Here is a 72089-nt window from a genome sequence, read left to right on the forward strand (position 1 = left end):
TTAGTAGACTGTGTGCTTCCATACAGTGATTGAAACTAGGTGACTTCATCTGCAAACTCTTTAGCTAAGTCTTGTGCATAAATTTTCACTAAAGCATTGGCTTTCTCTGTTAGTTCCACTGTACTCAGGGAAATATGGTCACCCTAGTCTATGTGAAATACGAGATACCTGCTACATTGCTTGAAGTTCAGTGGCAATTTATGAGAACTATGCAGTACAAACATTCAAAACAACATGAAGTTGACTGGAGCATCCATTTAAAAGCTATCCTGCATTATTATAAGGATAGGTACAAATTAAAAATAGATACCTACAATTGAGCAGTTAGTGCTCTATAAAAGTGACTGCCTTGTCCTCATCTTGCTGTGCTTCAGAGTGGGGGCTGGTAACATGAGAGACACTGGAGGAGGCGGTCAGGGGTCTGAGTGAGCTGCTGGAAATCAGGGCTGGGTGTGTGCAGGAGGGCAGGACAGGAGGCTGGAAGTGGGGAGGAGGATCATCAGGGATCTGCATTCCATCCTGGACAATGATCCTTTACTTTCACAGCCCTTGGGAGGCAGGCCTGTCCTTGCCTACAGACAGCCTGCCAACTTTACACAAATTCTCACCAGCAACTATATATCACACCATAGTAACTCTAAACCTGGAACCAATCCCTGCAAGAAACCTCACTGCCAACTCTGCTCACATATCTACACCAGTGATATCATCACAGGACCTCGCATCAACCATAACATCAGGGGCTCCTTTACCTGCACATCTTATATAATATATGCCATCATGTGCCAGCAACGCCCCACTGCAATTTACATTGGCCAAACTAGACAGTCTCTACGTAAAAGAATAAATGGACATAAATCAGACATCAGGAACAGCAACAAACACAAACCTGTGAGAGAACATTTAAATCTCCCTGCACACTCGGAAACAGATTTAAAAGTAGCAGTCCTACAACAAAAAAATGTCAAAAATAAAATGGAGAGAGAAATCTGAGTTGCAATTCATTTGCAAATTTGACTCCATCAACCAACGATTAAACAGAAACTGGGAGTGGCTGACCCCTTACAAAAACAGTTTCTCTGCTTTGAAAGTTCACACCTCCACATTAGACACTGACAATGGGCCTTATCCCCCTGACTGATCTGACTTGTTTTTTCTCTTCTCTTGATCTATGTTACTGATAATAGGCCATTTCCACCCTGACTGAATAGACCTTGTCAGCTCTAGCCCTCCTTTCTACCGAGACCTCACTCTTTAAAATACATCTCTGACCTCCCCCCCCACACATGCATCTGAAGAAGCGGGTCTTTCCCACAAAAGTTCATGCTCCAAAATATCTGTTAGTCTCTAAGGTGTCACAGGACTTCTCATTGTTTTCGAAGATACAGACTAACATGGCTACCTCTCTGATACTTACCTCTTCACGGGATGTGCTAAGGGAAGATAAGCATTTGACTTAGCAGAATGCAAGTGCCCCTCTCAGAAAGAATCAGGGCCAATGTCCACTGCAAATCACAGCAACTTCTCCATGGCTGTGTCTACACTAGCCCCCTTCTTCAAAGGGAATATGGTGATCAGCACAAGCAGGGAATAATAATGAAGTGCTGCAATGAATATGCAGCACCTCATAAGGTTAATTCTCACCATGGCAACTTCAAAGCTGTAAACTTCAAAGCACTGTCATGCCGTGTAGCTGTGGGCACTTCAAAGTACTCGCACAACTTTGTAGTGCCCTTACTCCCAGCACTTTGAAGTTGTGTGGGTGCTTCAGAGTGCCCACAGCTACATGGCATACTGGTGCTTTGAAGTTTGCAACTTTGAAGTTGCTGCAGGGAGAATTAGTTTTATGAGGTGCTGCATATTCATCAAAGAACGTCATTATTATTCCCCCCTTGGGCTGATCACCATGCTTCCTTTGAAGGGGGCTAGTGTAGACACAGCCCATGAAAAATTTCAAACAAATGCCCTGGTCTTTCTGATTTTGGGTTTCAGTCAAAGGCAGTAGGAACATTTGTGGGATGTTTCCCTCTCCCAGACCAAAAAAATAATGCTGCAGGTAGCCATCTGTTACTGGGAATGCAGCCCCCACAAGAAATACACCTCTTAAACCCCTGGGAGCTGGGCACAGAGGTGAAGGAAAATGCTTCATGGTCAAGAAGAGTGGGAAATGAGAACCTAGCCTATGAAACAACTGAAGGTGATATTTAATATGTTTTATCATACATATATAAGAAAGAAAAAAATACTAATTACACTACCACGTAAGGCATTATTTAGTGAAGGAATAGAAGTGAGCTCTGCCGTGGATTCTATCTAGCCCAAAGGCAGCAGAGAAGGAAGTTGGAGAAGTCAGACCAAACAGCATTTTATATATGTCTCATTCACAGTGCAAGAGAGTGAGCGTATGAGAAGCACACAAGCTGCATCGACACTACAGAGTTCTGTTACCAGAAGTCACTGTTGATAGATATTTCACGACAGAACCTGTCCAAACCTAATACAGGCTCCCATTGTCAAAGCCCTCACAGAGCAGCCAGACTGCCCAGCCCTCTGTTGACAGAAGAGCCAACCAGAAGCTGTGCAAACAGGACAGCCTGGTGAACTGGAAGCCCTCTCTGTCGACCTAGGGCCCCCTGGAGCATCTTCACCTTTGTTTTTTTTTTTTAAAAAACAAAAACAAAAACAAAAACAGACAATTGTCGACAGAAGCACTGCGCCTTGTACGGTCAAGACAGAGCTCTGCCAGGAAAACTGTTGCATTCCATCAACAGACTCTCAACAGAACGTCTTCATAGTGTGGACGCTCCCTAGTCTTGTCAACAGAAGGCCTCTTCTATTCACAAGTCTGTAGAGTCAACCTAGATATACTGTGCCTACAAGTGAAACACTTAGTATTGTCCCTATGAGAATTACTTTCCATCTTAAAAGATTTTATTCTTAAATCCAAATGACCACCATGAGACTTTTTAAACTCAAGATCTAAAGTAAATATAGCTACTCAAATGAATAATATGTCCCTTTATAAACAATATCATAAGAACATAAGAACATAAGAATGGCCATACTGGGTCAGACCAAAGGTCCATCAAGCCCAGCATCCCATCTGCCGACGGTGGCCAATGCCAGGTGCCCCAGAGAAGGAGAACAGAAGACAAGTGATTTATCTCCTGCCATCCATCTCCTGCCCTTGTTATGAAGGCTAGGGCACCATACTTTATCCCTGGCTAATAGCCATTTATGGACCTGACCTGCAAAAATTTATCAAGCTCTTTTTTAAACCCTAAGAGAGTCCTGGCCTTCACAGCCTCCTCAGGCAAGGAGTTCCACAGGTTGACTGTGCGCTGTGTGAAGAAAAATTTCCTTTTATTAGTTTTGAACCTACTACCCATCAATTTCATTTGGTGTCCCCTAGTTCTTGTATTATGGGAAAAGGTAAATAATTTTTCTATATTCACTTTCTCCACACCATTCATGATTTTATATACCTCTATCATATCGCCCCTCAATCGCCTCTTTTCCAAACTGAAAAGTCCCAGTCTCTCTAGCCTCTCCCCATATGGGACCCTTTCCAAGCCCCTAATCATCTTAGTCGCCCTTTTCTGAACCTTTTCTAATGCCAATATATCTTTTTTGAGGTGAGGAGACCACATCTGCACGCAGTACTCGAGATGTGGGCGTACCATAGTTTTATATAGGGGAAGTATGATATCTTTTGTCTTATTATCGATCCCTTTTTTAATAATTCCTAACATCCTATTTGCCTTACTAACTGCCGCTGCACACTGCGTGGATGTCTTCAGAGAACTATCCACTATAACTCCAAGATCCCTTTCCTGATCTGTCGTAGCTAAATTTGACCCCATCATGTAGTACGTGTAATTTGGGTTATTTTTTCCAACATGCATTACCTTACACTTACCCACATTAAATTTCATTTGCCATTTTGCTGCCCAATCACTCAGTTTGCTGAGATCTTTTTGTAGTTCTTCACAATCCCTTTTGCTTTTGACTGTCCTGAACAACTTGGTGTCATCTGCAAACTTTGCCACCTCACTGCTTACCTCATTTTCTAGATCATTGATGAACAAGTTGAACAGGATCGGTCCCAGGACTGAGCCCTGGGGAACACCACTAGTTACCCCCCTCCATTGTGAAAATTTACCATTTATTCCAACCCTTTGTTTTCTGTCTTTTAACCAATTCCCGATCCATGAAAGGACCTTTCCTCCTATCCCATGACCACCTAATTTACATAAAAGCCTTTGGTGTGGGACCGTGTCAAAGGCTTTCTGGAAATCTAGGTATATTATGTCCACTGGGTGCCCCTTGTCCGCATGTTTATTAACCCCTTCAAAGAATTCTAATAGATTAGACAGACACGACTTCCCTCTGCAGAAACCATGCTGACTTTTGCCCAACAATTCGTGCTCTTCTATGTGCCTTGCAATTTTACTCTTTACTAGTGTTTCTACTAATTTACCTGGTACTGATGTTAAACTTATCGGTCTATAATTGCCAGGATCTCCTCTAGAGCCTTTTTTAAATATTGGTGTTATATTGGCCGTCTTCCAGTCATTTGGTACCAAAGTGGATTTAAAGGATAGGTTACAAACCACTGTTAATAACTCCGCAATTTCACATTTGAGTTCTTTCAGAACCCTTGGGTGAATGCCATCTGGTCCTGGAGACTTGTTACTATTCAGCTTATCAATTAATTCCAAAACCTCCTCTAATGTCACTTCAATCTGAGTGAGTTCCTCAGATTTGTCGCCTAAAAAGGCTGGCTCAGATTTAGGAACCTCTGTATCATCTTCAGCCGTGAAGACTGAAGCAAAGAAATCATTTAATCGCTCCGCAATGGCACTGTCTTCCTTGATCGCTCCTTTTATATCTTTATCATCCAAGGGCCCCACTGCTTTTTTAGCAGGCTTCCTGCTTCTAATGTATTTAAAAAACATTTTACTATTGTTTTTTGAATTTTTGGCTAGCTGTTCCTCAAACTCTTTTTTGGCTTTTCTTACTACATTATGACACTTAATTTGGGAGTGTTTATGTTCCTTTCTATTTTCCTCACTAGGATTTGACTTCCACTTTTTAAAAGCTGCCCTTTTCTCTCTCACTGCCTTTTTAACATGGCTGTTTAGCCATGGTGGTTCTTTGTTAGGTCTCTTACTGTGTTTTTTTATTTGGGGTATACATTTAAGTTGGGCCTCTAGTATGGTGTCTTTAAACAGTTTCCATGCAGCTTCCAGGGATTTTAGTTTAATTACTCTACCTTTTAGTTTCTGTTTAACTAGCTTCCTCATTTTAGTGTAATTCCCCTTTTTGAAATTAAATGCCAGAGTGTTTGACCGCTGCGGTGTTCTTCCCAACACAGGAATATTAAAAGTTATTATATTGTGGTCACTATTTCCAAGCGGTCCAGTAACAGTTACCTCTTGGACCAGATCCTGCGTTCCAGTCAAGACTAGATCGAGAATCGACTCTCCCCTTGTGGGTTCCTGTACTAGCTGCTCCAAGAAGCAGTCATTTAAGGCATCAAGAAATTTAATCTCTGAATCCCGTCCTGAGGTGACATGCACCCAATCAATATGGGGATAATTGAAATCTCCTATTATTACTGTGTTTTTTATTTTGATAGCCTCTCTAATCTCCCTTAACATTTCAGCATCACTATCACTGTCCTGGTTAGGTGGTCGGTAATATATTCCTAATGCCATACTCATATTAGAGGAATGAATTGTTATCCATAATGATTCTATGGAACATTTTGATTCCTTTAGGATTTTTACTTCATTTGATTCTATATTATCCTTCACATATAGTACCACTCCGCCACCCGCACGACCTGTTCTGTCTTTCCGATATAATTTATATCCCGGTATGATAGTGTCCCACTGATTGTCCTCATTCCACCATGTTTCTGAGATGCCTATTATGTCAACTTCCTCCTTTGATATGAGGTACTCCAGTTCACCCATCTTATTAGACAGACTCCTAGCATTAGTGTAAAAGCATGTTAGAAAACTACCACTATTTATATGTCCGCCTTTCACAGACGTGGTGGATTTTTTTATGCACGATTGTTTCACATCTGATCTTGCCCATATATTATTTCCCACGTTCCCTATCTGACTAACTTCTAGGGAATCCCTGTCTATGGAGCCTCGTGTAAGAGAAGTCTCCGTCCGATCCAGGTGCTCCCCCGCACCAATCGGCTTTCCCCCACCTCTTAGTTTAAAAACTGCTCTATGTCCTTTTTAATGTTTAATGCCAGCAGTCTGGATCCACCTTGATTTAGGTGGAGCCCATCCTTCCTGTATAGGCTCCCCCTACCCCAAAAGTGTCCCCAGTTCCTAATAAATCTAAACCCCTCTTCCCTACACCATCGTCTCATCCACGCATTGAGACTCTGAAGTTCTGCCTGTCTATCTGGCCCTGCGCGTGGAACTGGAAGCATTTCAGAGAATGCCACCAAAGATGTTCTGGATTTCAGTCTCTTTCCTAGTAACCTAAATTTGGCCTCCAGAACATCTCTTCTACCCTTCCCTATGTCATTGGTACCAACATGTACCACGACGACCGGCTCCTCCCCAGCACTGCCCATAAGTCTGTCTAGATGCCTCGAGAGATCCGCAACCTTCGCACCAGGCAGGCAAGTCACCATACGGTTCTCCCGGTCATCACAAACCCAACTATCTATATTTCTAATGATCGAATCCCCCACTACTAAAACCTGCTTCTTCCTAACAGCTGGCGCTCCCTCCCCCGGAGAAGTATCCTCGGCACGAGAGGATACAACATCACCCTCTGGAAGGAGGGTCCCAACTACGGGATGGTTTCCCTCTGCTCCCCTTGACTGCTCTCCTTCCCTGAGCCTTTCATCCTCCGTAACAGCCTCAGGACTGTCAGATTGGAGGTGGGACAGCCCTACTATGTCCCGGAAAGTCTCATCCACAAACACCTCTGCCTTCCTTAGCTCCTCCAGTTCAGCCACCCTGGCCTCCAAAGCACGCACTCGGTCTCTGAGGGCCAGGAGCTCCTTGCATCGAGCGCACACATACGCCACCCGCCCACAGGGTAGGTAGTCATACATACTGCACTCGACACAATAAACAGGATAGCCCCCACTCTGCTGCTGGGCTTCTGCCTCCATTTCCTACTCTAGTTATATATGAGGGTTAATTAAATGTTTCAGATAGAGGTTGTTATAAAGGATTTAGTTTAAGGGCAACAGAAGTAAGTCACTGGCTCCCTCCAAGCTCCCCCTCTAAACTCCCCTCTCCAAACTCCCTCCTGTTAGCACGCACCCTGGTTGCCAGCACCCAGTCGCAAAGCTCCCTGGTCGCTTACTAGCAGGTTTTAAGTGCTCGGCCTCCCTGATAGCTCCTCCCTCTGCCTACAGCTCAGCCAATCAGCACACGGTGTTTCAATTCAAACCTAATCAGCTTCCAACTGCCTGCCTGCCTGAGTACACGGCCTTTCAAAACAAACAAACACTCAGCTCAGCACTCCAAACAAACAAACTCCAAACAAACACACAAGCCCAAAACCTCCAAATATAAGCAGCCACTTACCCCAAGGTGCTTTAGTTTGCTCCTTCCTTCTCCTCCTCCAGGAGAGCCTCTCCAAACTCCCTCCTGTTAGCACGCACCCCGGTTGCAAAGCTCCCTGGTTGCTTACTAGCAGGGTTTAAGTGCTGGGCCTCCCTGATAGCTCCTCCCTCTGCCTACAGCTCAGCCAATCAGCACACGGTGTTTCAATTCAAACCTAATCAGCTTCCAACTGCCTGCCTGCCTGAGCACACGGCCTTTCAAACAAACAAACAAACACTCAGCTCAGCACTCCAAACTCCAAACTCCAAACTCCAAACAAACACACAAGCCCAAAACCTCCAAATATAAGCAGCCACTTACCCCAAGGTGCTTTAGTTTGCTCCTTCCTTCTCCTCCTCCAGGAGAGCCTCTCCAAACTCCCTCCTGTTAGCACACACCCCGGTTGCAAAGCAATCATATTCTATGGGTGCATTATAATTGGCTCGAATTATTGGAGGGCCACTAGGGCTAAAAGCTAAATATGGATCATGTACAAAACCAATTCCTCACTGTCCTCAACCCACGCCAGACAATTGTTAGCCACTCATCCGATATCAGAACAATGATTTATAATTAATACTATTGCAGACAAGTGAATGATTTTGTTTGAAAACTGACTTTTCATGACATTCAGTTTTCCAGCAAAAATAGTAATTAGAAGGCAACAACTCATTCTGACAGGACGACCTGAAGCACCACTAGGAGAATACAGAAGTTTTATTTTGGAGGAGACTTATCACCTTTATTCTAAGGTGACACTAAATATAAAAAGGGAGAATCTGGATAAAATGTTTTAATGCTAGTGTGGTACCATGGAGTCATTTAGAATGACTGCTTTCTCTGATACACAACCATATCCAGCCTATACTGCACCCAATAATTTACGCAAAGAAAAAAAATCTGTTGAAAAAGTGATCAAAGTTAATCTGAAGTATTCTACAACTAGTGCAAGCACACTAAGGCAACAAAAAATATTTTTACATGTTAAAAATACTCTTCTACAAATTCTCTCTCTCCACTTAGTGACATGTGTGCTACGGGCCAGTAACTTGGACACTGTCCTCCCCAAAGGTGGCTGAATTTTGCTATTGTAGAGTAGAAAAGCACTGTGGGTTGACTGGAAAAATTAAAATTAACTTCTGTTAACAGTGTCCTTTCAAGATATTACAGTTGTCAGTATAAAATACTTGTGTTACCCTCTTTGGATGTATTCTATGTGTTTTTATTCAGATAATGACATTGTCTTCCTTTTCCAAGTTGAAGATACGCTGACAGGGCTAAGCTGCCGCAAGTTATCTTACAAACATCTGAATGTCAAATGACTGCACACATATAATTATGTATTGTTACTGGCAGTGGCATCTTTTGAACTGCTTTGGAATGCTAACCATATGCAATGGATGTGGCCCCACATATATTTATCATTTTAAGAAGCAGGCTGTGCATACAGCTTTAGTAGATAAGAGGATTTCAAAATTGAAAACTTCAGGGAAAAAAGCCAGCTCTCTAAATGATGCTTTTTATTTTAGAATACTAGTTTGTGTCTTATAATAGTCCATTTCATTATAAGAAATGCCACTCTGTCCAGAAGGTGTCTTTTAAAATGGGCATTAAAAACTGAATTTGTTTTGGACAAAATTTAAACAAGACCTAGATAGCTACTACTGAAAGGAACAGCATTTATTAACATTTGTGTCATCAGTGCTTTCTAATAAAGCTACAGAAATCAATCTGAAGTTATATACATCTACATACACAACAGCTGTATCTAGTATTTATTGTAAGTGAGACAATTACACAAATGCTCCGGACAGCAAAGGTGAGGGAGGAAGAAATTGCATTACTCTTGAAGGACAGTAGAGGCACAGAGTCAGAAAAAGTTCTTCCTCTCCCCGCCCACCCTCCAGGTCAATCTAATCCACTCCAGCAGGCAATACAATAAGCTTATTTCAGGGACCGCAAGACTTTTTTAGCACCATGCATTAGTAGCTAACTGGGAGTATATAGGCTCAGGCTACAAAGGATTAATAAAATGACTTTTGAAGGTGACAGTGATACCCTCTGGAAAGTACACTTGCATTTTATTTCCATAACAGGTTCCATGTATTTATTAATACTTCTTTTAACCTAAAGTTCAGCGTTGTCACAAAACATGGAGTGCAGCCTCTTTGTCTTGCCTGCAAGGCAGAGTTGAAGCCAGTGCAAATGCAAGCACTGTTAAAATAGCAAATCTCAATATGATGAATTGTTTACTGATCAGTGAATGTTCTATGAGGAATCTCCATGCTCAAACATTTTGGCGAATTGGGTGGGTAAGAAAAGAGAAACTTTATATGCTCTAAATCACATATAATGAAGATAAAGATAATTTCTCATGCCACGTCTGCATGACCAGTTAAATCGGCACTGCTATGCTCAAAGCAGGTGTGGTGAAGACACACTAAGCTGATGGGAGATATTGCCCCAGCAACATCTCTATTCCCTCTATCTGAGAGGCGGAGACTATCTCCCATTGATACAGCACAGGGCAGACACCACTGTAAGTCAGCCTAAGTGGCATCAATTTCAGCTACATGACTTTTGCAACCGATCATAAAAGACTGACTTACAGCATTAGTATAGACCATCCCTCAGATGTGTCCACATTATTTATATTAACACATCTGAAGTTACTCTGTACAGTGCTAATTAAACTGAACTACTACAGAGCTACACGCTATGTAGGTATGAGCAGAGTAATAGAGAATACAGATAGGAAGACTGGAGGGAAATAAAGCTGCAGATTCTTCTGTAGCACAATTCAAGTTTATTTAATTCATTCTTGCAACTTAAAAATACAGTATCATTTAGCATTCTAATGTCCATGAACCATAACAACGTTAAACCCAAATGTCAAAAAGCTACACTAGTGAAAGAGGAAGTCAAATATCAAAATGCACAAAGCACTAATTTCTTCCGTCACTGCGTAGAAAGATATGGTTGTTTCTTCATTTACAAAATATATTTGAGACAGTTCATTTTGAAATTTTGCATGCAACACTGCATTTGCTTGCACTAGGACACTCCATTCTTACCAGCCTCTTCTACAGACAAATTAACGTACTCAATACTGTATTAAAGGAGGAGGAAGTTCCATTTAACTCAAAAATCTATTGTAATTAAGGAAGAGGAGCAGAGAGCTCAATGCCCAAGACAGATTTTTATTTTAAAATATTCAACCCAGATTTGAAAGGGAAAATCAATAACTAAATGGATTTCCAAATGCATGTATTTCTAGTTGTTTTTCACAAGTTATTTAAGCCTTTATGTTTGGCATTTCTATAGTTCTCTATAGCTGTATTTACACTACAAAGGTTTGTTGACAGAAGAGGCTTTCTGTGGACAAAACTAGGGAGCATCCACACTACAAATGGTTCTGTCTAGAATCTGTTGACAGAACACAGCCTTTTTTCCCCAGCAGAGTTATGTCTTGAACGTTTGAGGCATAAAACCTCTGTAGACAGAAAAACAGCATAGATGCTCTGGGGGGCCCTTTGTTGGCAGAGAGGATTCCAGTTCACCTGGCAGTCCTGTTTGCAGAGCTTCCGGTTGGATGTTCTGTTGACAGAAGGCCGGGCAGCCTGGCCGCTTTCTGTAGATAGTGGGTGTCAAAAGGAGATCCCCATTAGGTGTGGACGTGTCCTGTAGACAGTGGTTCTGTTGACAAAACTCTGTCAACAGTGGACTTCTGCCAACAGAACTTTGCAGTGTACGCCCAGCTTGTGTGTAAAGGAATTTACAGATTGACAATTTCACACAAAGGGTTAATGCGAGAAACAGGTAGCTATCTAATTTCTCTTCAAGTGTGATGAGAAAGAATTACAAACCTATTATCTACACATAAAAGAGAAAGATTGAAGTGGTTAATATGTCTTTCAAAACTTGGACAAAAATGACAACCCTTTGTGTCGTGCAAAAAGCAATTTTTTTTAAAAAATAAACCTTTAAACATCATCATTTAACTATTCTGGCAAAGTGGCCTGAACTTATATTTAGTCAAATCAAACATGCACTTATCTCTAATGAGCGTTTGCAGCTATTTTCATGTGAAATACGTCAAGAAAAATTAAAGTTCATATAATGTAGAAAATGAAGGACAAAGCCTCCGTCGTCACCAGAAGAACTAATACGAAGAAGGTTGAAATGATCCAGTGCTACAGAAACTATAACTTAAATAGGAGGTAGGGGTGTGGTGAAGTAGGGGGAAGACAAGGCAGAGAAAGACAGTAGGAGCTTCTGTTGTGGCCAGATACACAGTCTGCTGATACCACTCACTACAAACTTGCCAAGGTAAAAAAATAATTTCAAATTGTAATTTTCTGGACTAGTATTTTAATAGCATAGAAGAAACTAGTTTATGCCAACACACAACTAATTATTTCAGTGATACCTTACAGAAAGTCCAAATTTGTATTCTGTGTCCACATTACTGTCATGAGATGATAGTCCAGCATTGATTAGATAGATTACAGAATTCTTTATTTAAAGACAATAAAAAACATTTCACCAACTGCGTTCATTCGAGTTACTCAGTGATTAGTTTTTCAAAAACATTTCTAATCTCTGCACTCTTCTTTGCCATCCAGACCTCCCAGAAATCAAAAAAACCCATCCATAATCGCTCACTGCAGTTTTCCAATGGCCAGAATGACTACTCCTAACATTTATAATGTGGTGCTATTGCATACGTATAACTCATTAACATACATTCAATTTTATGAAATATTGATAAAATCTGAACCCAAAATGTGTCAGTATATATTTATCTGGATGGTAAGTACCACATATTGTATTGCTCACCTCCTGACATTAGATCAATTCCTGACATGAGAAATCAAAATAAGATTTGCTTGTTTTCTTTAAACATTGAGTTTTAAACATGATCTATGCTCTCTGTACATTACAAAAATGCCTGAAACCTGCATATACTGACATCCCCAAAGCAAATATTGTTATATAATATACATATCTTTAAAAAAAATCTATTATGAATTGTTTTGGCTTAGCTGGTATATGTCTCATATGAATTAAAGATGAAAATCAAAACCAATTTCCTGGAAAAAATGAGGTGGGAATCCCTTGTTACGATCTTAAATTTGCTTCCACGAGTTACCTACTGCTGTAAAAGTTACTGGTATAACTACTTCCAGATGAAATATATTTGCAGGACTATAAATCCTATAGGAGTATAGGTGGAGTTTCAGAAGGAGGCCTGTTTCCCTCTGTAAACTCAATTTTTCTCTTTTTTTTTCTTTAAAGAAAACCAAACCACACACTTTCAGCTACTCTGTGAGAAATCTTAGGAAACTGCATTAAAAAACTATACCTTTTCTCTACTGATAGTTACAGATTTCAGTGAAAGAGTATTTGTCTTCCTTTTCCTAACAGTAGACCATAGACATGTAACATTTTTTGAAACTACAGCACAACACATTTAGCCTTTTTGATACTTCTTTCTATGGAGAACAACCAAAATAATGACCAACAGCACTAAGTTTAAATCATTTAAGCAGTGACATTGTTATTAAGTACGAGAAGGTCTGGGGCTTTCACAATATGCATCTATATTGTTTATATTGACATAAATGAAGAAATTCCAATTGACAACCCAAAAGGATCCTGCAGATATTTCTTAACACAACCAAAAATATAACAAGTCAAATTAGTCAGTTCTGGTCTAGGACACATGGACCTGGGGGTGAGGAGAGAAGAAGGGAGGGGAAGAAATGCCCAAACTTCAAGCCTCCCAAGGTATCTTTTGGAACATAATGGTCTTGCCTAAATTGATGTTTCCTGATTTACAAGGACTCAAGGAAAGCTTAGCGTGGCATCTGATTAGTCAACGTGGAGAAAGATCCTTTAACTAGTATCAGAAGTCTTCAGCATTTCAAAACTTCTGCATTTAAAACAAAACTATATAGCTAGCTATCAAGAGAGGAGCAATCCAACTGCCTGTTACAACATTTTATATCATGGCAGACACTGACAGGATTGGACCACTGCCTCTTAGTTAGCATGAGAGTATTTAATACATTTCTTTTGCTTAAGTTGATCTTTCAACACAAAACTTATTAGAGCTTATCAGGGAGGCATATGATCAAATTAAGTATGTTCTTTCTCCCTCCTGCAGAAGACATTTGTTTTCATTGGAAATGGGGCGGGGGGAAGATTGTGCATGATATAAATCCTAAAGGACACTGATCGTAAAGATTTCCATTCTCTCCAGACAGATTATCTGATAGAGACCTTAGTTAGTTTGATGTACTGAGAATTCTCCTCCCCCCGAAGTATTTAGCTGAAGAAGCTGGAAGAAACAAAGTGACGGACAGGCAGCAGTGTGAGGCCACAGAAAAAGACATTAGTTATAACAGTCCATCCATCACTGAAGAAGAGCTTTGATTGCCTGGTTGTCAGTGGCTTCAAAGGCAGTTAGTCCATCTGGGCCTTTCACAGTCTTATCAGCGCCCTGTAAAGAGATGAGAAGATGTGTCACTAAGTAAGGAGGTTGGCATCTTGGTACTGGTAGTTTCTGGTGAAGGTCTTCTGGCATACTAGTAGTTACGCTGGAGAAGTATTTTGAACAGCTCACTAAGTTTTTCACTAATTTCTTTCACATCCTGTTTATTTCTCAGTTAGAAACCACAAGCCACCACATATTTTTACAGTTAAATACAGTCAATCTTTTGGTTTTGAAGTATACTGAATTTGAACTAGTACACTAAAAAGTGGTCATTCCACTTTGAATGGTACAGAATGCTGCAAAATGCACATTAATATTACTTTATTAACTACAGTACAGATAGCATAGCCTATTAGATATCAGAACATGGATAGACAATGTATTTCATTATGTGCATTCTGAACTTCGCATCACAGCAAATCACTACAGTTTGCCAATTTCTATGAATTAGCAACGATCTCCTATATTCTCAAAAAGGATACAGTCCTCTTCAAAAAAAACTGACTAAGATTCAATGAGAGGAAAAAAATTAAACAATACCATCCATCATGTCAAAGTTTTCAGCAATAAACCTGCTCACCAGTATGTTGCCCTAACTTTAATACACTGGGACATTAATAATTTTACAAGACCCATTGCAGCTTACAGTGTAAAATTAAGTACGTACTGAAGTTCGGATGACTGTGGCTTTACTACCCAGCCTTCCACAACCATCTAGGAAATGGAAGCAAAGCTCTATATGATTTTGATCTGTAAGACTGAAACCTATCACAGTGCCGAGTTTTCACCTCGTCAGACCTACGCTTCTAAAAAGGTAATACGATTAGGCTACTCCACATCATAGTTCAACGTTCCACATCTCATTTTCAACTGTCTTTTCTTTTCAGGACTGTCCAATTTTTCCTCACTCAACAGTTTGGTGGAGAAGGCAGGGGGGATGGAAGGAAGGAAAGGTGTAAAAGATTAGTAAGATATGTTCAGTAAGATTAATAAGAAACGGTACGAGCTGGCTTTTATATTCAAATTCGGCACATTAACACATGGTTTAAATCATGATGGGAACTTTGAGTCACTATAGGGGCTCGTCTGCATACTTGGCTCAATCTAATTCTTGACCTCCCCCCACCCCTCCACTCTGATTTGCTCACCCTGATTATCTTTTTCTGATTTGTCCTCCCTGCTTACTGTTTTTGGTTCTCTGTGCCTTAAATATTGAGTCTGTTCTGGTCTGAAGAAGTGGGTCTGTCCCATGAAAGCTCACCTAATAAACTATTTTGCTAGTCTTTAAAGCGCTACTTGACTGCTTTTTGTTTTGATAGTGTATAGACTAGCACGGCTTACTCTCTGTTAGTAAGATATGTTTGTTTCTAGACTATTTAAAGTTATTCTAAAAGCGTGAATCCATAAAATTGCTAGAATAAAACAGATTAGTCAAAAGCAACATGTTTCTGAGAAGGGATGCAACACCACCTTTTCTTTACATATCTGAAGTATCTTCACTTGCAAGACTACGCACATCTAGCCACCTCAGTAACAAGAAGAAATTAGAGGGAGCACAAAAGAGAAACAAGAACAGAGCAAGAAACAGAGATACCAGAAAAAAATTAGAAGTGGAATGAAACCATTTCCATTGTCTTGCACCTTCTGTGGTTAATTATACTCAATTTGTGTAATTGCACTGTGCATGACAAAGGAGACCAAGGACAAATTATGGGTAGATTACCTAAAAAATTAGGACATACAGTGCTGATTAATGCTGGAAATATAAAAGGAGGTGGAGGTTGAGGTTGAGTAAAAGAATAGGATAAACTGAAAAGTTATTCAAGAAAGGTATTTTCTAAAATGAAGTATGAGGTTGTTAAATTGACTCCTTTGAATAGAAAAGGAAGTCCTGTTGGTAGAGACATATAAAGTTAGACTGGACAAGGTTGTCAGGAAGTATGCTGAGTGTATAAATCTACTCTGAAAAGAGACGAATTTCAGACCTTTATCTACTACCCCACCGCCCTAAGAGGATGTATAAATTATCTTAACTTCTTACTAAGACAAAACTGATGGAAAGTACAAAAGGATATGGAATTATTGCTTCCACTGCATCATAGAGAAGTTATGAAGAACTTGGAAAAGTTGTCCCTAATTTTTAATTGACTAAACTCATGCTCAAAATCCGAAAATTTTGTTTCACACTTAGTACTCATCAATACAGATAAGAGATGACCTGTGATAAATAGTAAATCATACAGATTCACAGATTAAGACTACACATGAAGTTCATCTCTCTCTGCTACAGAGCCTCTCTTGTCCAGCACCCTCAGGATCTGACTGGTGCTAGACAACAGGAGGTCTATATTTCCTAACTATAACTAACAGTTCCCCTGCTTAGTGGGCTCTTAGAAAACATTTAGGGGTAAATTACAGCTAAACACCACCATAGAACACAGAGCCAGGATTTGTAGCTATAAAACTTTATGGGACCATGGGAAACTTGGCCACACCCACGATAAGTGGTCATCAAGATAACTAAAATCATGTCAGATTACAGAGTTTGCCAGATAAGAAAGGTTCAACCTGTGCAGCCTACCCCCATTGAGACAGTCACTTGTTGCTTACTGCCAACCCAATGTATACTGGAACAACCCTCTACTTCCCCACCAAAACCCCCTCTACTTCCGACTCTTTACTTCTGCATGGGTCCGGCAACTCTGCTTGCTCCCTGAACTTTCCTGTGTTCCACACCTTACTTTTATTTTATTTTTTTGAAATATCATGTATTTGTCCCTTTTGCTCTCACCAGCTGATCAAAAAGGCAAGTGCAAATGGGACAAATGCCAGCTTTTGCAAAAAAAAACCTAGCATGGGCAAGAAAGGGTTTAAAAATGGACTGTCCAAGAGAAACAGGATGTATGATTACCCTACCCTTAAGTAAAACTTGGATAATGGAACTCTTATTTTTGCTCTCAAATTTTATTTGCTGCATTAAACACTAATATTATGTTGATAGGTTATGTTTGACTGTAATTTACATAAATTTCAGCTGTGTTGTATGACATCTCTATACTTCATTGTTTTAAATGACAATTTAATTTTGTACTAGTATTTTTGTCTTTACAATCCTCAATTTACCAGAATAATTGTAAAACACAGAATTAGTACCTTGTTTTTGTTTAACCTAAGGTAGTTTGTTAAATTCATATAAAACACTATCACTTAAGACTGGTAGTTTAAATAGTATTTTATATTTTGCTCATACGTTTTAAATCTAAAATGCAACAGGGCAATTTCAAATTAGTTTGACTTTATGCAAGATCGATTTAAAATCAACATCACTTCTAGAGCAAGAATAGTTTTAGCTGAGAACATAAAACAAGGCCCTTGCTAAAATGAGACCATGTTGTAAATGTGGCACAGGAACGTACTTATGGGATTAAGAATACATAACATACTGCTGAGTGTACAGACTCAGCAAGAGAGTGTGGAATAACAAGCTGTACACTCACACCAAAATGCAAGTCTACAGAGCCTGCATCCTCAGCACCCTCCTTTACGGCAGCGAGACTTGGACCCTGTATGCCCGTCAGGCAAAGAGGCTGAACGTCTTACACTTGCGCTGCCTCAGGCGCATCCTTGGAATATCATGGAAGGACAGAGTGACCAACACTGCCGTCCTCGAGCAAGCTGGAATCCCAACCATGCACACCCTCCTCAGGCAGCGTCGACTCCGCTGGCTTGGCCACGTCCACAGGATGAATGATGGAAGGATTCCAAAAGACATCCTGTATGGTGAGCTAGTCTCTGGCAAAAGACCTCCCGGACACCCCCAGTTGCGCTACAAGATGTCTGCAAGAGAGACCTCAGAGAGGTAGACAGCGAGCTGGACAACTGGGAAGAACTAGCAGACGACCGCAGCAGATGGAGGCAGGGGTTACACAAGGGTCTTCAGAAGGGCGAGATGAAGATCAGACAGCTAGAGGAGAAGCGAGCGCACAGAAAGCACAATAAGGACTTGCCAGACACCCACTACATCTGCAAGAGATGCAGCAAGGACTGTCACTCTCATGTGGGTCTTCATAGTCACAATAGACGCTCTAAATGAAGTCCTCAATGGCAACTTTAAAGGGCGCGATCCATAGTCTCTGCAGACTGAAGGATGCCTACTACTACTACTACTGCTGAAGACTTTCAATGGAAATTATAACCTTTTAAATAAACTATCCCCAGAAGATGATAATCTCTACAATGTAACATTTCTTGTAAAACACTTATTTGCTCTATTTCCAGTATTAATTTGATGCAAAATCCCAAATAAGTGCTAGATTAAGTTGTCTCCTTTGGAAACTAAACACTTATTTGAAGTGTAAGACAGACTGTTCAGAAGACTTACCCTGTGGATATGTTTGAGAAATTTTAAAACAATTCATCTGGGCAGGATTAGAAGGTATTTAGCAGTCCACCTGTATGGCTATCTACATTGACCATGACACTGACAAAATGTTTCCTGCAAATTCAATGTTCTGAATCAGTTTTCCTTAGATTTCAGTTAACAGTTCTTCAGAGTTGGAAGTTCAGAATTTTTGGCAAAGAAACCAAATTTTTTTAAATCAATGATTAGAAAAAATCCTAAACTCTAGGTCAGGGTTCAGCAACCAAAACAGCAGCCATTTTTTCCAATTCAATTAAAAAAAAAAAAATCAATAATTCAAGAGCTGCAATGCATGTGAATATAAGACACTCCTTAATAAATACCAAGCCATACTTAAGAACAGTGAACACACGATTTGTAATGTGATACATGTTTACTGCAGGACATTCAGTCTTTTTACATATTCCATTTTCTCACACTTTACGCGCATGCATGCATACTACTTTTTCTAAGTTTCAGTCCCAAACCTGCTCTGTGGAGGATGGTTTTGAGATCACATTTCATTTACTATGTAGATATGAATTGTTCATTTTGGAGCTTTTAGATGTTCACCAATTATTGAAAATAATCAGGAGTGGGTTTTTTTGTTTTTAAACTTTGCAATTATAGGGTCGGGAACCACAAAGAAGTCCTTAAAAAGCTGCATAGTGCTCCAGAGCTTCTGTTACAGGCCCCTGACCTAGGTAGTATAAGAGAATAAAATAAGTTTTCAGAGCAGAAACATTTAGCTTTGTATGTGGGTATAAGAAAAATCAAATCACAATGGAAAGAGCACAAATAAAGAAGGCCATAGGCTGCCAACAGTAAAGTAGCTTCTGACTATACTAATTTGTATTCCAGACTGAAAACAAGGTGTTATATATGAACAAACTGAGTCAGAGTCATATGCTAAAAGCTAGATTATCTAGCCTGACCTCCTGCATACCACAAGCCACCACCATCACCACCACACAGCACCTGCACACTAAACCCAAATGAAATACTAGAATACATCAGAGAGATTAACCAAAGGAAGTGCAACAAGGGGAAGTTACTTTGTTAGTTCTCCTTCAGCTTTTCTGTACCAATTACAGATGTTCTACCTCCACACAACAAGTGGAGATTTAATTCAGTGTAGAGATTTGATATTTTAAAGGTCTAGCAGTCTCAGACTTTGGTTGACCAGCCTGAAAGCAGTACTCAAAAACATAGTACATGACACTACTGTAGCACTTAGACTGCAGACAGTTCCATGCAATGCTCCCATGAGGAATTAAGCACTGATGTGTTTTTTTTCAGTCTCTCAACTCCTATTAGCATGAGATGTACTCAATTTATACCACTCTCAAATCTTTCTCTTCTAGATGAGTTAAGTGAGCTTTTATTTAGCCATAGACTTAGCCACTTAAAATCCTCCAAATAAGTTTTGCACTTAATAAGACCAACCCGTTCCTAAAATTCCCTTTTTAGGGGAAAAAAATGAATGATAGTGACAGAGAAGTTAATCTCCATCTTCTGAATGAGGTCAAGTTCCTTGGTTACACAGTATAATGAAGCAGAGAAGCAGCCTGCTGACACGGAAGGGGTTGCAGAGCCTTTGGGCCCAGCTAGCCTCACCCAATTTACATTTATAGCCTATTCCAGACCTGGAGGAAAGAGGGAAAAAATAGAACTTGGCTTAGTCTGGGGTTAATTAGCAAAGAGACACACAAGCAAGCTGTCTCTCCTTTTGAGAACGATCACAAGCTTACTAGCCAAGGCAACCACCATGGAAAAAAGAAAACAACCAACCACTGTTTCAATGGAAATAGGAGACTGATAACCCCTAGGAGCATACATCCTAGGACAGAATCAGGCCAAAGCATGGAGAAGTTATGGGATTATGAGCTAAATCAAACTTCAGGCGGTCGCATCCACAGGAAGCTGGGACCGTAACAGGTACTAACCAGTAACCAACAGGGGGCACTACTGGTGACAAGCTCACCTACTGGTAACCCCCTCCGCCCACCCAGCAGCCCCAAACCACCCCCAGCATTAGATTCTCCCTGCAGCCCCAAAACTTCCTCCAGTCTTAGACCTCCCCTTGCATCCCTCAACAGCCCCAGCCTTAGACACTCCTCCTCTTGCAGCCTCTTCATGGAGGCTGCTAGGCTGGGTGGCTCCTCCAGCTTTCCTGCTTCCAGCAATTAACTTGTGTTGAGGTTTCAGCACCCAAGCATAAGGTAATTGCTATCCCTAGTGATAGCTGCTGGAGATGGCAGCTCTCTCTCTCTCTCTATTGATAGACATCTGTTTGAGGCAGCAGTGTTAAACTGCAAATGGCTTCTTTAACAGCCACATGCAGCTGGGAACTGCCCAGCTGGCAACCTTTAACAAATCTAATGGGACCCATGTTTGGGTCCCAACCCATAGGTTGGGAATCACTGCTCTATATACATACACTACATCCTATTTCTGGTGCCAAACTATACAAATACAACAGAAAAGTACCTAAACTCAACTGGTCTACATCAAGTTACAAGCACTTGGAATGAAAGGGAGACTTTTACATGTATTTTAAATGGGAATTTAGTGTCGCTCTGAGTTTTTGCCTGCGAGCAGAAATTTGGGAACCAATTGTGCTCGTATAGGGAGGGATGAGTGTAGTCAGAAACAGCAGTAGGGAGACCAAAGCTTGTTTGCCATTGAGTTTGCAAGCGTGCACTTCATGATTAGTTTAAATTTATATGTCAGTCTAGAGACTTTACAGTACACTTTCGGCAAATATAAAAAAATTATCTTTTCATAGTGATACTCAGACTGAGGCTTATGAGCCTCAGGAGGCTTTTCAAAGCATCTCCTGCGAGTCCTTCTTGCTCATATTAAAAATGCTGATTTATTAGCAGGATACGGCCCCTTTTCGTCTAGGGACAAGGTGGTTAGCAGCAGCGGTGAGGATGTATGGGCCTACACGCTGCATTGCCTGGGCTAGTGTTTGGAGCAAGTGTGTTGCCCAAGTGACACTGCCCCCTCTTGGTTGCCGCAGTTGAATCCAAAGAAAACACAGAAATCAGTATGCCTGGAACTGAGGTGACTGCAAGGAGATGCCAGAAAGCAAGTTTGATGAATCCTCCCTGCTAACTGCCTCAGGGTTTTATTAACAGGATGCTTTTACTAATTGATTAACTGTAGTTAAAAATAGTTTGTCATTTTGCTATGACTAATTTTATACTGAATTATTCATACAGGAAAATGACCAAGTATTTTATGTATTACATATAAAACCATTTTTCCCATCACACCATTTAAAAATATAATAAATTAAGCCATGAATTAACATTAATGTTGCTCTTTTGGGGGAATAGTGACCACTAATTTTGTTCCTGAACCACTGAGGTTAGAACACCACTGCTTTACTGGAAGATTATTTTTAGAAACTGTATCTCAGTCATGTCTCAAAAACTTATATGAGCATACAGTCTTACAGTTAATGTTAGTTGCATTCTCTGCCACACATGAAGAGAAAACTGAGCTGCTGAAATAATCCTTTCTAAATGGGTATGACAAAGTGCTAATTCATTTTGGGAACTCAATTACATTGACCTCCAAAATTAGCTTTGCAACTCAGGTCACCATTTCACACATTTACTTTAAACTTCAAGTCAGTTATATTACTGTCTATCCATTTTTTTGGTATCTGATAGTATAAGACTACAAACGCTTTGTTAAAATAGTTTTATGTAAAATAATTTTCCCCTAGCTACAACTTTTTAAAATCAAAATACTATTTTGGAACATTATCAGGATGAAACAGTGGGTATTATATCTACTATTCTGATTGGTATTTCCTAGCAAGCTATACTATGACAGTTTTTATGTAAAACAGACAGTACATTAAACAAAAGGAATAATTTCGATAACTCATCATATTGGTTTTGGACCACAAAAACTGGCACTCTGCCTCAAGCTACATTTTACTCTTGTAATAGACAGAAAGGGGTTTACGTACATTTAAACACGCCCCTCCCATTAAAATCTCATTCTTGCCACTTTAATCCACTTTCAGATTGTACAAGTTACTGCAAACCTAGGGCTAAAACACTAGAGTTAGTGAGTTTCAACCCTTAAAAGGTTTCTGGGGTAACAATTTTGAGTGGTTCTTGGATCTACCCACAAGTAAGCCCAAAGAAAAAAAAAATGTTACATTTGACCCTCAGGTTCAGCCTGGAAACTTCCTCACGGTTTAACAGTGCTTGTGTTTTAGATGTTACAAGACAGGCCTGAACCATTAGAAAAATAAAAGTGACCTGAAAACATTTAATGAGCCCAATTTGTCAAAATCATGACTGTAACTGACTGAAGCTGATAACTATGACTAGCATGACAGCAATGCCTGAGAACTTTCAATCACCTGCAATCTCAATTTTCAAAATACACCTCACTTTACTGCAATAAATCAAACTGAGCAGATCAATTTCTACTTTTTTAGAAAGGGAAAGTCTGAATAGAAAAACAATACATTGTTTCCACTGAAGCATAAGTTCTAAAGGACTTAGGAAAGTGAGAAAGACAAAACCCTATTTTTTACAGAACTATCTGTCTTAAGGAAGCCATGTACAAAAGGAATAAAAACCATGCATTTCAGGGAAGACAACTGTCTCAGTGCCACAGCCTTATGCTTAAGTTTTATCAGATTTATACCAACAATCACAAATCTCCTGCTGAATATCAATAGAGTTCTTTTGTATTTTATTTTGCATGTTAGAGAAACGGAAATGTCTTACCTTTTGGACAGATTATATATTTCTTAATTATTGATCATATTTTACTTTCATATTAAAGCAAAAATGCTTATTCTTGTACCTTGTTGCTATAGGATGTTAGCAAAGACTAAACCTAACCGTACATCTACACTTGCAAGTCAGACAAAACTATATTACATTTTGACACTGATCTTAAAAGTTCAGTTAAAAAAAAAAAAAAAAATCACTTATTACAGCTGAGTTCTACTGACCAAATACATTTTCCATTTCTGCTGCAATACTGTGGTGCTCTGGACTCTGAACAACAGCGCCAAGAGTGGGCAGATCAGATATTTTAAAATTAGTAACACCAAGGCTACGTTTGCACTATGAGATGTCGATTTTAAGTAATTTATACCGATTTTACTAAATGCCTGTCTTCATTGTAAATTCCATCAGCTTGATTTACAGTGCACTAAAATAGACATATCGATATGGTATCATGTGGTAATCCGATGGTGTAGTGTTCAGTTAGAATTTAAAATTGCAAGTGAAGGGTACTGAGAAAGTGCCATGTCTTTAAATCGAATTCATTAGCCTCCAGAGATGTCCTGTATGTGCCCCACAATGCTACACAGTTCTCCGCTCTGGCCTCTTCCATCTCCATTGCTCTCCGGTGGGGCAGAACTAGGCAACAGAAAAGAACTTTTCAATTCGGAACCTGGAAGCCTATGGCTGTAGGGTTATGAGAGGCTGAAAAAAAATCTGTTCTTTCTTTGCTATTATATCATGGCTGTGGGGGCTGTGGTTCTGTGTCTACCTCTGCTAGACATTTTTTTTTTTCCTGAGCTGCCTGGCACCAGCCACTGCCCCACCGCACCAAGTGGCAGGCTAGACTGTGGGTGGGGGTTGTGCTTACACAGCAGGATGAGAAACTTCTTTTCAGCCATTTACATTTTGTCCTGACCCCCACATTCCCTCTCACCAGAGGTGCCACGCAGTCTAGAACCGTCTCTTGTCCGGCCACATCGCGTGGCTTGACCCTGAATCAATAGAGGGACGTGCTGTGCAAAGTGCCAGGCAGCTTGCATGCGGTGAGGGTCCTGTAGCTGGCCAGGGGAAGTCTCCGTGGGCAGTAACTATTTTCAGGGACTGGCTATTGTCAGGGGTCTTACCTGCTGGGGGCAGTCTCCCTTGGGGGACACAATTTTCAGACGTTTGGTTAACATGGCAGGTGAATGAAGAAAATGAAATGTCGGAAGATGTCAGATACCCACAGCCACTTGCAGGGCAATTTTTACCCATGTTGCACCCGTGAAAACAGCCAGAATGCTATGGGGCTCAGGGAACTACTGCAACAGTCAATTTTGGTGACTTGTGAGTGGGAGCAATAAATTAATTTTGTGGGGTGGCTGTGGGAAAGGGAGGATGCCCTAAACCAAACTGATAAAACCCAGCATTAATTAATTAATTTTCATAAAATCCATTTTAGCTCATAGTGTAGAAGCAGCCCAAGAAAAGGGAAACTTTTAAAGTAGGGTTTTTAACGCTATCATTCTTCCAAGCAAACATGCTTGACTCTTAAAAATAATCAAGTGTTGCATCTACCTTTTTGGCATTCCGTATTTTGGTAATCTTACTTAAAATGAGCAGAGATAACCACTTCTTTTCCCTGCAGTCTTGGTCCATACACAGCAAGTCAGCAGCAAAGGCTGGTTTCTGCATATGAAAGTACCAGCCACTGACTGAAGACATCAATGACTATTGTTTTCGATTACTTTAAACCCACTTGGTTTGGCTGTTATTATCAAAGTCAGAATACTGAAGTTTATCAGCCTGAGAACCAGTTCCGAGTACAAATTTTAGTCTCACCTTTGAGAGAAGCAATTTCACACAAGTGACATGACCCTCATAGACTGCTGATAGGAGTGGTGTGATATGATGTTTATCTGGAGCCTGTAAAGACAGTAACCAAGACAATTAAAGCACAAGTTCAAGCTTTTATTCAAAACGATTACATTGATTATTTTACAGTACTAATCATTAAAAGATTAAGCCTATTTTTTTGATCACCTAACTGCCTTGAAAAAAACAAACAAACAAACAAACAAACAAACAAACCAACAAGGTCAGGAATTTCAAAAATTACTGTTTTAAAAAGATTCTTATTGTAGATCGATAACTTTTTGGAAATCACTGTTGGTTCATAAGTCCAAAACAGCTTGGGCTACAAAATGCCAAGTTGGTTTTATTCACCTTCCTGTAAAGTTCATTTAGTTTTCCGCCCCCCAGGATGGGAAAGGAAAGGTGAAAGGTGTAATAGTTAAAATATATTAATACCACACTATATGGATTAGCTACAGATTCAAAGCAAGAAGTAACAGAAGAAGAAAAGCAGAAGAAAGAACATAAGCAAAGAGGGAAGTGTCTGCCAACCTCCCCCTAATGCAAGGAAGCCATGAAGAGCTACTTGTAAGTTAAGTTCTTAACTGGTCAATTCCGAAAAAACATTTAAAAGTTTGGGCGTTTAAAAGTTGTAGAATTATTGAAATGTTAGCTGTAGTCCTAACAAACCCTGGGTGAACAGAAGAGAAATGGTTTCCCTTAGCAGCCACTGTTATAACTTACATTTAAAACAAGAATCTTGTCCCAATAACATACGCTAACTCCACAATATCTAAGCTGGGACTGCTGAATCCTGATTTTCACTGACCAGGCTTTTTAATGAAAACTAGCAAATTGAACTTGATTTCTGCATTGCATAATTTACATGCTATAAAAGTAATATCAATGTCAACATAAGCTTCAAGCCTCTGATTGGTCTTAACATTTTACTTAAAATGATCTCTCAGGCCATTTCTACACATGCCACTTGCTCCGAAAGTGGCATGCTAATAAACAGCCTGAAAAACGCTAATGAGGTGTGGATGTAAATTTCTGGCACATCATCATTAGCATATGGTCACATGATTCGGAATCCGGAAGAGGCTCTTCTGTACTTCAAAATGGTGTGTAGAAGCATGGCCCCCCGTGTGATCTCCTGGAAGGAAGCCCTCCTTCTGGAAGCCCCTTCTTCCTGACTGCTGGACTCCGAATCATGCGACTGTATGCTAATGAGGCAACAGAAATTTACATCTGCACCTTATTAGCATTTTTCAACCCTTTATCAGCATGCCGCTTTTGGAACAAGTGGCATATGTAGAAACGACCGTATTTGTAGGACACCGAGATCGTTCCCTCAAGTCTTTCACAATGAGTCTTTTATTAAAAAGCTCTTTATACAGCTAACCCAAAAAAAACAAACAATTACACAAGGCACACAACATAAGTCAAAGTCTTCCAGCTGTCTGCTAAACATACATTAATATCAGCTCCTTTTAATAGCAGAAATTCCAGAATCTCAAGCTGCCCACAATCTGCTGCATAGTGAAGAGGTTTCCTCCCACCTTCCAGTGTCCGGTTGACATCTTCACCCTTACAAAGAAGGAAGTAACACTCATTAGATTTCCTTATTTATTTATGCACTATTCTTTAAAAGAGAAATAGAATAGTCAACATATCACACAATACACTGAACAATTCACCAGCCCCCAGCAGCAGAAACATTAAGTCACTACTCAAGGGTGGGAGGAGAGAGACCACATGCCACAGGAGATTGGTGTCCTCCCATTTTTTTCAAATGCAGACAACTTTCTGGAGATTGGAGTCTGCACCTTCCCTTACTGTGATTTAAAAGTATCTATATCACATACAGCAATTTTCCACTGAGAAAAGTTAAATATTCGGTATTTTTAGATATACCTAATTCAACAAATGACTGGGTTTGGAAGACAGATAAAATTGGTCTAATTTTGTCTCCCCCATCTCCCTTTGCTGCCCTCTCTCACTGCAGATTTTCATGCAGCTTGATTCCCTTTTTCTGTAAGCCAGCTGCAAAGCCTTTTAATCTTCTTGCACATGTTAATTCTCCTCCTCTGGGCATTCTACTGTTGGTTGATGGCAGCTCCACTAACAGTAAAGAATGGCTCTTATTTCCATCCCTGTTCCCTCTCCTGCATTACCACACTAATCAATATACTGCCAGTACTGGAAGTGAAGCTGGCTTGTTCCTAGCTGCTGTTACTGGCCTTTGGACTCCTTACAATGAAGAGCTTCGAGAAAGGTAGAAGAGTCAGAATCACATGATCAACACAAGTCAAAACTTCAACGGCAGTTTTTGAAGTATCTTTCATTTCAGTACAACCTTCAGCTGTCAAAAAAAAAAAAAGTCAACCAGATCAAGGTGAGGGAGAAAGGGATAAGTGATGCTACTCCTCTAAACAAAGAGAAAGGTAAATGTTCACTTGTGTAGTCAGTAGATGCACAGAGAATTAATTGAATATTCCAGCCATATTTCCCTCACCTGATATACACAACCCAAAATAAAACATGGTCACTTTCACCGAGCAACAACTGAAGGCTACAGACTCTGAACGCTGTAGTAGTAGCAGTAACATCCTACATTCTACGTAGACTACGGATCACGCCCTTCGTAGTTCCGTTTGGCATCCTCATTTGCAGCGTTGGCTGTGACTGAAGACCCACACGAGAGTGACAGTCCTTGCTGCATCTGTTGCATAGGTAATGGGTGTCTGGCAGGTCCTTGCTGTACTTTCTGTGGGCTCGCTTCTCCTTTGCCAGCTGTCTGATCCTCAACTCACCCTTCTGAAGGCCCTTGTATAGTTCCTGCCTCCATCTGCTGCGCTCATCTGCCAGCTCCTCCCAGCTGTCTGGCTTGATGTCTGCTTCCCTGAGGTCTCTCTTGCAAACATCTTTGTAGTGCAGCTGGGGGCGTCCAAGAGGTCTTTTGTCAGAGGCTAGCTCGCCATACAGCATGTCTTTTGGGATCCTTCCATCATTCACCCTGTGGACGTGACCAAGCCAACGGAGCCGCCGCTGCCTGAGGAGGGTGTGCATAGTTGGGATTCTAGCTTCTCAAGGACGGTAGTATTGGACACTGTCCTTCCACGATATTCCAAGGATGCACCAGAGGCAGCCAAGTGGAAGACGTTCAGCCTCTTTTCCTGGCGGGCATCCAGGGTCCAAGTCTCGCTGCCGTAAAGGAGGGTGCTGAGAATGCAGGCTCTGTAGACTTGCACTTTGGTGAGAGTGTACAGCTTGTCGTTGTTCCACACTCTCTCGCTGAGTCTGGACAGAGTTGTGGCTGCTTTACTGATCCTCCTATTTAGCTCAGTATCCAACGACAGGGTGTCAGTGATGGTGGACCCGAGGTAAACGAACTTGTGGACGACCTCTAACGTATAGTTGTCAATGCTGATTGATGGAGAAACAGCAACGTCCTGAGCGAGTACATTTGTCTTCTTTAGGCTGATGGAGAGCCCAAAGTCCTTGCATGCTTTGGAGAACAGATCCAGCAGCTTCTGAAGCTGGTCTTCAGTGTGTGACACGACAGCAGCGTCACCTGCCAACAGCATATCTCTGATGAGGACTTCCCGCACCTTAGATTTAGCTTTCAGCCTTGCAAGATTAAACAGTTTCCCGTCAGATCTTGTGTGCAAAAAGATGCCCTCTGTTGAGGATCCAAAGGCGTGTTTCTAGCTCTTCTTCCAAACACTGACAAGGCCATGTTGTACATTGTATTCCTCAGGTGCTGCCATCTGGATGTCACATCAGCACCCCCAGGGTTGCTGCGCAGATTCTCCTCGAGGGTTGCTCTGAACTTGTCAGCTCTGAACACTGACATGTTTTAAATGCTGAATTCATTTACGCGAGGTAAGATGCTAGCTGTAACAGCCTTGTTTCCTAAAGTCCTTCAGGCGTTCACAAAAAGACACTTCAAGAGCAACTGTATCAGCAGTTCAAGATGTCTTCTACATCCCTTGGAAGTCTCTAGTCCCACCATGCAAATCTCATGAAGTTCACAAAATCATGCCCAAACTTGCTCTTCTCCCAACAGACGTCTTCTGGACCTCATCTCTACCACACAGGACTGTGAGTTCCACGGATCAAATTGGTGACAAAGCAAGATTTAACTTGAAGCTATGTTTAAATTCAAGAGCTCATCAATATTACTAATTCAAATATAAACTAAAATTTTGGTTCCATACAGTAACTCTTGTGTAGTCCAGCAAACACTCTCATTCTTAAGTGGTTTTGATTAGGGTGGCAACCGAAACAGCTCTCTGAACTAAGAGTTATTTCTGAACAACTTCCAAAAAATGTTCTGTCCCAGTTTGCTCAATTTAAGGGCAACAAACTCCATAAGCTTTAAAAAGGACAAAATTGGGCTTATAATAGAACCCACTGCAACTTTATCTATGGATACCTAACCAATGTTCCTGCTAATTTTCCATCCGTGTGAGGAAAAAAGTGGTTATGTGCACCAAGGCATGTGCAGGTGTACACTGCAAGAAGCTATCTGCACTCTCTTAAACCACTTTGACAGCATTTGAATCTCTTGGGTGGCTGCCCAAGAGTACAATTTACAGGGAATACTGCACCTCCAGCTGTGCCACAATTAAAACTGTAGTTATTTTGAAAAATGCATCTTAGGCACTCTGAACTGACTGTTTATAGATGGAATTCCATATAGAGCTTGCTCTATTTGTAAGCTAAAGCATAGTGAGGGTTTAGTTGTTTCAGGAAAACAGGATATGCCCAGAATGGAATTGCTTCTCACAAAATCTAAGAGAAGAGAGACAGAAGCACCAAGTAGTCCCAAAAACTGATAAAACAGAGAATGTTGAAAGCGACCGACCAAAGATGAATCAAACATAGGATGAACCTGGAAGAGGATTGCATCTCAAATGAATCTTACAAAACAGAAAAAGAATGGAGAAATTTGGAGGAGTGCTCTATTTTGGCATAGCTAAAATCAATACTTAAGGTTTGAAAAATCAGAAAAAATGTGTTATTTGAAAACAAATTGACTATTGCTCTTTTTTGTTAAAATGTAGCAAATAAGAGTTTACAGGGATGAAGACAGACACAGTTGATGGAATTTGGATTTTAAAATATTTAGTAAAAAAAGGACGGACAAATTTTAACAATCCCTTCTTTAAAGAAGTCCAAAATATATTAAAAACCCTCACACCTTAATACAGTAATTTAAATAACGCATGTACATTTTCCTTGCATTTAAAAAAACAAAACAAAACTGAGTTAAGAAACCAAGGAAAACCAGGTAATTATGCTCGTACTCAATACAGTAAGAGACAGTTATTTCTCTTCCCTCTCCCGCCACCCCAACGCCTTCTCCCCTTTTATCTTTTACTTGAAAAGTTTAACACAACAAAGCAGCAGAAACATAGCACTTTAAAAACAAAATGATTTATTCGGGGATGTGTTTTCGTGAGACATACCCACTTCATTAAATCAATCTCATTTCCAATACAGACTGACATCTATATGTACAGAGGACAAAAAAATCTGCAAGAAGAAACTAACCAATCAAGTACATAGGACTGAAGGAGGTTGGGGCGGGGGGGGTTTCCTGACAGATAAATTACTGGCATCAAAAGGAAGGGAAACAGTTCTTGTAATGAGTGAAGTAACTGGCATCTCTGTTCATATCACGTGTTAAAGTGTCAAATTGGACTATGAATTCCAATTCACAAACTTCTCCCTGTAATTTTTTTTTTAAATTCTTTGTTCTAGGACACAAATTCTCAAGTCTCTAATGCAATGGCCCACTCCATCCAAGTGTTCACTCACCGGTAATTAAACTGAGCACCATTTCAGCCTGTAAGGCAGAGAACTGCCCTGCTGCAGGTGGAAAAGGGAGTAGGAGGGCTGGAGGGAGCTGGGCAGAGAAGGAGGTGGCCCAACAAAGGAGCAGCAGGGGTCAACAGCAGCAGCTTGGAACTCACCTGTGACATAGGTGAGGGGGCCAGGGTGGTTAAGACAGGTTTAAGCCTGTGGAATAGGAGCAGAGGGGGGCTGAGTGCCAGTCACGGCTCTGCGCCCCAGCTGGCTCACACTGCACTACAGTGGGGTCCCCTGCCCCCCCCCCCCACGCCCCAAGATCCCATGGCTGGGTTCAGCACCTTAGCCGGCTTCAAGCTGCAGAGGTTCCCCCGCCCCCACCCAGGGTCCCATAACCCTGCCTGTCGGCACCAGCTAAGTGCCCCAGCCTGTTTCAAGCTTTCTGTTTTGTAAAATACAGAATTTTACTTGTTTTTTGAATATTATGTATTATTTGTTTCTAATATTTTTGTAACACCTGAAAATAAGCTTCTTATTTACTTTCAACAATATAAATTTTATTCAAGTTGGAAGGGTGGATCCAGATGAAGTTTTCATGGGGTGTAAAAATGTTCAAGGCGGGGGTAAAATAATCAAGATTTACAGGAAAAAAAAACTTTTCTCCAGGAGAGAACACTCCCCCTGCCCCTGGTTTTGAATTGCCATGGGTCACAAAATTATCAAACTGTCAAAACGGGTCCCCAACATGAAAAAGTTGGGAACTGATGAGCTATAGTATGGTCCTAGTCTGAAAAGTGACTAGAAGTAGCACTGAAGTTCTGTATGCAATATTTTGTGAACTAAAACATCTGACAAGAGACTTAAGTAACCATGGTAATATTAAATATTACCAAATGCTCCCTTTTTTTTAAATTTTTAGACACACACATCTATAACCAACTCAAATGTCCTAAACAATTTTGTTGATACAAAAGGAATAGCAATAAATATGATCACAAATGCAAGCATATTATTCACTTTATTCAGATCTGTTCCTTTTATATATTCTTTTACTTTTCAGAGAAACTAGAAAGCCCACTGGAAAAAGTTCTGAAGAAAATTGGTCTTCCTGCACAAGCACTGGAGAACTACATAAGCAACTTGTCAATATAAGGTTATTAAAACGTAGGGTGGATAAATGTTGAACACAAATCACTTGTTATCTAAACCAGATTTGATTTTAAAAAGTTACTTTTCTCCTTTAAAAATAAATTGCAATTCAATCTCACCACCCATGTTACACATACACTTACAGTCTCAAAAACAAATGAATGGTTCTAGTCTTTCTAACTGAGGAACCACTGAGCAGCAAGACAAAGTGAAAGCTGGCTGGCCTAATCCATTTTCTTCAAACTGATTCTTCAGACTTGGGTGTTGGGTGGAGCAAGGGAAGGAAGGAAGCAATGACACTGACATCAGCTCAGTTTCAAGTTGGAGCAGAAAGAACTAATCCAGGAGGTTGGTTCCCCTTCACCCCCACATACTTTATCTTCATAAGTGGGAGAGGGAAGGAGAACCTGAGTTGTTTTGGATTACTCTCCACTTCCTGTTCTTTCCTCCTATTTGACGTGCGAGATAACTGCTCTATTAAGACCAAGCCTCAACATATTAGGAAGACAGCTTCCATAGCTTTGATATTCATAGTGATCTCAGGCAGGACACTCAGTATTTTGCTCCTCTTCTCTCACGCCTTACCGCCCCCCACTTCAGTCCTATGTAACTGATGTCAGTTTTTATTTCAATTTTTTTTTGTTGGATCACTGTTATAAAACTGCCGGTGCTTTACTTGAAATGGCATCTCTCTGGATCTGAAGAAGTGGGTCTGCCCCATGAAAGCTCACCGCCTAATAAATTATCTTCTTAGTCTTGAAAATGCTACATGATTGCTTGTTTGCTTTCCTACAAATGTGTAAGCAGTAGCAGCCTCTACCACAAGGGACAGATATCTGGAGGTTATGCTCAGGAAGTTAGCTAGATGGGCAGACAGGAGGTAACAGGAGACTTCACAGAAATGCATTTTTGCAGCAGGAAGATGAATATAGACAAATGCCTATCAGGGCAGATTCAGAGCTTGTTATCTCCAGTTAGTTTCACTAGTGAAACCAGGAAAGACAGAGCAGTTGAAGTCACTGTGGACGGGTCTAGGAGCCAGGAAATCCTAGAGTACATCCACACACGGGAAACTTCAAACCTATTTACAAACAGCCCAGCTCTTTTCCTAGTGTAGCAACAGTGCATGTGCTAGTAACTCAGAGCTAAGGCATTTTTATTATGTCAGAAGCAGGTAAGAACCACGCTGCATTTATGCCTTAGCTGCAAAACTAGCATAGTATTTTGTCTTATAAAACACCTGGAATTCCCAGGAAAATGGATAAATTAAAATTGTTGCCTTATCTCTGTGAATCTTGCCTTCCTGCTGTCCAAGACCATTGTAAGGGCTTTGAAAGTGTTATATAAGCACTAAGCACTACTGCATTTCTGTTGACTTATGCTAACAAAAAGTAAGCTATAGCACAGAGGTCTACTATGATGGTAGCAATGTCAATGGTAAACAAATACCCAGTTTAACTGACTCTAATCAAATGCAATCTGAAGCCCTTTGTTGCAATCTAAAGAATGTGATTCCAGAAAAACTGCTAAATAAACAATCACTGAGCCATCTGTGTTTTTGACTGCTTTACCAGAATTTTTGAACAAAAAACCCTATAAAGCATTTGAATATTTCTACAGAACAAAGATGAACTCTATTACTAGTGAGAACTTCTAGAAGCTTGTTCCCCTCTCCTGACTTCAGAAAACAAAAACAGAAATATTATACATAATTCAAAAATGAAAATGAAGCCCATATGCTTTAAAACACTGATACTGAAGTTAAGGGTAGTAACTCCTCTGGTTAGAATATTTAGTAAAACATTTCCAAGAGAATGAATCTGGTTTACTCATGCTGAGAAAAATATGCAAGAAAATAAATGTGACTTGAAGGAAAAACAAGATCTAACAAAAGAACATGCTTGTACTGCTCCTAAAATATAATGCTCCCTCTGAAGCACAGCAGAAACAGGGTAACACTGACGAGCTTATTTCATTCTGATGTTTCTAGGGAAGTGTGTGTGTAGGAATAGAGAAAGCAGAAGAGAGAGTTTCAGGAAAAGCAGCAAGCCAAAGACGTGGCCTTGGTTAAGACCAAGCATTATGTCTCATTCCATGAACAGTACTGAAGGGAAGAATCAGTAGATTAAGGAATTTATTCAAAAACAGGGAGAGAAAAGGTACAAAATTCAAGAGGAAAATGAGAAAAAAGGGAATGACAATACTGTTGGGAATACCTATTCAAGAAGTCTGATGACCAGTGAAATAGTGTATTAATTTGGTAGTTAAAATCTCAAAACAGCCTACCCCTAGCAACTGCAGGAAGTGGGAGAACAATGACACAAAGTCAGCTCCCTCGTTTCTTCTTTTGATTCCTTTTTACTTGTGACAGAAGATACCCAAATATTAAAGTTGAAAGTGAAGGCTATAATCCATGGACCAATAGCATAGCTTCTCTCAAGCTGCTTGAAGACATAGCTTACATTCAAGGATTCCCATTTAGTCCTTTGTCCAATAAATCTTTTATCAAAATTTCGTCTAGAGTTAGAGGAGACAGAGTTGAGAAGTGAAATATCACCCTTTGAGAAAACAGGAAGAGCAACAGAAAGCAGCACAGAAACAAGCTACAATAATTCTGAGGATCAGAAACAGAGCAGCAAATATTCTGAAATACAGTCAGCAGAGGTGGCTACATGTAAATTTTCTGCGAGCCATGTACTTTTTTCCTGAATCTACAAGTATCATTCTGGTGTTCCCTGTAACTTCTGAACTTGTCGCCACTTGAGAGATCTGAATACTGCCCAGCTGATTGGCAAAGAGCATATAGCTAAGTTTTTAATTTCCACACTCAGTGCACATTTGCACATGCCTCAGTGTGCATGAAATAATTATTCTGCACATACACAGAAAACATTAGAGCAGGGGTTTTCAACCAGAGAACCAGGGCGCACTGGTGTGCCCTGAAAACTGCCAAAGTGTGCCATGAAATTCTGTCAGTTTTAGCTTCACTGCAGCTCTTTGCAGATCTAGAAATTGAGGACTCTATACCTGCAGGGTCTCAAGCAGCAAGGCTGCCCGAGTCCCAGCTGGAGTGGGGGCCAGCAGCTTCCCCCCCACCCTCCCCATGAGGGGACATACTGACCCTGTAGGACCCTGTTTGCATTGGGAGGCAGTTGAAATGCTGCTTCCCAGCCTGAACAAGCTGGCAGGGAGCCAACCCCCACTCCTCGCTGTGGCAAAGGGAAGTGAGAGAGGGAACCTGCTGGAGCAATTTTTAGGAGTGGGGGAACCATGCCTGTCACCTGACCATACCAGGGTAGATAATAAATAATTTTTCTTCAAAAATAATCATATTTGTTAACTAAAATATTTGATTAAAATTGGTTTTAAATCAATATTAAAAATGAGAAATTTAGAACAATTACAGTTACATCTCATCACTAACATGCTACCATATACACTTCGAATCTCAAACATGAATTATTGGCTCTAATCTGTGCAACCTAACTACTAACACTTGCTTCCTGTAAGTTCTGGGCTTTCAACTTATGTTTCTCATCCAACTAAAAATTAACATCTGGAAAGAAAGACTAGCTGGACAGGATCATTACTGCTCCATGTTTATGTGGCAAAGACAGGGAGGAAATATATAGGAAAGGGCAGAGGCAGCAGAGAAAGGAAGAGAGGAGTGGACTAGAAAGAAAAAAAAAAAAAAAAAGGAAGACTACTCAGAACACACACAGCTTCATATATTCCCCCATACATTTGTCATGGGAAAACTATCAAGACTTCTGTGTGTGAGAGACACCCTATCAGGACACACTTGGAAGAAACTTATTCCCTGGGTAAAAAGGAAAAAAAAACGTGACAAAAGTGTAAATGGTGAAAGGTTTAGCTGCAAGAATGAACCATCATAAGAAAACCTGCTTATGGGGAGAATATGATATGGCTGAAGTGATCAACTGGTTAGCAACTTCAATAATTCACTATGCAATACATCATTTGTCAAGACTGACTTTCTATGCCTTTGAGTGTGTGTGTGATTTGACAAGTATATTCCCAAACTGTTTCCTGTGTGGGATGCTGCTTGAAATACACATTTAAAGTAACTAATCCTTATGGCTTGTTCAATTAGTTAGCTAGGTTTAAAATTGTTCTATCAAGGTTCATAATCAGTCCTTGCTGCTCCCCTTCCTCATTTAGCACTCGCACCTTTCTTGCTAGCTTCTCCTCACCTTCCTCAACCATAACTATATCGGAAGTAGTACGGACTGATTATGAACACTGATAAAACAAAAAACGGTATTTGGAGATAAGGATATAGGAAGGAAGATCAGTGTAGATGGGATCAAACTAGAGAACGTAAAAAAGTTCACGTATCTGGGCAGCAACAATGCATGATCTAGACTGCAAGGAAACAGCAATTAGAATAGCGAAAGCAAGAGCTAGTTTGTAGGCTATGGAGGAGATCTGGAAAAGCAAAGCTATTAACTTCAAAATGAAGCTGAGCATTTTGAACACGTGTGTATTCAGCAGTACATTGTATGGATGTCAGACATGGCTGATAATGAAAGATTTGAAGAGAAGGTTATTGGCATTTCAGGGGAGTTGTTATAGAAATATCCGGAGAATAGGATGGATGCAGAAGGTCAATGACGAATTATACAGGAAGATACAACTGAAAGAGAACCGAGCGCAGACGCTTATATAACACAAGTTACAGCTATTTGGGCATTTCTGCAGAATGAATGACGAACAAAAAAAAATAAAAAAATAAAAAAAAAAAATATCAAGACCCTGGTATTCAGCACAACAGAGTTCAAATAGGAGAGGCAGATCCCACAGAGAATGGGTAGATGATACAGCAGACTGGTGCAGAGCTATTCTACAGAAACTAAGCCACATCACACTGGACAGCGAAAGATGAAGGAAATAATGAGGGAGACATCGGATACCAACAGATGCTGAGCCCATGATTGATAGGTTTAGAATCGATCAATCACTCACTCAAGTATGTAATACAGGAAGCGGCAAAAAGAGACCTAGAGTCACCAGTTGCCGCTGAATGTCATTTTCTTACTTTATAATCACATAGTACACGCCCTTTACTTTGAGGTATCAACCACAGACCACAATGGCAATACCAAAAGTCTATTCCCTATTTTATTGCAGCATACCTCAGCTTTTCCAAGGAAACCCCACTCTATACTTGACCTGCATCTGACGAAGTGGGTCTTTACCCACGAAAACTTATGCTCATACATTTCTGTTAGTCTATCAGGTGACACAGGACCCCTTGTTGCTTTTGCAGATTCAGACTAACATGGCTACCCCTCTGATACTTGACATTCTATACTTGTTTTCTCAAAACAGAAGTACCAGTGAGTTCAATGGGGTTTACACCAAAATTAAAGTACACTAAGCACAGTCTTGCCAATTTTAAGTAATGTGATTTAAGTGATTTTTTTTGGGGGGGTGACTTAAAGAGCCTTGATTAATCCACCTTGGAACACACTGCAGTTCTTATTCTTTTTAGCAATCTTGAACCACCCATTGTGTAATTCTACATTCTACTGATGTAGCTATAAAAAGGTCAGCACAAAATCTGAGCAAAACCCAGGGACTGTTGTTGCTTTCAACTGTTTATCCCCCTATTGATGTATTAAGTGGAAAATTATATTTCCACCCACCTGGGTGCCAAATGACAGCTCTGTAAAAACATCCAAGCCTGGAAGGCAAAGATATATTTGAGGCAGGAAACAATTGCGGTCTCAGCTAGTTAGTTCCAATATCAGAGTTACTGAGCTGTTCTGAGCCTACTCATATGGAAAGGCAGTCTGCTTGTCTACAGAGAGACAACCCTATTGCCATTTTCACACAATGTATGAAAAAAATGACAGATGGCGTAGCAAAGAAATGCCTGGTTATAAGGAGAATTTGGGCAATTAAAAGGCATGCATTTCCTAACAAATTTCACTGCAAGCCTGGACAAGCTAAGGATTTCACTTGTCAGAATTCTCAGTGATATTTTTCAACTATACATTTCTTTTAGAAAAAAACTATTACGTGTCTATTTAAGAGTAATGCAGGACTGCTTGAAAAAAATGTCTGCTATGGAAAACGTGTAAATATAAGCTATGTTAACAGCAAATGTCTCAACATGATTTAGTAAGCTAAATCTAAGCAACGTGGGAAAAAATACCCACAGTATCTTAATATTCTAGAGCACAGACCCCATATAAAAGCTCCTCTACTCTTCACTTTTCCAATCTCGTGGAATTTACTCCTAGGCTATTTACTCCTATGTTTGGAAAAAAAATCAGGCATAAGCAGCTGATGACAAGTGGGGTGGGGGTGTTCGCCAGCAGACCCACATTTACGCAGCTTTTTTGTGCTGGCACAATGTCTGCCAGTGAGCAAATATGCAAATGAGCAGTCATTTGCATTTGAGACTTCCTATCTGCATACTTCTGACAGTGGCTTGGGTGAGTAACTGTAGCCCTAGAGTTTTAACGATATTTAATTTACGTCTTTCCCCTGCTTCCAACAACTTCTTGAATCTTACTCACCCTCTCAAATAGTCCACTGCTATCTCAAATCCAAACACCAAAATTAGAATGAAAAACAAAGCATGAGAAAAAAAGTGAATTAAGCTTTTTTTTTTTTAAGTTAATATGTACATTATTGCCTTTTATAGTTGTTAAAGAAATTATACTGGGATTTTTTTCAAACCCCATATGGGTGTTCCCTGCGTATACCAATAACAAATGGATTATTCACAGTATTGAATGATCATTATTCCTCAGCGAGATTAACAGTCACAGATGTAGAATTAAACTTCACTATTGACTATAGGCATGGACTTGAATTGTAAGATCAAAATAAAAAAAAACCCACACACACAAGAACAAGTTCCTGTGTTTGCACAATGTTGAACCCCTCTCCAGTTTAGGAAAGATGTTGATTAGTACAGACAGCAATATCTTCCTATCACAGCTCAACATCAATATATAGATAGAAAAGCCCACAAGCTACTCAAGTTTAATCAGAATTTGTTATTCTGACCTGGACATCAATTTTCAGTATCAGAATGTTTTGCTTAAGAGTCATAAAATACAGATACAAGGTAGTATATAATTAAACACTAAGATATAGGTGTGCAAGTTTAACAATGCTGTTTGGAGATTGGCAATGTAATATTTGGGTACCCCACCCACAAAGTTTTGACAGAGAATTGGTAATAGGCAGCAAAGAGATCAACAAGTGAAAAACGTCCCTCCATCAGTCAGAATTTAGGGTTGGCTGTCCACTGGAAAAATACAATCCAACAGGAAGTATTTCAGCTTTTCTGGCTGTGCCTCTCATCAGCTCTCTTACTCATCACTCCTACTGCTGTCCATGGCCAGGGATGTGTTCTATATAATGTCCCTTGACCTGCTGATGGCATCTGACACCATGAGTTGCCACATCAGCCGAGCATAGTGTTGACCAACTGCAGATTCCCTCAGCACTTGCTTGTTGCTATGGTCCCATGCCTCCACGGCACTGAGCCTCAGTGCACAAGTCTGCACCTCACAACTCCTAGCTGTCAAGATGGCAGCTAGAGTGGCATATTTCTTCAACTTCTGAGACTGGGCATCGTGGTAGGCCAAGGTCATGTTTTCAACGGGCACTGTAACATCCACCACGGTCTTTTTCCTCTCCTTGTTGGTATGACTATGTCCAGTCACAACTGGCTGTCTATCCTGGGGATAGCAGAGTTCACAGGAGCCTTCTTTCCCTTCAAGTGGCAAGATGGCTTGTCCTGATTCCTACAGTTGAGCAGTGCCAGGTGACTTTGCAAGCAGCAAACCTGTAGCATTATCTCCTCAAAGTTATAACCAAACTAGTTTGGTTGAACAAGAAGTAGGACTGAGTAGATGTGTAAGCTCTAAAATTCTATATTTTTGTTTTCAAATGCAGGGGCTTTGCACGGTTCTATAATATTAAGTTCACCTTTCATGAAAAAGAGATAGCACTATAATACTTGTATGAGATGAACTGAAAGAGTCATTTCTTTAGAGGGCAAATGTTTGTAATCAAATATAAACGTCAGCTACAACACAATACAAAGTGTACACTGCTCACTTTATTTTTTAATATGTAGAAAAAGCCAAAATAAAACAAATAGTACTCTATTATGATCAGTGCAATTAATTTATTTAATTGCTTGACAGCCCTACTTTTCAGGTATATCAAGAACTGTTGCAACAATCACTTCTCTTGGAAAGCTGAAGTGATTCCACACTGAGGTCCGAAATATTTTCCTGAAGTTTGTCCTGCATTTTCACTTTAATGTCATCCCATCAGTTACACTCTCCTTACAATTCAGTAATTTCAGTCCCTTCAAGTATAAGATAAAGTACATCACTCCTTTAGGCCCTGATTAGTCAAGCTATACATATTTAGTTCCGACTTATCCACAGCTCCAGTAAGAAGTTTGCCACACGTTTCAAGGTTGTGTCCCCTGTTTAATTTTCAGAATTCTTTTTTATAGTCTATTCTCTATACTCATTTGCAGTGTTTTCCTTAATGATGCCTTACTGCTATATTTATGTCCTACTCTGAGTTTGCAATCCACAACCTAACATTTAATTAAGTGAATGATTTTACCGACTAAAATGAGTATTTGTTTTTTGCCTATTATAACAAGTCTAAATGTACTTCTCCACATTGTGCCAGTTGTTGCTGAACCTGTCATTATGTACTACAATCAATGTTACAGAGACACACATCTCATAGAAATTGAAGGGATTTGGGGAGGTAATCAAGTGCAGTCCCCTGTCCTCTTAGCAGGATCAAGCACCACCCCGACTGACTTTTTTTTTTTTTTTTTAAATCTATTTAACTCAGAGCCCTAAATGGCCTCCTCAAGGATTGAACTCACAACCCTGGCTTTGGCAGGCCAATGCTCAAACCATTGAGCTACCCTTCCCCCAGCACATTATGCAAAATGTTTTACATTGGCCCAGTACAATATACTGAAATATTTAAAAGCCACAGAACACCCAGACTCCGGCATAATTACACAGTAGTAAAAAAGATTTCTCAGACTATCTTCTTAAAAACCTGGAATGGCACAGATATAACCGAACACAAGAAAACCTCAGCTTATTTTAGAGACCACGAGATGTTAAAACTTGGGGCCAAGCGAAGAAATACACGACATCAAGACAATAGATCAGACAGTTTGTATGATGCATAGTTTTGTTCATCTTCAGCACAGATTGTAGAGTGAACTAACAGAAACTCAAAAGGATTGAAAATATATGGTCTAAAATTAAGCTAATTTCTTTGGTCTCACCTTTTTGTCTTTGACTTTTTTTAAACTAAAAAATTCATGCCATCCCTTTCTGGCTACTTCCCACCCTCTTTATCCTACCCCTTCTTTGTGCTATTTTTCTTCTATTAAACTTGCTTTCAAAACATTCCTTTTTCTTTAATCTTTCCAATTTGTTTTTGGAGGAACTGTCTGCCACAATTCTCTCATTAAAGAAGCCCTCTGTTCAAGCGTTCACATTGCTCCTAGTGATGCTTGCCAACAATACTTCTTCGGTCAAATAAGGGGAAGTTAAGGAGGACAATGAAAGGCTTTGGTTGTACTGCACTTTCATCATTAAGACTATTATTGCTCAGGCTGTTGGGGAGTAACAAACCCCTGAACATCGTAAGTTTTAATGAAGAAAGGATCGAGTGTGGACTGTTTCCTCAGCAGGAGCTGCTCTCCAGTTGACAAAGCTGCCTTCCCTTGTTCAGGGCCATTTTATTTTGTTGCCAAGAGATCTTTTCAAGGGACAAAGAGCAGCTACACACTTATGTTCTAAGGCAGTGGTTCCCAAGCTTTTTGGCATCATGCCCCCTACCCCTTTTAATTTTTGCAAGACCTTCATGCCCCATCATCACCTCTTTTTGTATCATCCAACCCCTCTAATAAAATATTCAAATTTGTAATTTAAAATAAAACAAAAACTTGACATAAAAAACATGATTTAAAATTAAAAATAAGCACAAGCAGTTTTTCTTAGCCCAAAAAGTAAATTTAACACCAGAAACAGCACAAACAAAATGAATTTAATGTGAAGGATGATGCTGTATTTTCTTCACAAGTTGGGAAATACTAGGTTTGAAAGATGAAAGTGCGCAACACAAATTGTTTTTGACATTCAGTCAATTTCTCTGTTTCGTTTTTAACATGACTATACTTCAAAAGATTTTTTCGTAAAAGGTACGTTGACAAAAATGGAAGAATAATATGTAACACTTCTCCAAGTTTCAAGTACATTGGGAAATATTTTATCCAAAATTCCTTCAAACTTGATTTCGAAATTATCTTTTGTCCTTGAATCATTTTATTTCAAATACTTGGTCTTGCAATACTTGGGGCAATGTATCGACATCAACACTGAATGGACAGTGTACTAATTTATAAAAGGGATTGCCAGAAAAGTTGTCTGGAAAATAACAGACAGCAGACTCAGTGGAACTGTGGCACCCCACCCCGAGCCACAAGCCAACCGCCAGAACCTTAGTGCCTCCCCACCCCCAGGACCCCGACCCACACTGGGCAGACAAGCCCAGCCCCAAGCTGTGAAGGCTGGTTCCAGCCCCATGATGGACATAACCCTGGCCCCATGGGCACCAGCTCCACCCTGAATGGGCTTCTGGCATGGCCCCAGAGATGCTGGTCCCCGGAGAGAACAGCTGCAGTCCTTGCCAGGGTGCCGGACACTGTACAGGCCCTGTCCCAGACTGGAAGACAACTATGGACAGGCCAGGCTAACAGCAGCAACCCCCATCTTGCGAGTGCTGGTGCAGCCCCAGCTGGCCAGCTGCTGAGTCCAGTGCCAGCTAGCCACCCCCGAGCCCTGAACTGCCAGAGCTGCCCACCCACACAGCAGCCACCAGGGCCAGCTGCCTGCTCTCCTGCCAGCCACCCGAGCCACCCATCCAAGCCGTGGGCCAGCCGCCTCAGCGCCAAGAACTGCCTACCTGAACCCCTCACCTCCCCCAAAGCCAGGCACCACAAGTCCCCTGATCTTACCCGATCCCAGCGTGCCCCAACCCCCATCCTCCTCTTCCCCACCCAACCCACACCCCTTTGCAGAAGACAGCTAGCTCCACATGGGTCTTCGCTGGCTGCATATTTTTTATAGCAGCTGCGCTGGGTCACCCACATAAATTGGCAGGGGCTGAGAGCCAGAAGCAAAGGCCAGCTCCTTCTTGGAGTGGATGAAATGACCGGGGAGGGGGGTTGGGTTGGGTCAGGTCGCTTTACACCCCTCCTGGAATTTCTTCACACCCCCCATGTTCTAAGGCACCAATATGCACAGTTGACTAATGAGGGGGTTGTATGAGTGGTCCTATTTGATCTCTATGGGCAGCAAGATGATCATAACTGAGACCCATTTCCCAGGATACAAATAGCTTTGCTAACTACAGTTGCACACACACAATGTTCAGTGTGCGCCTATTGCACAGTGGCTTGATTTAAATCAAGAATTTAAATCAGCAAAAAGAAATCATTCATTTAAATCAAGTTACCAAAACAACAAAACTGACTGTGCTTAGAGTGCACTTAATTTTGGAGTAACTTCCATTAAACTCACTGGCACATCTGTTTTTTAAGAAATCAAGTATCGAAAAGCTGAGCTATGCTTGAGTATAATAGAAAATATACTTAAAACATCACCATTAGGGTCTGTGGCCATGATGTTCCAAAAGAAAGGGGTAGTATGTAATATGAAATAAGAAAATGACAGTGGCAATTGGCAACTCTAGATTTCTCACTGAAGCTTCTTGTATTGGATACCTCTTGCGCGACAGATTCTAAACCCAGCTAGGTACTTGAACAAGCCATAAGCCAGCTACCTGAACAAACCTAAGCCAAAAAACATTTTTTTTCTGGCAACAGCAAACAGTTGGGAATTTACTTGTGAAATCACACTTATTTTAAAAGCAGAGAAACAGAATCTTGAAGAATGACGCTTTACAAAGTTAATTACTGAGGTTACTAACCAGTTTATCCACTCAGCTACAACCACATCATTTTCTACCAGTAAGCAGTTTTCCTTATGATATTTCATTCTTGCAACTAAATTTTGTACAATCCTCTTGTACTTGACATGTTTTCAGCACACACCTCACTTCACATGCCCTTGCTTTATGCCCATGTCTCTTTAGTAACACTGGCACAAAAAAAAAAAAAAAGCCACCCAGCAGAATCTGGAAACAGTGTGCAGCAGCATTTGTAAACAAAGTGTCCCCTGATGTGCTCCATCTGGCTTTGGGGCCACAGGTTGCCCACAATTGTAAAAAGGCATGCAGTGTAGACATAGCTTTAGAATGATGCAGGACAGAGAACTCACACCTGGCACCTTTGGCCATGGTCAGACATGCTTTACCAGGAGTGCGTCTACACTAGCCAGCTACTTTGAAGTAGCTGGCACAACGTCAGGTGGTGAGACGTCGAAATTGCTATTCCTGTCCGAAGATGGAAATAGCGCCCTACTTCAATGTTCAATCTCAAAGTAGGACACGTGTACACGATCCACATCCCACTACGCCGAAATAATGGGGTCCTCCATGGCGGCCATCAGCCGAGGGGTTGAGAGACGCTCTGTCCAGCCCCTGCATGGCTCTATGGTCACCGTGTGCAGCAGCCCTTAGCCCAAGGCTTCTGGCTGCTGCTGCGGCAGCTGGGGATCCATGCTGCATGCACAGGGTCTGCAACCGGTTGTCAGCTCTGCGGATCTCATGCTGTGCAGGGCGAGTGTGTCTTGGAGGGGCCCTTTAAGGGAGCAGCTTGGGGCTTTGCTGGCCCATTATTTCAACGGGGTGTGCTTGTGTGTGTGTGGACGCTCTGCATTTCCTTCCGGGGCATCTCCTTTTAACGTTCTCCGCTGCTACTTCAACGTTGAACATTGATGGCACCAGCCCTGGAGGACATGTAGACGATATGCATCGAAGTAAAGTATTTCGATGTTCTTACGTCGAAATAGGCTACTTCGACGTAGTGTGCTAGTGTAGACATAGCCCATGACCCCTGCATTGAAAAAAGCAAACTCCAAACCCCCAAAACCTAGTTTTAAACCAGGAAGGTCCTGGTTTTCCACACAAGTCATAGTGAACGTGTTTTAAATTTTGTCTTATGTCCTCACCAGAGCTGTCTTAATGCCTTCTACGCACTCATGCCCATCACAGGGTACAATTTATACCTACCAGCTGAACTCCACAGCAGTCTGAGCCACTGAGCCTCCTTTTTCCACTGATCAAGAATTCCTTCCCTTGCCGTGTGCACTAGTTGAATGATGCCTAGAACATTGCCCATCTACAACGTCCTCATTATAATACCTTCAGTCATGGACTCTAGTTTGCTGGGAGAGAATTCCTGTTTCACAGACTACCAGCTGATGTGTCTTATAGCTGGTAAACTATATGGTTGGCCAACTGAGGATACAAACTACATAATTTGAAAATGGTGGGGGGAAAAAATGTAGCTGACATCCCAGGCCAGCGTGGAGAGGAGGTCAATTTCAGCCATCAGAGTACAGAAGCTTTGATAATTACAAGCAAAAGATCATCATCAAATCTTTGAACTGCCCAGTGATTAAGCCCAAATCAATGGAAACTCTTATGTTGGCACAAGGTTTATTTCAAGGTAACGGGGGAAAATAAGATTTACATAGCCCTGCAAAAATTACTCCATGTTACCAAGCTGTGTATGCTCTGCCACAAAGTTAAGCTCCCATTTTTTTCATAATCGTATTTAAATTCCCCATCGTATTCTACCTCCCCATCCTATTTTGGTTCCCTTCTGGCCAAGGAGAATCACTTTTGCCCTACTGCACACAGGACCCTCCCCATCAGGGATGATGTAAATGATGATAGGTACTGCTCTGAGCACACGGGACTGGACTTGATGACATCTTCAGGTCCCTCTCAGTTCTAATTCTTAGGGAAGAAGGAGGAATGGCTTCTCGGTGGTTACAGCAATGGCCTCATAAACCAAGGGTTGTGAGCTCGATCTTTGTTGGGGTCTCAAACAATAGAAGCCTTCAAGTATCTAAGGGCAGGTTGGATGAACATCTGTCAGGGATAATAAAGTAGTAGTGTTTCTACTCCATTGGGTCTCCCTACAATGGAATTCTAACAATTTGAATGCATAAAGAGAAACCCTGTCTTCTCATATACAAATTAATCTCCAGCAAAAACCATATCTGAAGCCTGTAGACACTACTTGTCTTCAAAAAGGAAAAATGATTAGCTAAAGAAAAGAGGCACAAAGTAAAAACTCACTACAGCTTGTTATCCAATGACCTATATAACAGGAAGCAACCACCTCTACTACAAATGAGAGTGTTTTTGTGCTTGACAGTTTATGTGGTAGTCAAACCAGAAAACTAACAGGAAAGCTTGAAAAATTTGTCAATGGGAAGCTTTCACTGGTAAACCTGGAGGCCTAAGCCCTCAATTTAAGCTTTCGTTTTAAATAATGAAAAATTTCTTATGTTTAAATTTAAACCAATAACCTTCCAAATATTAACCAAATATAAACTAATGCAGTACTGTTTTTTCAAGTATGCAGACAGGTGGCTCTAGTACTTCTACACTTCAGCTAAACAGCAATGACATTTTTGGCCTATGACATTTTCTCACTTCTAAGCAAAAAAATGAAAGCACAGTTTAAGATATATTGAACATCTAGTAACCAGCCCACTGGCTGATGCAAAACAAAAAGATATCCATGGTACAGAATCTTTCAAGTCCGTAGGGCTATCAACGGAAAGATGACCGAGTTAATACCAATCAGTTATTAAACAAGATAAAAGACTTGAGCTCCTTAACACAGCAGGAAAGGCCATGTCTGCAACACTGGAAATAGCATACCTAATTAAGATTAACAAACAAACAAACAAACTTGAACAAAGGAGCATTTTGTTTAGGGCAAATGGAAGAATTTCAGAAGTGCTGATGGGAGTCATTAAGATTATGAGATAATGGGAGGAAAAAATGGACTAGTAACCAGAGTGTATGACAAAAATCAGTTTCCCGTGAAGAGCAGGACTCTCAACAGCAATAAGAAATTTCAGTGATATAATAAAACTCTTGGGCTACATCTACACTTACCAAAAACTTTGAAATGGCCATGCTAATGGCCAGATCAAAGAATACTACTGAGACTTCAGCACCTCATTAGCATGCCACCAGCTGTGGCACTTCAAAATTGCCACGTTTCACTCCCACAGGGCTCAGCTACAAGGGGGTCTTTTCAAAAGGACTCCACCAACATCAAAATCCCCTTATTCCTATGAGCTCATAGGTCCTTTTGAAAAGAACCCCATGTATTCAAGCCGCATGGGAGCAAAATGTGGCAATTTTGAAGTGCTGCAGCCAGCGGCATGCTAATATGCATTTCAGCGCCTCACTAGTATTTTTCAATCTGGCCATTGTCATGGCTATTTTGAAGTTTTTGGTCAGGGTAGACGCCACCTTGATTGCTACACTATGCAAGTAGTGGGAATCCAATGGGCAGAAGCAGATAGAGATTAGATAAGCAAGGGGAAGAGAAACAAAAAGGCAGCATGTGTTCAGAGTAGAAGGGGAAAAGAGAAAAAAAAATTCCTCACATTATGGACACGTAAGAGGCTAAGAGAGAAAGAAGGAATCATAACTTCTTTGAGTGTGTCTGCACTAGCCTCCTTCTTCAAAGGGGGCAGGGTAATCTGTCTGAGCAGGGAATAGCAAGGAGGTGCTGCAATGCATATGCACCATCTCATTAGGATAACTTTCATGGCAGGCACTTCGAAATTAGCAACTTCGAAGCACCAGCAAGCTGTGTAAGTGCAGGCACTTTGAAGTACCTACACAACTTTGAAGTGCCCTTACTCCCAAAAATCACAGTACTTCATTGCTAGTCCCTGCTCGGGCTGACTACCCTCCTGCCCCCTTGGAAGAAGGGGGCTAGTGTAGACAAGCCCTTAATGTTTGGGGGCGGGGGGGAAATCTAGCTAGTAGGCTGCACCAGATGGACTCCAAGAAAATAAAGCTGCCTTCAAATTGAGATGGAAAGAAAGGAAAAAAAAAAGTTTTCAATCACTAAACAAAAAAAATCAAACAAAAAAAAAATCATGTAGCACTTTAAAAACTAACAAAATAATTTATTAGCTGATGAACTTTCATGAGGCGGTCCCACTTCTTCAGATCTAGAAATAGTCATCGGCCCCACAAAAGCAGATTGTTTTGTTAGTCTTTAAAGTGCTACACAATTGCTTTTTGTTTCGTGAAGCTGAAGATAAGCACAACTAACTCTCTGCCAGTTTTCAATCAGCAGGTCTTCCCCCATTTTAGTTACTTTCCATTTCAAGATTGCTGTTAACACTGGAGACAGCCAAAGCATCTTGTAGCACCAATTTAGATCCGACCTTCTGCACAGGGGTTCAGACAGTGGTCCCTGGAGAGTTTTCTATTCAAGCACCTTTCATCTCCTTTTGCAGTACCTAGGTAGTCAGTGAAAAGAAAACTCTGGAGGCCTACAAAAGCTACTGCAAACAAAGAAATCAAACTGACCTGGTGTCTGACTACTTCTAGTCAAGAGGAAGCAAATGATAACTGTTTTTCAAAGAAATGAAAACACTGCTTTGAGTAAAAGATACACTAAATATTTCTCTAATATTACATAAGCAATCCTTGGGAGGAAACATGACCTCCAAGGCATGCTAGCACAGTAGACCTCAACCTATCTACCTACTGCATAGCTCTGAGACTGTTACATGGGCTGTAAGGGCGTGCAGTCTGAGAACCACCGCCCTAGGTCCATGCTACGAGTTTAAGAAACTCTGCTGGAAGCATGCTCTCAACCATTTTGGTAAAGATAATTACCTCCCACTGCATCCTGAAGAGCTGTCAAGGCAGAACTTACACACAGAAAACCCAGCACACGTGTGCAATTAACCGTCAACGGCAGTTGCAGTGAGGACAGAATTCAGCCCCCGGAGTGCAGTGCCCAGAAATACCTTACAATAACGACACACAGGCATTGCCCCGATGTAGTAATCTTTTGCCCTTGTCCCGGATCTCAGAGACATGCCCGGAAGAGAACAGTTGCCCAGCTGCAGTCGAGGTACAGGGGTTCACAAAGGGAACCTCACAAGGCCGCAGAAGCAGTCCGCATCAGTCTGAAGTGCTCCCAACCGAGCCAGCCCTCGCCTCCACGTGCAGGCCTTAGAGACACGGGGGGCGGGGGGGCCAGGCTCAGGGCACTGACCCCTCCCCATTCGCACATGTGCCCCGATCCTCGCTCCCTCATGCCCGCCTCACCGCGCCCTGTCCGGTCATCACCCCCCACCCCGAGCGCTCCCGCCCCCGCCGCCACAAATGCCCAGCCTGGTCCGGGGCAAAGCAGGGCTAGCAGCCTACTCCCGCCCCCCCGGGCCCCGCCCGACTCTTACCTTGGCCACATAGTCCTTCACCTCATCCAGGTCTCCATTTTTGAGGGCCCACATAAACTCCTTGTCAGACATAGCGGCCGCCTGACACAGACGCGGGAAGGCGGGAGCGGCGAGGGCCCAGCGCCCACAGGCAGAGGGGCAGGGCGGGCTCGGCTGGGCCTCCTGCTCCGGCCGGCTCTCAATCTCCCCGCGGAGGGGCACTGAGGGCGGATACAACCCAACGGTCCGAGCCCGCAGCTCTAGCTCTACGCCGGGAACACAGCAAGGGGGAGGGGAGTCCGCCCAACCGAAGAGGAAAACGGTTTGACGCGCAGCGTTTCCGCTTCCGGTTTTCAGTCGGTCAGCCCGGCCCCATTTCCACCTCGCGGCGAGCAAGGGGCCTGAGCTACGCATGCGCCTCCCGGCAGCCGCCCCCTCCGCCCCTCTTTGTCTCAGTGAGCATGCGCCAGGCCCGGCAGCGCCTTGGGTAAAGGGAAGCCGCTGGTGGTTGTGGTGGCTGAGTCCTGTGGGCTCCTTGCTCCCTTGTTACCCTGTACTCTGGCCACTAGCAATCCCTCCGCACGTGCAGTGCCCGCCCTACCTCTGCCTTCACTTACTCCTGACAGGGTGATTGTCTGAGCGGCATGAAGTGAGGGGACATGAAAACGGACAGGCGGAGGCAGGCGCAGACTGGCAAAGCAGGGGAAGGTCCAGAAAGGGGAAGGAAGGCGTTTGCCCCTCCTGGGGTGTAGGGGATGACGTCATGCTATTGGGGACAGGGTTTTGCACCCCCTTTTCTGATTATTTTTAAAGGAGGCCTAAAATGTATGCTATAGTTCTTTTGTTGTTGCTAGGAAACCTAGGCTTACATTGCTGATTGCTAAAGAGACTGTGGACAATTGTCACAGATGTACCCATGTTAGTCTGTATCATCATAAGAAAAAAAAGGCATGTCGCGCTTTAGAGACTAGCAAAGTAATTTATTAAGTGCTTTCCAGATTTGAAGAAGTGGTTGTGTCCCACAAAAGGTCATCACCTAATAAATTATTTTGTTAGTCTTTAAAGTGCTATAGGATTATGCTTTTTTTTTGTTTTCTGTGGATAATTGAAGTTTATAACATCTGTGGAAATGAAACCCAGTTATCTCTTTTTCTGTGTTGCCTCTGGTAGCTGGAATAGCGCCAAAAACCTACTCAAGCCACTGTCCTAAACATCATCCAAGTAACTCCTAGATGCTTCTGCAAAGCCTGTGTCACGTGCCTGGAATTTTATATTGGATAGGGAAGACATTTTAGGTATCCATTGTATCTATTGGCCCCAAACAGTGTGCCCAGCGGGAGGGCGCACGTGAGGTGTTGAATGAAAACTAGGGATGGCCTGAATCTGCATATACTACTTATATGTCTGTGTCATGTTTGTAGGTAAAATTACAGGTTTTAGCTATGTAGTTGTATTAGCAGTGTTTTAGTACTAAGCTTCGCAATAAAAGGCATCAGCTCAGCCCCTGCTGGGATATTGGGCTGAACAATGGGATGGAAACCAGATGCACAGATGTGGAATCCACATTTCAGACACTTGGGACTTGTTAATGGAATGCAGCTCACTGGTTGGGTGACCTGGGCTGAGCAAAGGAACTGAAATGTACCTTTGGGGTGGGAATAAATGTACAAAGGGTGGGAATAAATGGTAAATTTTCACAATGGAGGAGGGTAACTAGTGGTGTTCCCCAGGGGTCAGTCCTGGGACCGATCCTGTTCAACTTGTTCATCAATGATCTAGAAAATGAGGTAAGCGGTGAGGTGGCCAAGGTTGCAGATGACACCAAGTTGTTCAGGACAGTCAAAACCAAAAGGGATTGTGAAGAACTACAAAAAGATCTCAGCAAACTGAGTGATTGGGCAGCAAAATGGCAAATGAAATTTAATGTGGGTAAGTGTAAGGTAATGCATGTTGGAAAAAATAACCCAAATTACACGTACTACATGATGGGGTCAAATTTAGCTACGACAGATCAGGAAAGGGATCTTGGAGTTATAGTGGATAGTTCTCTGAAGACATCCACGCAGTGTGCAGCGGCAGTTAATAAGGCAAATAGGATGTTAGGAATTATTAAAAAAGGGATCGATAATAAGACAAAAGATATCATACTTCCCTTATATAAAACTATAGTACGCCCACATCTTGAGTACTGCGTGCAGATGTGGTCTCCTCACCTCAAAAAAGATATATTGGCATTAGAAAAGGTTCAGAAAAGGGCGACTAAGATGATTAGGGGCTTGGAACGGGTCCCATATGGGGAGAGGCTAGAGAGACTGGGACTTTTCAGTTTGGAAAAGAGGCGATTGAGGGGCGATGTGATAGAGGTATATAAAATCATGAATGGTGTGGAGAAAGTGAATATAGAAAAATTATTTACCTTTTCCCATAATACAAGAACTAGGGGACACCAAATGAAATTGATGGGTAGTGGGTTCAAAACTAATAAAAGGAAATTTTTCTTCACACAGCGCACAGTCAACCTGTGGAACTCCTTGCCCGAGGAGGCTGTGAAGGCCAGGACTCTATTAGGGTTTAAAAAAGAGCTTGATAAATTTTTGCAGGTTAGGTCCATAAATGGCTATTAGCCAGGGATAAAGTATGGTGCCCTAGCCATCAGAACAAGGGCAGGAGATGGATGGCAGGAGATAAATCACTTGATCATTGTCTTCTGTTCTCCTTCTCTGGGGCACCTGGCATTGGCCACCGTCGGCAGATGGGATGCTGGGCTGGATGGACCTTTGGTCTGACCCAGTATGGCCATTCTTATGTTCTTATGTTCTTATGAAATCAGATACCCAGACATTGATTACACCTGCCATGTAAATGACTCGGGTGTGCTGGCAAAACCAGCAACCAATGCCATTGCATTTTGCCACAGCAGCTCACCTGGGTCAGGTGACTTAGACCTTCAAGTTCCTGATGGGAAGGAGAAAGGGCTTTGTCTGTGGACACAGGGGAGAACCATGAGGTGGACTAGCAGCACCCATCTTGGACTTTTGTCTTTTGGTACCTGTGCCTGTCTCCAAGGGTCTATGTTCCAGCATGTTGAACCCAGAGGGACAGATCTACAACTCTCCAGTAATTAAAACTATGTAACCTGGAATTATATCCCTTATGGGATGGACTTTCAGAGACTTTCAAGAATCAGCATATAACGTGGCTGCCCTGCATCAATAGCTGTAATTGATGTACGTAAAGTATCACTTTAACAATTTTTCTCTAAACATGTTCTCTCTGTTTTGTTAATAAACCTTTATATGTTTAGATCTAAAGGATTGGTGAGTGTGGTGATTTGGGTAAGATCCAGTATATACTGACTGGGGACTGGCTGGACACTTTGGGGTCCAGAAGAATCTGTGGTGTTGGTGAAATAAGTTTTAAGAACCACTCACCTGAGTAAGGGGGTTGTTGGTCTGGGCTGGTATAGGAGCTGGAAGTCTATGGGTTTTCTTGGGTAGCTTCCAACTGCCCTGTTGGGCTGGCAGAGGTACTTTTGTGGCTGATTGGATTTGTCTTAGTGAGAAAGAAATCCCAGCCTGTGACTGTACATGGCTTGGATTGAAGCAAAAATAACCTGGATTGATTTCCCTAGCTGTGCCCAGAAACTTCATCATATTATAGCCTATAGAAGTGAACTATTTAAAATGTAAACAAAAAAAAGGTGTTTGCTAAAATTGTGTACAGAGTAATACCAGCATCATAGTAACATAGTTGTCCAGCTCCCTTTAATGTGTTTTGTCCCTCAAATTACTGCTTCTAGTCTAACCATTTAGGCAAACTATAAAGTTATGTGGGTGCCAGGCTTTAAGGGATCGTAATTAGAAGTGATTTTTCTCTCTATAAAAATATATTAATATGTTGTCTCTTATAAGTGAAAGCATCACGTATTGCACTTGTAAGTATATTATTTATTTTATATTGTAGAGCTCAGCTGTGCGTATAAATACAGTTAAAAAATATCATTGCATAGCTTCAGAAAAGCAATGCCTATGTTAGCTGCCTGGGATCAGGATCTGACTGTTCAGTCACAACAAACTCCAAGATGTCTTACATCTGACGATGTATTGATACATATTTCTGAACACAGACTCACAAATAGCTTCCCCAAATCTTCATTGTTCTTTGAATTCTCTTGACTAGTCCATTTTCTGTTGCTCATCACGGGGAGCACAGCTGTTCGAAGTTAAAATTGGTAAAGACATACTTTGTTCTCCCAGTCTGAAGGAGGGAGTTGTCTGGACTGGCCATCATCTCAACAGAACTTGTTATATCTTCAGAACTTTGTCTCAACCAATTTATTGTCCAGTTGGTGAAAGGAAACAGACGAAAAGCAAAATCCTAAATGTTTACACAATTGATAGCCCAATGCAAAAAGGTTACAATTCAAAAAGAGACTTCATTCCGTAGGGGTCTGTGTTAGGACCGGTTCTGTTCAATATCTTCATCAACGATTTAGATATTGGCATAGAAAGTACGCTTATTAAGTTTGCAGATGATACCAAGCTGAGAGGGGTTGCAACTGCTTTGGAGGATAGGGACATAATTCAAAATGATCTGGATAAATTGGACAAATGGTCTGAGGTAAACAAGATGAAGTTTAATAAGGACAAATGCAAAGTGCTCCACTTAGGAAGGAACAATCAGTTTCACACACACAGAATGGGGAGAGACTGTCTAGGAATGACTACAGCAGAAAGAGATTTAGGGCTTATAGTGGACCGCAAGCTAAATATGAGTCAACAGTGTGATGCTGTTGTAAAAAAGGCAAACATGATTCTGGGATGCATTAACAGGTGTGCTGTGAACAAGACACGAGAAGTCATTCTTCCACTCTACTCTGCACTGGTTAGGCCTCAGCTGGCGTATTGTGTCCAGTTCTGGGCACCGCAGTTCAAGAAAGATGTGGAGAAATTAGAGAGGGTCCAGAAAAGAGCGACAAGAATGGTTAAAGGTCTAGAGAAAGTGACCTATGAAGAGAGGCTGAAAGAATTGGGCTTGTTCTGTTTGGAAAAGAGAAGATTGAGGGGAGACATGATTGCGGTTTTCAGGTATCTTAAAGGGTGTCATAAGGAGGAGGGAGAAAACTTGTTCTTCTTGGCCTCTGAGGATAGAACAAGAGGCAATGGGCTTAAACTGCAGCAAGGGAGGTTTAGGTTGGACATTAGGAAAAAGTTCCTAACTATCAGGGTGGTCAAACAGTGGAATAAATTGCCAAGAAAGGTTGTGGAATCTCCATCACTGGAGATATTTAAGAACAGGTTAGATAGATGTCTATCAGGGATGGTTTAGACAGTACTTGGTCCTGCCATGAGGGCAGGGGACTGGACTCGATGGCCTCTCGAGGTCCCTTCCAGTCCTAGTATTCTATGATTCTATGATTCATTCACTATCAGGAAATAAAGATTTTCAGAGCATCTCAAAAATCAGTTCCTTTGAAAGGAAAAGTTACCATTTGAAATGCAACTGATTATAGCATTGACCAAAAACATCGTGTGCAATTCAAAATGGTTAAACCTGTATAGTATCACCTATTGGTCATTAAACCCTATAATTGTGTTAGGATTAATGAAAAGTAGAAAAAATATTTTGTTTTTTTAATTTTACTCTGTTCATTTCAAGTGCCAAATTAACAAAGGTAAAATTTCATTCTACACTTCTCATTTTTCTCCATATTGAGTGGCAAGGGGGCAAAGTCATAATTTGCCTAGGGTGCCAAAACCCTTGGGCCAGCTCTATTCCAGTCTACAACTTAGGGCAGGATCCTGCAAATGGAACAAAAGGGCCTAGAGTTCTGCCCCTGACAGAGTGCAAAGGACAGCCCAGATCTACAGAATCTGAAATTTTAAGCTCTTCAAATAGGTCTACCTGTTATAGGTAGCACAAGCCACACCGCTGAACACAGTATAAGTGCTTGTGTTTTAGTAGTATTGTGATATGCTGTCACTTTGTAAATTTAACTGATTATTGAAATCATGTAGTTATTTTTGAGGGAGTGTTGGAGGCAAGCAGCCCTACTTCTGTCACTCATCCTCGTCCCTTTCTCGCACCATATGGCAAAAAGTGCCATATGGAGACCGCACCCTTGAAATCAGAAATATTTCAAGTGCATCTTCTCCAACAATTGTGTGGAAAAGGGAAGATAGTACATGAAAACTGCAACTTTGTTATAAAATGGACAAAAACCATGCAAAAATGGAAACTTGGAAGCTTGTCTTCATTGGCGTGAAATGATGAGGCAGATACAATCCTTCACTCATTTTCATATCTCTAATAAGAGTGCCAATCCCTGCTCTGGATATGTATTTCAGGCAGATAGGAATTGTGGAGCATTGATAAGAGGAACTGGAGCATGCTAACTATGTGGGAGATGCCTGGGAAATGCTCGTATACCCCCCATGAGATTGGAGGAGACAGCAAAGAGGTGCTGAAATAAAGCATAAGAAAGCTGGTAAGTGGGTGTGCCAAAATGCTGCTCTGCCTCTTGCCCCATTACTTCTGATAAGATTAAATTCATCCTTGTGCTGTTATGCCTTCCTCACCCTCCATTTTTCTGCGGGTTTAAATGATTACATAAATTATTCTCAGGCGTTTGCACAGGAATAAAATTTACTCTTGCTAAACATAAATATGTAGCTTTAAAGGATTTTTTTTAATTTACCTTGTTATGAAGTGGGTGGAAACTTTTTATGAACTGAGTTGAAACTCCCACCTCAGACAAAAAGGCATGTGTGAACCTGCCCAGAAGCTTTCACTAAGAATTGTTTTAGATAGGAGGTGGTATGTGGGGTAGGAAGGAAGGCAGGACAGAGTAAATGGAAAAGTGAGAGACTACCAAAGGAGAAACAAATAGCACGCTAGTTAACCCTAGAAGAAACCTGAGAAGAGGTTTTTGATGCAGGGTGCAGGCCAAAAAGGGTGCTTTTGGTGCTCTAGGCAAATGACACTGTTTCCTGTTATAGACTGAACCTCTCTAGTCCAGCACTCTTGGTACCTGAGTGGTCCCAAATGAGGAATTTTGCTGGAGCAGGGGAGGTTAATGACCCCCCTGTTCCCACTCCGTGGCCCAACCCAGCTGGCCTTTTGTCCACAGCTCCCCACCATTGGATCCCCAGCCAGCCAGCAGCATTCCACCATGGCCTCCGGCATGAGCAGGACTGCTGGGAGCTGCCAGGGCTCCAGTCCTGACCCTGTGTGGAGCTACCTGGCACTCTGGCCTGGATGCATGGGTTTATCAGGACCCATCTGGTTTGCCCTCCTGCCTGGTTCTCTGGTCCAGAAACATGCTGGGCCAGAGAGTGCTGGTTTTAGGAAGTGCAACTTATCTTTGATTCTGTGTTCAGAGACATGACTTTGCAGAGGCACATTTGTGGACAACTTGGTTGCACAAAGAATGCCCAGAGCCTGCACCCCTTCCTGACCCAAACTCCCTCCCCCAGACCTGCCTAAGGCTCATGGAGGGAGTTTGGATGGGGGTGAGAGTCTGAGGTACAGGCTCTGGGCTGGAGTTTAGGTGCAGGCTGTGGTCTGGGTCAAGGAATTGGGTGCAGACTTAGGGGGAGTTTAGATACAGAAGGAGTGTGGGAAAGGATTAGGGGTGCAGGCAGAGACAGAGTGCTGGCTCTGGGTTGTGGCAGGAAGTGAGAGTCCAGGAGCAGGTGAGAGGTTCAGGCTCTGGGTTGAAGTTTGGTTGCTGGGTGCAGGCTCTGTGCTCGGATAGATGGTAAGGGTGCAGAAAGGCTCTGGGAGGGAGTTGTGGGGGATGTGGGAGGGGTGGGCTGAGGCACTGGGAGGGAGTTTGAGGGCACAGGAGGGGAAAGGGGATGAAAGGTGAGGAAGAGTGGGAGGTGCAGCCAGGCCAGGAATATTCTTGGAGGCCAGGAACCATATATATGTAAAACTTGCCTCCCCTGTTTGTAAATACAGGTTGAACCTTTCTAGTCCAGAAATATCTGTGCTCTGGCATGATTTTAGCTAGCTGGATGTCCACTTATCATGGGTCTGAGCAAATTTCCCATGATCCCATAAAGTTTGTTTACAGACACAGTGTTCTCAGGGTTCTGTGCTGTTATTAAGCTGTAATTTACCCAAAATGTCTTCTCACTGCCCATTAAACAGTGGAAGTGTTGGTAGTGCCTGCTAAACAATATTGACCTCTCATGGTCCAGTAAGTTCTCTGGTTCGGTACCAGTTAGGTCCTGAGGGCTAGAGAGGTTCAACCTGTAATATTGCATCAAAGAAAACACCAGAACTGTCAATTTCTGCTTACAAACCAGAATACCTCCAGAAGCTTTGACTAGGTCTGGTCAAAAAAGGGCAATACTATACTTCAATAAATAAATAAATCATAAGGGCAGGAAGGAATAAAATAAGTGTAATAAATTATTCACATCTTCCAGGATAAAAGAGTATCCAACTGTTTTAATTATCCAATTAAATAAAAAGGAAAGCAGGAGACTTAGGTATCTGTTTGTACTCCTCCATGCTTTTATTTAAAAATACCCTATTTGTTTAAGAGAGAACTACATCTATTTGGTCAAGAAAGAAACCTAACATTTACTGCCTCCAGCCATAGCACCATAAAATTAATCAAAGACAGTATCTACATTAGAGATAATAAGCAAACACATGTACAATACAATATCCTGTAAAATCATTTTCTCAAGAGAGAGAAAATACTACACTAAACAGTTAACGCCACTCTATATTCAGTACAGTTATTAAAATATTACTGGAGTTCTAGAAGTGACAGGTGTGAAAACTGGGAAACATAATCATTTTCTTTTGGTAGCTTCTTACATTTCTAATGGATTTGATACACTTTCTCCCCGATTAAAATCACTGGAGAGGACACTTTGAAGTATTCTCTGTATACTTTTCATCCACCAATTGTTTCACCTCATCATGGTCAGAATAAAGATTATTTTCTCCCAAGAATTTGAACCCATAATTTAGCAGATATACAAAGGAAATTGCTCCCATCTCCATAAATTCATTCTTCAGCTGCATGAACCTTTGACGACATGATTGAATAGACTTTGTTGCCATTGGAAATAACTTTATTCTTATCCTTTGGAAATTCATTCTCCTCATCTAAACCACTTTAAAAGTAAACTCATAGGATCCAATTTTGTTTCACCCTAATATAATGTTCTTAAAGAAAGGGAAGGAGTATAACATTTCTCTTCTCAGCCCTTTTCTGAGGGCAGAATTGCATCTGGAAGGTCAGAAGCTTTATCCCAACAATGGTGTTTGGCTCACCAAAAGGGGCTGGCCACAGCCCCACCCTCTCTGCCCTGGTCCATCAATTCCAACTTATGGGACTGCCCCCTGTAAATAAATGTAGTAGTAGTTGTGTTCACGTTATGCACCAGAGTAGGTGGCATTCTGCTTCCTTGAAATATAAATGACATCAATGTATGTCCCTAGGTTGGTGCTACTTCTCATTGCCTGTAACCCCAAGCAATGCCTAATGCCCCTTGGCCTATCACTTAGTGAAGCAATTACTAAGTGAATGCCTGGTTCTGCAAATGGAGTGTAGCAATATACAATTGCTCTCAGTGGCTGTGTCTACACGTGCCCCAAACTTCGAAATGGCCATGCAAATGGCCATTTCGAAGTTTACTAATGAAGCGCTGAAATGCATATTCAGCGCTTCATCAGCATGCGGGCGGCAGCCGCGCTTCAGAATTGACGCTCCTTGCCGCCGCGTGGCGCGTCCAGACGGGGCTCCTTTTCGAAAGGACGCCTCCTACTTCGAAGTCCCTTTATTCCAATGAGCTCATGGGAATAAGGGGACTTCGAAGAAAGCGGCGTCCTTTCGAAAAGGAGCCCCGTCTGGATGCGCCGTGCGGCGGCAAGGAGCGTCAATTTCGAAGCACGGCTGCCGCCTGCATGCTAATGAAGCGCTGAATATGCATTTCAGCGCTTCATTAGTAAACTTCGAAATGGCCATTTGCATGGCCATTTCGAAGTTTGGGGCACGTGTAGACACAGCCAGTAAGATCAGTGAAACTACTCATGGAAGTAAAGGCTTGCAAGGTCAAACCCTAAATCAGTATGGTAGGCTTATCCACTATCTCATGGGCAAGTATCCTTGTAGCCTTAAACACTCATGTGCATCAAAATCATTTGTAGATGCCAATATGCTCCACAGGCTACTTTGACTATCTCAGGGTTACAAAAACAATGATCCAAATCATCCCCTCCATCTCTGGGAAAGAAAGGACTAAAACCGTGTGAGCCTTCACTAGGACCGTCCCTAGTGGGATACAGGGCCTGAGGCAATTCTCCCCAGTGCCTAAGGTGTGGGACCCAATGGCAACCCACTAGCTGAAAGTAACTATTAGAAACACTTAGCTCTTAGTTTTGCTGATAATGTCTGAGTTAGAGAACAGTGCATCTCTCTCCTTCACAGTTCTATTGACTTTGCTATTCTGACTATGCTGAAATCTTTTGCCAATTAGTAAATGACACTTAGACACATAGGGAATGTAGCAAAATAATACACTAGTGTTGCCAGCCCTCCAGGATAGTCCTGGATTCTCTATGAATAAAAGATTAATCTTTCTTTAAGATTGTGTCATGCAATGAAAACTCCAGAAATACAAACTAGCAACCCCAGATGCAAAGTAACAAGATATTTTCACAATAAGGTTACGTGTACACTAAGAGATAAATTCGAATTTATTAAAATCAATATTATAATGCTGGTTTCTATAAATTCGAATTTGACTATCCTCACCTCCCCACAAAGTTGGTAGAGATAATAAAACCTGAATCACCCACCAGGAGAAATAAAAAAAAAATTGACAGGGCCAGACAAATTCCCAGAGACCAGCTACTGCAAAAAAGGCCCAAAAAAGCCAAGAACAGAACACCACTGGTCATTACCTATAGACCCCAACTCAAACCACTGCAATACATTATTAAAGACCTACAACCTATCCTTAATCAGGATGCCACACTCCAGAAGGCCCTAGGTGACTTGCCTGTTCTCTCCTACAGACAACCTCCCAACCTTTTGCGGATTCTCACCAACAGCCACAGTCTATACCACAGGAACACCAGTTCTGGGACTTTTCCTTGCAACAAGGCATGTTGCCAGCTTTGTCCACATGTATGTTCTGGAGATAACATCACTGGACCTAACCACATTATTCACAGAATCACGGGCACATTCTCATGTTCCTCAACTAGGCTACGTCTACACGTGCACACTACATCGAAATAGCTTATTTCAATGTAGCGACATCGAAATATGAACAGCGTCTACACGTCCTCCAGGGCTGGCAATATCGACGTTGAACGTCGACATTGGGCAGCACCACATCGAAATAGGCGCTGCGAGGGAACGTCTACACGCCAAAGTAGCACACATAGAAATAAGGGTGCCAGGAACAGCTGCAGACAGGGTCACAGGGTGAACTCAACAGCAAGCCGCTCCCTTAAAGGGCCCCTCCCAGACACACTTGCACTAAACAGCACAAGATACACAGAGCCAACAACTAGTTGCAGACCCTGTGCATGCAGCATGGATCCCCAGCTGCAGCAGCAGCAGCCAGAAGCCCTGGGCTAAGGGCTGCTGCACATGGTGATCATAGAGCCCCGCAGGGGCTGGAGAGAGAGAGTCTCTCAACCCCTCAGCTGATGGCCGCCATGGCGGACCCCGCTATTTTGATGTTGCGGGACACAGATCGTCTTCACGTTCCCTACTTCGATGTTGAACGTTGAAGTAGGGCGCTATTCCCATCCCCTCATGGGGTTAGCGACTTCGACGTCTCGCCGCCTAACATCGACGTTAACTTCGAAATAGCGCCCAACACATGTAGCCGTGACGGGTGCTATTTCGAAGTTGGCGCTGCTACTTCGAAGTAGCGTGCACATGTAGACGCGGCTCTAACATCATATATGCCAGCAATGGCCACATGCGTTGTATATTGGACAGACTTCAAACTCTCTTAGACAAAGAGTTAATGGGCACAAAACAGACATAAGAATATTCCTGATTCACAAACCTGTCAGCCAGCACTTTAATGGAGTGGGCCATTCTGTTAATGACCTGAAAGTCTGTGTTTTACTGAAAAGGAACTTTCAAGCCGTTTGGAAAGAGAAGCTGCTGAAAGCTCTTTTATATTCAAATTTGACCCATTAACACATGCTTTGAACCAGGATGGTGATTTTCTAGCTCATTATAGGGGCTCTTTTACATACTTTGCTTTACCTAATTCTTGACTCCCCTCTCCTTCTGCCCCTCTTCTCTCTGATTTGCTTATCTTGATAATAATTTTTCTGATTTGTCAACCTTGATTACTATTTTTGGTTCTCTGTGCCTTAAATATTGAGTCTGTTCTCAATATTGGATCCTTGGAGCAGGATCTGGTCCAAGAGGTAACTGTTACTGGACCGCTTGGAAATAGTGACCACAATATAATAACTTTTCATATTCCTGTGTTGGGAAGAACACCGCAGCGGTCAAACACTCTGGCGTTTAATTTCAAAAAGGGGAATTACACTAAAATGAGGAAGCTAGTTAAACAGAAACTAAAAGGTAGAGTAATTAAACTAAAATCCCTGGAAGCTGCATGGAAACTGTTTAAAGACACCATACTAGAGGCCCAACTTAAATGTATACCCCAAATAAAAAAACACAGTAAGAGACCTAACAAAGAACCGCCATGGCTAAACAGCCATGTTAAAAAGGCAGTGAGAGAGAAAAGGGCAGCTTTTAAAAAGTGGAAGTCAAATCCTAGTGAGGAAAATAGAAAGGAACATAAACACTCCCAAATTAAGTGTCATAATGTAGTAAGAAAAGCCAAAAAAGATTTTGAGGAACAGCTAGCCAAAAATTCAAAAAACGATAGTAAAATGTTTTTTAAATACATTAGAAGCAGGAAGCCCGCTAAAAAAGCAGTGGGGCCCTTGGACGATAAAGATATAAAAGGAGCGATCAAGGAAGACATTGCCATTGCGGAGCGATTAAATGATTTCTTTGCTTCAGTCTTCACGGCTGAGGATGTTACAGAGGTTCCTAAATTTGAGCCAGCCTTTTTAGGTGACAAATCTGAGGAACTCACTCAGATTGAAGTGACATTAGAGGAGGTTTTGGAGTTAATTGATAAGCTGAATAGTAACAAGTCTCCAGGACCAGACGGCATTCACCCAAGGGTTCTGAAAGAACTCAAATGTGAAATTGCGGAGTTATTAACAGTGGTTTGTAACCTATCCTTTAACTCCACTTTGGTACCAAATGACTGGAAGACGGCCAATATAACACCAATATTTAAAAAAGGCTCTAGAGGAGACCCTGGCAATTATAGACCGATAAGTTTAACTTCAGTACCAGGCAAATTAGTAGAAACACTAGTAAAGAATAAAATTGCAAGGCACGTAGAAGAGCACGAATTGTTGGGCAAAAGTCAGCATGGTTTCTGCAGAGGGAAGTCGTGTCTAACTAATCTATTAGAATTCTTTGAAGGGGTTAATAAACATGCGGACAAGGGGCACCCAGTGGACATAATATACCTAGATTTCCAGAAAGCCTTTGACACGGTCCCACACCAAAGGCTTTTATGTAAATTAGGTGGTCATGGGATAGGAGGAAAGATCCTTTCATGGATCGGGAATTGGTTAAAAGACAGAAAACAAAGGGTGGGAATAAATGGTAAATTTTCACAATGGAGGAGGGTAGCTAGTGGTGTTCCCCAGGGGTCAGTCCTGGGACCGATCCTGTTCAACTTGTTCATCAATGATCTAGAAAATGAGGTAAGCGGTGAGGTGGCCAAGTTTGCAGATGACACCAAGTTGTTCAGGACAGTCAAAACCAAAAGGGATTGTGAAGAACTACAAAAAGATCTCAGCAAACTGAGTGATTGGGCAGCAAAATGGCAAATGAAATTTAATGTGGGTAAGTGTAAGGTAATGCATGTTGGAAAAAATAACCCAAATTACACGTACTACATGATGGGGTCAAATTTAGCTACGACAGATCAGGAAAGGGATCTTGGAGTTATAGTGGATAGTTCTCTGAAGACATCCACGCAGTGTGCAGCGGCAGTTAGTAAGGCAAATAGGATGTTAGGAATTATTAAAAAGGGGATTGATAATAAGACAAAAGATATCATACTTCCCCTATATAAAACTATGGTACGCCCACATCTTGAGTACTGCGTGCAGATGTGATCTCCTCACCTCAAAAAAGATATATTGGCATTAGAAAAGGTTCAGAAAAGGGCGACTAAGATGATTAGGGGCTTGGAACGGGTCCCATATGGGGAGAGGCTAGAGAGACTGGGACTTTTCAGTTTGGAAAAGAGGCGATTGAGGGGCGATATGATAGAGGTATATAAAATCATGAATGGTGTGGAGAAAGTGAATATAGAAAAATTATTTACCTTTTCCCATAATACAAGAACTAGGGGACACCAAATGAAATTGATGGGTAGTAGGTTCAAAACTAATAAAAGGAAATTTTTCTTCACACAGCGCACAGTCAACCTGTGGAACTCCTTGCCCAAGGAGGCTGTGAAGGCCAGGACTCTATTAGGGTTTAAAAAAGAGCTTGATAAATTTTTGCAGGTTAGGTCCATAAATGGCTATTAGCCAGGGATAAAGTATGGTGCCCTAGCCATCAGAACAAGGGCAGGAGATGGATGGCAGGAGATAAATCACTTGATCATTGTCTTCTGTTCTCCTTCTCTGGGGCACCTGGCATTGGCCACCGTCGGCAGATGGGATGCTGGGCTGGATGGACCTTTGGTCTGACCCAGTATGGCCATTCTTATGTTCTTATGTTCTTATGTTCTGGTATGGCTATGATCTGAGGAAGTGGGTCTGTCCCACGAAAGCTCATCACCTAATAAATTATTTTGTTAGTCTTTAAATTGCTACTGGACTGCTTTTTTGTTGTGATAGTATATAGACCAGCACAGCTATGAATCTGTTAATATTCAGGGGTTCTGCATGAGCAAAATCTCATGCAGGTTTATGACACATACACACTAACCCAATCCTGCCTAGTGTTTAAGCATATAAATAACATTGCTTACTTGAATAGTCCACTTATTCAAGCAAAGCTGTGCACATATTTAGGTATTTTGACAGGATTGAATCGTTGACTGTGCATCTCTCAAGGAAGGAACTTTACCTTCCTTTGTGTCTTGGACACTAAAGATCACACTCGTGACAAGGTGGGATCACAGGAGACCCCTTGGGCTTGTTCCCCAGTGTGCTGATCATGCCACTGACACCCTCCTTCTTGGTCTCTGGGCTCCAAACCACTTTCTTCTGCTGGGCCAGATCCTCCGGTCTCCCCCAGCCCACACACAGACCTGGGGTTACTGCCCCCTAGCTGAGCAATGCAGACACTGATTTACTTCAGCTCTGGGAAGATGCAGTTCTCTTGCCAGGCAAAATCTTCAAACCAGAGCTTTTCTTTTTCTCTGACTTGGGTTACCAGCCTTTCACAGTTCTTTGCTTCCTTTTAGGGAATGTCAGGCAGATTCCAAGACAGGTTGTAGTCAAAGAACTGATAATTTTCTCATGGCTTAAATAGACTTTCTCATAGGATGGGAAACTTTTGTTCTATAACCCCTCTCCCCATGGAAAAATACTAGATCAATATGGCTTTCAGTAACAAATGGTATGGTCACGTGTCTTTCTAGCACCAACCACCTTATATTCTTACAGGACAAACAAGGCTGTTTACAAGTTGTTAAGATGATTGGCCAGTCACCAGGGTAGAGGGCAAGAGTAACATTTAAAACGATCAACAGATATACACTTCAAATTTCTCACTTATACAAGAATGGTGATACATGCACAAAAATAGGATATACAGATTCAGCCAAATATAACATTAACATTGATAGGTTATATCAAGTATTTTGTCCAAAGCATCTCTGAAATATGTATATTTGTAGTCATAAGCCAATTTCCATGAAGCATGGGAGGAACCATCACAACACTGTTGGCATTTAACAGTCACTAAGTAATATAACAACATCTCAATGCTACAAGGAGACAGTGTTCACTAAACATTACCTTTCCGAGCCTTAGTTTCCCCCTTAGCAGTCTGAGGATGATGATGCTTCCCCACAATACTTTGAGAGTCTCAGATGAAAGTTGCTATGTAAGTGAAAAGTAATATTAATGCAAAGGTGACATGAGAGTTCCTGGCAATCATATGCCAGGATATATGAAATCTAGATGTGATGAATCACTTATTATTACTACTACTTATATTTGGAGAAAATCTTTTAAAGAAAGTAACAGAGAGGAAGCCGTGCTAGTCTATAGACTATCAAAACAAAAAGCAGTCAAGTAGCACTTTAAAGACTAGCAAAATAGTTTATTAGGTGAGCTTTCATGGGACAGACCCACTTCTTCAGAACATAGCCAGACCAGAACAGACTCAATATTTAAGACACCGAGAACCAAAAACAGTAAGCAAGGAGGACAAATCAGAAAAAGATAATCAAGGTGAGCAAATCAGAGATTGGAGGGGTGGGGGGGAAGGTCAAGAATTAGAGCACTCAGTCTAATTCTTGACCTTCCCCCCCACTCCTCCACTCTCTGATTTGCTCACCTTGATTATCTTTTTCTGATTTGTCCTCCCTGCTTACTGTTTTTGGTTCTCGGTGTCTTAAATATTGAGTCTGTTCTGGTCTGGCTATGGTCTGAAGAAGTGGGTCTGTCCCACAAAAGCTCACCTAATAAACTATTTTGCTAGTCTTCAAAGTGCTACTTGACTGCTTTTTGTTTTTAAAGAAAGGTATCAGTACCTTTTTGCAAAAAGGAGCATTACTGTCCAAAATAGAATGTATTCTGCTGTTGAAGAACATTCATGTCTAAGGACCAATATATCTGAAAATATACGAATCAAGAAAGTACTTATTAGCTAAACTTATCAATTTAATCTCGCTGTTGATGGAGTATGTAGAAATAATTTTTCTATCCTGAGAGAATTTCATCCAGTGCTTTAAAAATGGTTGTTCTTGAATCTACATAATTTTGATTACAAACCTTTCTGTTTACATTTCTCTCTTTGTAGTATGAATGTGAACAGGAGCTAGAATCTAAATTGTTGCTGTAACATTTATTTCTCTCAGCATGAAGTTTTTATCCTGACATATTGGAAGCAGAGATGTCACTTTCGGTAACAGGTGTTAGTTTTTAATCAACAACTTTTGCTGGCTTCAAATGCTCTCCTACTTCTTTTTGTCTTTCATTATATGTTTTCCTTCCTTCCTTCCTTATTTTTTCCAAGCTCCTAGGCTGCTTGTTATTTAATGCATTGGCTGTACTCCCCTTTAGGCAAGGCAGAGTTGTCATAAAACTCTCCCCACCATCTATTTATACACAACACAGGATGGGGTCTCCTTTCGCATTCCCAAAGAATGGAATAGTTTTCCTGAGCAGGTGTACATCTGTCCTCATGATGTGAGCTGTGCACACTGCTCCACCTTTGGTGATCCTCTCCAGTCACAAATCTCTCTGGGGCTGTTTCACATTGCTATGCTGCTTCTTGCATTCTGCCCATATATGGTCATGCTGTAGGCTGTGCAGTCTTGGGGCTAAACAAATTATTTTGTACCTTACATCTCACGGTGAAATGATGTCTTATACCCTAAACTTTCATCTTGGGGAAGCTATTGACAAGCTTCACACAACAATACCGTCCATCATTCTAATGCTCTGTATGAGAGTAGGTCAAGAGCTTTTTAACAATATCAACAGAATGGCCAAAGAATGCACAATGTGTTGTATCAGATCACTTATGGCCTCAGGATGGCTGATGCAGCATTTGTGGCAGTAAGTACAGTACTATATAGTAAAAAGCCAGTTATATAGTTAACATATTCTGGTTTATTTATTTATTTATTTATTACTGTTTCTAAACATTCAGAAATATACCATGATATTTAGCTAATGCCATTTAAGAAAAAATTCTCAGCAGAGCCTTGGGATAGTTGAGAATAGGGAGGGTCATGTATCCAGATCTCCTCTAGAGCAATGACTGTTCACCGTACTGGCTGCTCATCTACTATGAAGTGTTGAAAGTGCCTGTCATTCATGCTTGGCTAACATCAATCAATATGCTAAGTTACTGTGTCACTATAGTTGTATGAATTTACTTTAAAAATAAATGACCTACTTCTCTCTGGGTGGATAGTTTATAGGAGTGGCACAGCTACGACAGAAAAAGGGTCAGAAGACACACAATGGCCACTTGGGCTATGTTTACCCGGCGGGCACTATCTCGAGACACAGTGGAATCTCAAAATAGCTGCCAGCATCTAAGGAACATTCCTGTTGTCTCGAAACAGTTTTTGGATGTGCTGTTCCAGCACCCCTGTATTCTTCCTTGTACAGGGATGCCTCAAAATAGTGCTCTGTTTCAGCATGTGGCATCACTTGGACAGCACCACATACTGAAAATTGCCTACTTCAAAATCTACTTGAAATAAGATATGCAATTTGCGTAATGCAAACTGTGCAGCTTATTTCAAGGTAGCCTGTCCTACAGACACAGCCTTGTTGTGCATATCTTATTGCATATCCTTTCTTCTGCTGTTGTTGCTGTTGTGTCCTCTCTTATTTTGCAGGACTCCAGAGCAGTAGACTGACCGTCAGTATTATTAATTGCAGCTCACTGTTAGCATTTAATCTCGGATCACATTTGTACATATTGCACTAATAATTCATCTTGCATTTTCCTATGCAAAACTGAGAAATACATACTTCTCTTTCTATCCACCAGGTGTTACTCTCCAACTAGAAACTGCTCTGCAGTTTCAAATTCAGCATTGTTTCACAGTGGAGATGGTGACAAAGGCAAATGACACACTGTGCGTTTTGCTACGGCTTGACATCTGCTTGCATCTCTCTATGGAAACTGCCAATCATTTGGCTGTACCTAGTAGTTTCCTTGGAGGAATTCAAGGAGGATTAACACTACAGAAACATTTGCCAGTGCTCATGACTTGGCTTAGATCAAACTGCAATGCAGCGTATGTGAAACACCTACAAAAGAAAACAAGAAAAAGACAAGACCTGAACACAACAGAGATGTATTCGGCAGCATTACGGAACAAGATTTTTTCCTGTAAACACTGCGCCTCATTCTTCAATCCTTTTTCTCAGTGACTGAAATAGGATTACTCACACAAGTAACTCGTATTCAGGTTTCAGGGGCAGGCCCATAGCATTTACATTCAGGCCTAGCTTTCTTTTATCTGTTGAGATATAAGATCAAAATTGTTGTGTCTTGGGGTTCCCTTGCTATAGCTGATGCCATTTCTAACGTCTACAGCATATCAAGCATATAGGACCTGCACTTTTGTAGGTATTAGACATGTTTAATGAGGAACAAGAAAATGAAGCCGAGGTCACAAGTCACCCGCCATTCTTATCACTGCAATGTGTGTATGTGTGCAGAGCATTTGTACATAGGTATTTTGTTTACTATTTCAACTCTTACATAAGTATAGGTAAACCTAAATTTGCTTTGTAATACATTTGTGTACCTAATAACCACTAAAATTAAAACATGGTTAAAAGAACATTGATTCATTACACATTGAATAGCACACCCTTACAGTGATCTGCCTTAACTAAAACCCTAAATTACCTTCATAGCAGACAAATCTATCTGTATTAAATAGTATGCCAGAACCAGAGGCCAAAGATCCCACAGGTAACTGCATTTATTAGGAATCTGATACCAATTTTTTTTTACTAAATATTTCCCTTTTTCACTTTGGGCATAGTGTATGACTGTGTGTAACCTAAGAATTTATTTCAAAGATATAGCTCTTTATGATTTCAAATATTACTAGACTATGATGTCTTTCATGGTTATACCCCAAGGTTGGGGCTACATTTCTCACTGAGACAAAAAAAGCCAGAAGGCTTTGTTTTCTTACCCTATAAAGCATGTGAGAATTGTATTCCAGTAAAATATTACCTCTCTTGGGATGGCAACCCATGATTGGTTAACTCTTTCAGTTTTGGACAGACTTGAGGCACTGTGAGGATTGGGATTTTTATGAGTTAGTTTATACTTTCAAAGAAGATCCCTTCTCAACCGCACACAGGTTTTATTTTTTGCAGAACTGTGTCTGTATTGGTATCTCATGTGATGAGGTTTCATGAATACATGAATACATTTTTATGGGAAAAGGAAGGCTTTCCTTCTTATGTTTGCTTTACACCTAGAGCATACTTTTATTTGTAGACATAGTTGTGGTGCACAATACTACAGCTTGTTATGCTATATTGTCTGTCCTCTAATGGCAATATAAGTAAATTATATATGATTCAGTTACAGGACACTGCATGGTACAGTATCTTTTTGTGGTTGACAGGGGCCATATGCACAAACATCTACTTGTTAGGTAAGGAAGTGAGGTGGCTAAAGGCATAATATCAATTCAGTCATAAGGTAAAGGGGTTGCCAAAGGCCTGAATGAGGAAATGGAATGTAGATGAAATGGATCTCATGCAAACAGGATAATCTGTTCTAGGCAGACCCTAAGAAGTCATATCTGTAGATATATGAGCAGAGCATCTCTTCTTATTCTGTCAAATGCATTTCCATCTCCAAAAGTGTTATGTGGAACATACCCTAAGCACAGCTCTTTGGGAGTGAATACATGTGGTTAGTCTGAAGAGGGGGTTTTAAGATACATCTGTAGTTGCTGTTATAGATGATTTGAAGGCTATATAGAGTTGCAAATGAACCAGCCATTTGCAGGCTATAAGAGCACTAAAGTGAGTGGTTAGACTTTACCGGATGGGAGGTAGTAAGAGACAATGGATAAGGAATCAGACCAGGAGTCAGGATTCTTAACCAGATCCTCAATCTGGGCCAAACTTGTGTTGCTTCATGGACATACATGGTGCTATGCTGGTTTACCATAGAGGAAAATCTCTCACCTTCTATTCCATTTTAGCCACTGACTCAACTGTGTGAACCTAGGCATGTCATTTAACTTCTCTCTGCCTCCATTGACCCATCTGTAAATTGGGGACAGTAATGGTTCCTCATCTTTGAAAAGTGCTTTGAGATCTATGGATAAGTGTTATATGAAATATTATGGAGTAGTAGTAGGCATCCTTCAGTCTGCATAGACTATGGATCGCACCCTTTAAAGTTTCAATTGAGGACTTCATTTACAGCATCTATTGTGACTATGAAGACCCACACGAGAGTGACAGTCCTTGCTGCATCTCTTGCAGATGTAGTGGGTGTCTGGCAAGTCCTTATTGTGCTTTCTGTGCGCTCGCTTCTCCTCTGCTAGCTGTCTGATCTTCATCTCGCCCTTCTGAAGGCCCTTGTGTAACCCCTGCCTCCATCTGCTGTGGTCGTCTGCTAGTTCTTCCCAGTTGTCCAGCTCAATGTGTACCTCTCTAAGGTCTCTCTTGCAGACATATTTGTAGAGCAACTGGGGGCGTCCAGGAGGTCTTTTGCCAGAGGCTAGCTCACCATATAGGATGTCTTTTGGAATCCTTCCATCGTTCATCCTGTGGACGTGGCCAAGCCAGCGGAGTCGACGCTGCCTGAGGAGGGTGTGCATGGTTGAGATTCCAGTTTGCTCGAGGACGGCGGTGTTGGTCACTCTGTCCTTCCATGATATTCCAAGGATGCACCTGAGGCAGTGCAAGTGGAAGACATTCAGCCTCTTTTCCTGGCGGGCATACAGGGTCCAAGTCTCGCTGCCATAAAGGAGGGTGCTGAGGATGCAGGCTCTGTAGACTTGCATTTTGGTGTGAGTGTACAGCTTGTTGTTATTCCACACTCTCTTGCTGAGTCTGAACAGAGTTGTGGCCACTTTTCTGATCCTCCTATTTAGCTCAGTGTCCAACAACAGGGTGTCAGTGATGGTGGACTTGAGGTAAACGAACTTATGGATGATCTAACCTCTGAAATCCAAATCTGGTGAAGTCATTGCTGACAAAGCCAAACAGATGGAGCGCTGGGTTGAGCACTACTCCGAGCTGTACTCACGCAAGAACGTTGTGGTTGACGCAGCCCTCGATGCCTTCCAGCTCCTACCAGTAATGGACAAACTGGATCAAGAACCGACTGTGGATGAACTGAAGAGAGCCATCGACAGCATTGCAGCAGGAAAGACCCCTGGTCAGGATGGTATACCACCAGAGGTAATCAAATGTGCCGCGGACACACTCCTGGAACCCCTACATGAGCTACTGTGCCTGTGCTGGAAAGAGGGTGAGGTTCCACAGGATATGCACGACGCTAACATTGTAACGTTGTATAAGAACAAAGGAGACAGAAGCAACTGCAACAACTACCGTGGAATCTCCCTCCTAAGCGTCACTGGTAAACTGTTCGCTCGCGTCATCATTGGCAGACTCCAGAAGATTGCTGAGAGGGTGTACCCCGAATCACAGTGCGGATTCTGCGCAGAGAGGTTTACCGTTGACATGGTCTTCTCTCTAAGGCAGCTGCAGGAGAAGTGCAGGGAGCAGAGGAAATATTATGTATCACCCACTAATATACAGGATGGGCACATAGGT

General features: G+C 41.5%; 1 protein-coding gene across 1 annotated transcript; it reads right to left on the bottom strand.

Moving 5' to 3' along the window:
• Positions 1-10378: 10378 nt before the first annotated feature.
• On the bottom strand, positions 10379-49840 carry MTPN (myotrophin). Its single transcript, XM_075006786.1, has 4 exons — positions 49533-49840; positions 26575-26688; positions 25087-25170; positions 10379-14100 (listed from the first exon to the last, which is right to left on the bottom strand). The coding sequence occupies exons 1-4, from the start codon at positions 49602-49604 to the stop codon at positions 14014-14016; spliced, it is 357 nt and encodes a 118-aa protein (XP_074862887.1). The 5' UTR covers positions 49605-49840; the 3' UTR covers positions 10379-14013.
• Positions 49841-72089: the final 22249 nt, after the last annotated feature.

The sequence above is a fragment of the Carettochelys insculpta genome, chromosome 1 (genome assembly GCF_033958435.1).
Source record: "Carettochelys insculpta isolate YL-2023 chromosome 1, ASM3395843v1, whole genome shotgun sequence".
Lineage (NCBI taxonomy): Eukaryota > Metazoa > Chordata > Testudines > Carettochelyidae > Carettochelys > Carettochelys insculpta.

Bases quoted from the DNA above. Each gene is read 5' to 3' on its own strand.
- MTPN (XM_075006786.1), bottom strand. From the start codon at position 49,604: ATGTCTGACAAGGAGTTTATGTGGGCCCTCAAAAATGGAGACCTGGAT. The intron at 26,689-49,532 runs GTAAGAGTCGGG...CTTCTTTGTAAG, and splicing joins TGAAGGACTATGTGGCCAAG to GGTGAAGATGTCAACCGGAC. The intron at 14,101-25,086 runs GTGAGACTAAAA...ATCTCTTTACAG, and splicing joins TGAAATTGCTTCTCTCAAAG to GGCGCTGATAAGACTGTGAA.